At 46.2% G+C, this 71,086-nt stretch overlaps 3 protein-coding genes across 3 annotated transcripts; all 3 read left to right on the top strand.

Annotated features, from left to right (window-relative positions):
* Positions 1-21,947: 21,947 nt before the first annotated feature.
* On the top strand, positions 21,948-25,067 carry C1QA (complement C1q A chain). Its single transcript, XM_007535243.3, has 3 exons — positions 21,948-22,103; positions 23,149-23,318; positions 24,298-25,067. Exons 2-3 carry the CDS (start codon positions 23,156-23,158, stop codon positions 24,870-24,872), a joined length of 738 nt encoding a protein of 245 aa, XP_007535305.1. The 5' UTR covers positions 21,948-22,103; positions 23,149-23,155; the 3' UTR covers positions 24,873-25,067.
* Positions 25,068-28,098: 3,031 nt separating this feature from the next.
* Positions 28,099-31,304, top strand: C1QC (complement C1q C chain). Its single transcript, XM_007535239.3, has 3 exons — positions 28,099-28,257; positions 28,489-28,681; positions 30,500-31,304. Exons 2-3 carry the CDS (start codon positions 28,507-28,509, stop codon positions 31,054-31,056), a joined length of 732 nt encoding a protein of 243 aa, XP_007535301.1. The 5' UTR covers positions 28,099-28,257; positions 28,489-28,506; the 3' UTR covers positions 31,057-31,304.
* A 6,545-nt stretch (positions 31,305-37,849) lies between these two features.
* On the top strand, positions 37,850-43,744 carry C1QB (complement C1q B chain). The gene is made up of 3 exons (XM_007535240.3): positions 37,850-38,010; positions 41,749-41,941; positions 43,011-43,744. The coding sequence occupies exons 2-3, from the start codon at positions 41,764-41,766 to the stop codon at positions 43,583-43,585; spliced, it is 753 nt and encodes a 250-aa protein (XP_007535302.1). The 5' UTR covers positions 37,850-38,010; positions 41,749-41,763; the 3' UTR covers positions 43,586-43,744.
* The last annotated feature ends 27,342 nt before the right edge of the window (positions 43,745-71,086 follow it).

Genomic DNA, 71,086 nt, shown 5'->3' with positions numbered 1-71,086 from the left:
ATAAATATCATCAAAATGAATATTCTCCCCAGAGCCATATACAAATTTAATGTGATACACATCAAGGTTTCACCAAGCTTCTTTAAGAGAACAGAACAAAAATTACAATCATTTATCTGGAACCAGAAAACACCTAGAATTGCCAGAACCATCTTGAGGAAAAGAAACAGAAATGGAGGCCTCACATTCCCAGATCTCAAACTATATTATAAGGCTGTCATCATCAAAACAGCCTGGTACTGAACTAAAATAGGCACACAGACCAGTGGAACAGAATTGAAAGCCCAGAACTAAACCCCCACACCTATGGACATCTAATCTTTGATAAGGGGACCCAAAATATTAAATGGATGAAGGAGGCTCTCTTGAATAAATGGTGCTGGGAAAACTGGGTTGAAACATGCAGAAGAATGAAACTGAACCACCTTATTTCACCAGAAACGAAAGTCAAATGGATCAAGGTCCTGGATGTTAGACCGGAAACGATCAAATACTTAGAGGAAAACATTGGTGGAACACTTTCCCACCTACACCTCAAGGACATCTTTGATGAAACAAACCCAATTGCAAGAAGACTAAAGCAGAAACAAACCAATGGGACTATATCAAATTGGAAAGCTTCTTCACAGCTAAAGAAACTATCCCACTAACAAGGACACCCCTCACAGAATGGGAGAAGATCTTCACATGCCATGCATCAGACAAGAGACTACTCACCAAAATATACAAAGAGCTCAGCAAACTTAGCAACAAAAATGCAAATGACTCCATCCAAAAATGGGCAGAGTATATGAACAGAACATTCAATACAGAAGAGAACCAAAAGGCTAACAAACACATGAATAAATGCTCCAGGTCACTGATTGTCAGAGAAATGCAAATAAAGACAACATTGAGATACCACCTCACACCTGTGAGAATGGCATACATCAAAAAGGACAGTAGCAACAAATGCTGGAGAAGCTGTGGGGACAGAGGAACATTTCTGCTCTGCTGGTGGGAATGTAAATTGGTCCAGCCTCTCTGGAGAGCAGTCTGTAGAACTCTCGCAAGGCTAGACATTTATATGACCCAGTAATGCCTCTCCTAGGGATATACCCTGAGGACTCCATAATACCCAATCAAAAAGATATGTGTACGCCTATGTTCATAGCAGGACAATTCATAATCGTTAAAACCTGGAAGCAACCAAGGTGGCTGATAAAGCTGTGGTATATATACACAATGGAATACTATGCAGGTATTATGAACAATGAACCCACCTCTGATCCATCTTGGATGGAGCTGGAAGGAATTGTTTTAAGTGAGCTAAGTCAGAAAGATAAAGACGAGTATGAGATGATCCCACTCATAAACAGAATTTGAGAAAGAAGAACAGAAAGGGAAGCTGTAAGCAGGATTTGACTGAATTTGGAGTAGGGCACCAAAGTAAAAACCCTGGGTTAAGGGTGAGGGTGGATGTTCGGTTTCCTGCAGACTGGGGGGAGGGACAGGATGGGATGGGACACAGTCTTTTGGTGGTGGGTGATTAACATCACTATTTAATTAATATGCGAGGTGAAATTGACTGAATGTCTCAAACGTTTTAATGCACAGACCATAGGCTGAGTCTTTGATATGTTGATTTTCTTAAAAGCTTAGACCAGGGAGAACAGATGCATCCAGTGGCACAGCTATATACAAATAATGTCAAAGGGCATAAATTATGGTGATGTTGTGTATGATACAAAAAAAACAATATGCACACACAGGCTTGCACATACACACACACATATTACAATCCCCTCTACACATGGCACACCAGTGACAAACTCAATACCATGCATGATCATAGTCATAGAATACATGTATAAGCCAGAGGAAAAGGATAATATGGGATGATCTCATTCATGGACAGAAATTGAGAAATAAGAACAGAAGGGAAAACACAAAAGTAGAACTTGTACTGGGTTGGGTATATTGCACTGAAGTAAAGGACTGGTGGGGTCGAGGTTCAGGTCCAGATGCACAATGGTGGAAGAGGACCAAGGTGGGGGATTAGAATGTTTAGCAAAAGAGAGAGAGAGAGAGAATATTTTTTACACATGTACCAATAGCTGTATTTACTGTTGAATGTAAATCATTAATTCCCCAAATGAAAATATTTTAAGAAATTAGAGAAGAAATAGAAATTAAAAATATTAAAATTGGGAATAGAAATGTATATATACTACATATAATCTAAATATAATAATATGTTAACACCAATCACATAAACATGCTCCAATGCTTCTACTATGTATTTTTAATCTTTGGGTTCTAAAGAAATGCTTTATTTGACAGTTATTTAACAGTTGCACCTTATGACTGGTCAGCCAGTCTACAGCCAGCTCCAAGAACACAGACTTTATTTACCTTCCTACTTATCCTCCAAGCTATCAGAATACTACTGCAACTCTATAACATTGGAATTGCCCTACTTTTGGAACTGTCCTTGGTGCTGAAGGAATGACTGTGCTCTGCCTCCAGGGCTGGGAACACCTCTGGAGTTTGGTAATATCTGAGGCTATATTCTCAGAGGCACAGAGTAACAACCATTATGGGAGGGGATATTACTGCTGTGCTCTAGGCCGGCTTAGCATATCTACAGTTTTGCATCTCTTCTTGCCTGAGTACTCCTTGTAAAGAATCTGAGTCTAGTAAGGCTGATGCAGCCCAGATCCTGATTCAGCACTATTTTCTGGAACTGAACTGGAGATGAAAAATTGACCTGTGAGTATGTCCAGAGGGAAATTGCATGGGTTGGGGGTGGGAGTGAGCTCCATAAAAAGGACAAAGTAATAAGAGCCCTGGTGAGAATGCAAGAATGCAAGAACATTGTCTTCAGATACTGGCTGTCTTGGGAAAGGTACTCAGGCTGTTTCTTCCCAGAACAAGATAGTAAAAGTTCCAGGAAGACATATTTCAACTCTACCAAGAAACTGTGCTTGTAGAGGTTCCCAAGTGAGAGATAATTTTGCTTTGGGAAGAGATGAGCTTCCTGGAAGTGAGAATGACAAGAATTCCATCCTCCGCCCTACCCCAGGAATCTCATGAGAGCACACCAGCCCTTAGACATAGTGTCTACCATCACTGAACACTTATCACGTTATTGTGGGCACAGGCATCATTAGATCTCTATTACAGATGAGATAACTGGGGCTCAGAGAGGGATTATGGCTTGTTCAATGTCACAAGGCTAGTAAGAACTAAGTTAAAATCACACCCAGATATGTGACTCCAAAACCTGTTTTATCAGTCTTTTTTCTGCAAGGTCCCCCTGATGAACCAATCCTGAAGATGGAGAATTCCTACCCTTTCCCCCACATGCACCCCACAGCTTCCTCTCAGCAGCCTCCCTTCTTGCTCCCCATGGGTTGAGTTTTAAGGAAGAAGTAAATTAAAAATTGATGAAGTACCCATCCCAGGGTGTGGGGCTTGATCCGATTAGCACTGATGTTTCTTTCATTAGGGATGGGACAGTGTTTCTAACCTGCAGCAGCCCAGGGCAGTGGAGGAAGCTTCCAGTAAGTCACCAAGGCCACTTGCCTCCCACCTCAGCATATTTTATGACCCACCCTGCCACCATCTGCTATCATCTTCCTCCCTTCCTGGGCTCTCCATGGCCCTGTTTGAGCTCTTGGGAGCCCACTACGCTCAGGCTGCATCTCTAGACAGACTGGGGCAGCAGGGTGAGCTCAGGCTTTGAATCAGACCTGAGTCTAGATCCAGGCTCTGTTTCTTATGTAATCTTGGCTTTCCCCAGCAAAACAGAGAAGATTCCTGCTTGGCAGTATCACTATGAGGTGTAGGTTATGTATCTAGGGCTTGGAGATTGTTTGTCTTCTCTTGGTTGAATTTAGATTCTATTGCTACTATTTATTTCTCATGCTACTACTTTAACTATATTCATAAATGGAAGCATTTCTTGTTCAAGGGCCTGATGACCACAAAAAGAAGTGGATGGGGTTCAAGTGATGGGATATGAGTCTCCACTGATGGAGGATCAGGGAACTCCTTAGGGGAACTTTAAAATTTTCATCAAGACAGCACCACACGTTCTAAGCAATAGGGAGTCTGATTGACAAGAGTCCCTGTTATTTGGGAGTTGTGCCACTTCAATTTGCAAATGAAAAATGGTTGAGGATTCCTCAGATGGAGATCTATGGCATCTTAACCCTGGAAAAGTGAGTGATGTGGCTTAAATTTGAGGATTCATGGGTCTCATAGTGAACTCAGTGACCAAGAGACTCACTCCCCAGCACATGGCACTGGACCTGGCAGCCCCTAATCCACAGAGGATCACAGCACACATGGGCAGCACCTACCCCTTTCATGATGAGAGTCTGTGACCCAAACACCTCTTTTCTCCCCTGTAAATGGGAATAGTGGCAAAATCCAAAGTCAGGGGGTGCTATGAGGTAGAGGGGTGGGGGTCAAAAGTCATCCTCCAGGGTTTATAGGTCACCCCACTTTGTCCCCAGGGCAAAGACCTTTACTAGGTCTGAGCCCAATTCAGGGTCCTGAGCTCAGTGGCCCATCATCAGCCATGGCTACAGCAGATGCTCTGAGTCTCCTTCCTTGCATTCCAGGCAATGCACATAACTGTGAGGAGAAGAAGGCAGGGAAGAATCCGGGAAGCCAGAGACCCAGGGGAGAGCTCCACACACTACAGCTTCCTTCACACTAAGAGCTTGGCACGCAATGCAAAGCCCTCTGCCAAATCCTCTCCCATTCCCTGCCATGTCCCCTAAGCTCATCCAGGGAAGAAGGTCAACAGCTCCAGCCTTTGCCCCAATTTATACCTCCTCTCCCAGATGCCTGTCAGTTCCTCTGCCTATCTGTCCTCTCAGTGGCAGACTGGCTGCCTGCCTCTTTCTGATCTGCTCCTGGGACTGTCACTGTGCCTGTGGGTCTGCCTGTGATTTTATCCTTCTGCCTGTCGGCTCTCATGTTGTTGGACTAGCTGTCCATTTGTATATCAGTCTGTCTGTGATTTCTCCTTTCTCTTTTCCTGTTAAGTCTGTTTATCTCTCTTCCAAATGACCTTGCCAGCTTTCAGTCCATCTGTATTCTGTCTTCACAATAACTTGTCAGTCTGTCTATTTGTTAACCTCTCATTGTTCAGGCTGGCTCTCCATTGGTCTTAACTCATCTATGGATTCGCCTCTATCTACTGGGCAGTCAAGTCAGTTTTGTCTCTCCATTTCTGTCCATGACCACTAGCCTCTCTACCCACTTTTAAAATAATTTTTTAATATTTATTTTCCCTTTTGTTGCCCTTGTTGTTTTTTATTATTGTTGTGGTTATTATTATTGTTTTTATTGATGTTGTCATTGTTAGATAGGACAGAGAGAAATGGAGAGAGGAGGGGAAGACAGAGAGGGGGACAGAAAGACAGACACCTGCAGACCTGCTTCACCGCCTGTGAAGTGACTCCCCTGCAGGTGGGGAGCCAGGGGCTCGAGCCTGGATTCTTATGCTGTGCTACCGCCCAACTCCCATCTACCCACTTTCTTGATCTCTTGTTATTCCTCATTCCCATTCCTTTTCTTGTGTGGAGCTGGGTTACCCTATCACTGAAGGTCACCTCTCTGCCATGCACCAGGGCCAGCTGCCCTTGTGACGAAGGCAGGTGGGGCCAGCAAATTCCAACCCCCCCCCCACACACACACAGTTTCCTGGGTTCCTGCTACTTATCATTGCCACTAACCTCCCATCTCTATTCTCAGTCCCCATCCTCATTCTAGTCCTGGAATGTTATCAAAAAGATTCAGCTAAAGACATTTAGGAAAGACTAGGTTCAAATTAATGGAGAAAATAAGGTTTTATGATTCCATTTCAGTTTTACTCCTCATCTGATTTTCTCTATTACCACTGAGCATCAATTGAGAATGGCTGTTCTCTGCAGTATTTATGGTAATGCAGGTTAATATCTGAGTTCGAGAAGCTCAATTAGCAACTTCATGGACAAGGGGGTATGCCCGGCTTCTCTTGTGAAGTCCAATGATTCATTAGCCACAGGGAGACTGGGTTTCCTGTCTGCATGCAAAACAGGGGCCACTGTTTACCCAGACAAATGGTGCCTTGGCTCAGAGCTGATATTCAGGGAACTTCTGAGCTTCTTATTCCCAATACCTGTGATAGTGCTTGGCACAGAGTAGGGCCTCCAAAATGTTTCAGCACTCAGAAAAGGGAAAAGGGTCTCTAGTCATTGAATGAATCAATTAATCACTTTGTCCCCAGGACTCGGCACAGAGCCAGGAACAGATGAGGCAGGTAATATTTGCTAAAGAAATTGAAACACATTTGATTCCCAGTGCCTCATGTGAGGCTGCTGCATGGTAAATGAGTGTTTGTTGACTGAATGGAGAGGGAGGTTGAGTCTCCAGCAAAAGTAGCTACCGAGCAGGGTGATGGGAAGAAACAGAGCTTCTGGGAGAGATGAGAGGTGGAGGAGTGTAGAGCTCCTGGCTCCACCTCAGTGTTAGATTTCAAAGGATGGAGTAGCCTCCAGGTTTGCAGCTGTAAGGTGTGGCAGGCTGGGCACTAGGCTGAGAAGTGCTGCAGGTGACACCCAACTGCCCCCTGTTAGTTGCCTGACTCTTGGGTGGGAAGCTGGGCAGGGAGAGACACATCCCCCTAGTGCTTTCTCTAGACTGTCCTCTTTGGAGACTCACCATTTGGTGGTAGAGGGCTGAGTTGTGAATTCTGCTTTACAAATGTAGAATCTAAAACCCAGAGAGGGCAAGTGCTTTACCCAAAGTCACACAGGAAGTTAGTGGCTAAACCAGGATTTGAATATAGATTTTTTTTGTATTTATTTTTCTCTGCTCCTGGCTGCCGCTCAGCCCCATTCTTTGTCTTCTCCAGGGCTCTAATACACATTATCCCCAGGAACCTTTACTCCTCTCTAATGGGAATGTCAACTCTTTGAGGACCTAAATTATTCCTGTGTTTGCTATAGTTTCCCTTGGTATCTACAATACATTTGGAAGATTATACTAAGTGCCCAGGCATTATTGGATAGTGAATAAATGAATGAATGAAACCCATGCCATGAGGGCAAAGGCCTAGCAATACTTATAGCTACTCTTACTATTGCAGAGTCACTATGCATGTCAGGAACTGGGGGTGTCCCCAGGATTCCTACCAGCTGTGTGGGGACATCACTATTCCCATCTTCATTTTCAGTTGATTGAGTTTGGAGAGGTAACTTGACTAGCCCACCAGCCATATAGCCAGTGATAGGTAGGGTCAGGATTCAGATTCCAACCCACTTCATTCTGTACCCAGACTTCTAATCCAAACACACTGCTTGAAGCTGAGTTCACCCCTCTGTCCACCAGCTAACTGCTTTTAAGGTTGGCCACTGGACTGGTTCCCCACCACACCCCGGCTCTGGGCAACCCACAACGTCATCTTCCCGACTAAAGTCAGAGCTGTAAAGAACACCAAAGAGGCTAGAAAGGGAGTGGGGCTCAAGGCCAGGCCATAGGCCTGCATGGGATCTCATCAGTGTCAATAGAGGCCTCTTACTGGGATGGAGCTGACAGTTGCAGCACAGCCTGCCATGAGCTGCCTGTTTCAGTAAATGACTGGGGAGGGGGGGGAGGTAAGGGGGGTGTGAAGTGCAAAGCAGATGTGACAGACAGACCCAGGAGATGACCCCCATGTGCCTTCTTCTGAGAGCTGGTAGGAGAAAGCAGAGGCAGCTGCAGATGCTCTTGAAAATCCTATAAGAGTGCAAGCATTGGTGGTGCTAGTGGAAGGGGCTCTCCAAGTTGCAGTCACCCCTCTGAGCACTTCCTATATAGCCTAGCCTCTACCCTCACAGCTATCAACTGGTAAACCATCAGATTTTGCATGTCCAAGGCTACTAGTTTGATCCCCAAGTTCCATGTGCATAGTGTTCACTGGTTTTTCTCTCTCAATTTCTCACTCTTGTGAAACTTTATCTCATTTGAAATAAAAAAATATATAAATCTGGGACTGGGTGGTGATGCACCTAATTAAGCACATGTTATAATGTACAAGGACCTGGGCTTCCTCCCAAGACCCCCCCACCTCAAGACTGGTGGCTGTCTCCCTGGGTCCCCGGCGGCTGGCACCAGCACGGAAAGGCCCGGCGGGGGGACTTGCCAGACCAGCTGCTGCATAAACAGCAGCGACTTCAGACAGACTGGAAAATCAGGCACCACTTCAAAGGCTCAATGACAGGTGGCAGCAATGGTAGGAGCATGGAGGTGGCCTCCCTAGATGCCCAGCCATGAGCGGGAGCTGGCCATGCTACGTATGCTCACTAGGAAGCAGTCAGCAGGAGGACAGTGTCACTTCATCTCACTGGAAAAGGAGCTCTTACAATATTTGTCAATCCCTGAGCTTGGCGGCAGGGAGTTGTGTGTCAGTGGGTCTGCATGGAGTGAGGAAGTTGGGGAACACTAAGCAAGGGGACCAGCTCAGGGGGCCTGGCCCTTCCCAAAGTCAGATTCCACATGCAGAGCTGAGGCCATGGGCACAGGCCCATTTGCCTTTGCTTGACAGGTGGAGGAGGAAGGCCCACTTGGCACACCCCCTCTGTGTTGTGGTCAGTGTGCAGGACACAACAAACCTTATGGTCACACGGGTCCTCTCCATTGACAGATGAGGGGAAAATAGGATTTACTGGCTCCAAAGGCAGCAGGAAACCCCTCCAGAAAAGTTCCTGTGGAGCAAAAGTATTGGGGTATGTGCATATCTCTGTGTATGCATGTGTGCAAACCTGTGCCTGTAGACGATTTAAGCTTGTGTAGACGATCTGTGTAAGGCATATACTTGTGCATGTGTACAAATCTGTGTCTGTGCATATCTGTACATACATGTCTATGCATGTATACCTATCTGTGCATGTACCCACACCTGTGTCTCTGGAACCACCTATTTCATGCTTTCACCCTGCTAGAAAGTTTCCCCAGTTTGCTCATTCTTACCCCTCCTTATCCCTTTCTTCCTTTCCTTTATCTTCCTTCTCATTCCTCCTCAGAGAAACTTCAGAATCTGGATTCCAGACTCAAATGCCTCACTCCCAGGCAAGGGATCCCAGCTATCCAAACCTTAGCTTCCTGACTATAAATTGAGACCTGTCACACCCTCCCACTGGTGGGGGCATGTGAAGCTCTAAGCTAGTGACTCAAGCCTCTGTGTGGTTCAGGTTCTTCTCCACCCTTGACTACCCACTCTTCCCCCCCATTTCCATCTTAACCCTCTCTGTGCTCCTGTTTCCCCACATGTCAAAGGGGGACACAGTTACAGTGAAGAACAGGAAAGTTGTGTTTCAGCAAACACCTATAGTTTTGTCACTTATTGGCTATGTTCATCATACTAAGGTCTCAATGTCTGGCACTGAAACAAAAGTCGTTATTACTATTGGGGAAGGATCACTGGTCACTGAGTATGTTTAACTATTTGCACTAATCTAGAGTGTACAATGGAGCTGGGGAAATAGCATAATGGTTATGCAAGACTTTTAGGCCTGAGTTTCTGGTATCCCAGGTTCCATCCCTGCCACCATCATAAACCACATGAGTATTTTAGTATAAATAAATAAAGTTCATAATGAAACACCTTATTATTTATCTATGCACCTAAGAAACCACCATCTATATTAAAATGCAGAGCTCTCCCGCTATCCCAGAATGTTTCTGCTTCCTGTCAATATCTGCCTCCACCACCAGAGAAAACCATGATTCCAGTCACCAGTACAGTCTGTTGCAGCTTGGAAAGATGAGGATTTTGATACAAGGAGAATGGTTGCATGGGCCAGGGTGAGGCAAGGGGAGCAGGCACAGTGTCCTGGGAGGGGCATTCGGAGATTTCATGGGGAAAGAAAAAGTCCTGGCTGTCAGAAAAGATTCCTAAGCCTAGAGCTCTCCTGTTGCTCTAGGGGAGGCACTGATGGGAAGCACACAGGGTGGCTGTGGCCATGTGCCTCTGAGAGTTCTGAGCTGGACTGGCCTAGCAGAAACATGGGCAGCTATTGTCCCTGAACCTTTGATGTGACAAAGATGGAGACACACACCTGACAATAAATTGATTGTGGCTTTCACCATGCAGCGGCTGCTTCCTATCGACCTCTGCCATCCAAAGTAAGAGAGACAATTAGGAGGGAGAGCAGCAGCGGCAGATAACTATCAGTAGAATGAAATCCATGCCTTTCAATTTATTAAACTTTCATCACAAAAATAACCTGGTGGCCTCCACCTGCTGAGAAGCAAAGGGGGGTCCCCCACCACCAGCAGCTAGACCTTCACAGATGTTGGAAGCCCTAGGAGGCTGGGCTGTGTCATCATCAGGGTGGGCCCCTTGCACATTTGGGCTCCCATCTCAGCACACACACCCAGAGCCCAGACCTGATGCTGAGTGAAAGCAGGTGGAAGGTGAAAGAAATTGGGCAGAATCTAGCTGTTCAGAGAAAAATCTAGAGGTATCCTAGCCAAGCTGCCAATCCCTGGGAGATCACCTATCCCCACTCTCAGGGGACAGAGGCAGCCTTTTGTGTAAGCAGGCCCTCTTCTACAAGCCTCAGCCAGCCCCCTTAAGAATTTTTACTGACATCTATTATGTTTTAATTTAATATAATTTTATTAATGATTTCATAATGGTTACAAGATTGTAAGATGACAGGGAGAGAGGCCAGGCTGTGGCATACCCAGCTGAGAGCAAAGTTAACTGTGTACAAGGATTCAGGTTCAAGTCCCAAGGCCCCACCTGCAGAGAAGAAGCTTCATAAGAAGTGAGGCAGTGCTGCAAGTGTCCCTCTCTTTCCCTCTCTATGCCCCCCACATTCTTGATTTCTCTCTGTCTTATAAAGTAAAAAGAAAAGAAAAAGGCTGTCAGGATAGGTGAATCTGTAATGCAGATACCAAACCCCAGAGATAACCCTACTAAAATAGTAGTAGTAGCAGTAGTCGTAGTCGTCATTGTCACTGCTGCTGCTGCTGCAGCAGTAGTAGTAGCAGCAATTTTAAAAATTACAGAGGGTATTATTCCACACCACACTCACCACCAAAGTTCTATGAGCTCCCCCACACCATAACTATTATAGTCTTCACAGTTTTAAAGACAGCTTGGCTATTAATGATTTTCTGTAAGATTTATTTATTCATTAGTGAAAAAGAGTAAGAGAGAGAAAGAAACAGAGCATCACTCTGACACATGCAATGCCTGAGACTGAACTCAGGACTTCAGGCATGTAAGTTTAGCACTTTACCCACTATGCCATATCCTGGGTCACCTTATGATTATTACTTAGCACCTGTACAGGAGTTTTCCACTTTGCTGCTGTGAAAATCAAACCACAAGCAGGCAAAGGGGCTTGCTGAAAACCACACAGCTGTATACAGTAAAGTCCAGTTTGAAGCATGGCTCTCTTAAGTTTCTTTGTGCATAATACAGGTACATATTATTGCCTCTCAAGGCCCTCTTTTTCTTTTTTGTAAAATTAATTTATCATGAAGGCAAGTTACGGACATCCAGATATAATAAAACAGTAGGGTGTCTGCTCTGTAGCATGACTGTCATTACCATCAGTGATAGGGAAATTAAGGCTCCAAAATGGGGTCCCTGACTCAAAGTCTACATGGGAGCAGAGAGGACCCCTAGCTAAGGACTTTCTGCTCTGCAAACCATCTCAGTCTGGCCCCTCTTCCACTTCTTGTTGGGTGCAGATGAGGGACTCTGTGTGCATCATCACTGGTGGCACTTGTTGTCGATAGACGCTGAACTTGGGGGATGTTGCTTTATTAGTTACCCCATGGGGTCTCCCCACAGTCATAAGGAGGCAGGCAGGGTAGTACATGTTAGAGACAAAGTCCTAACACTTGAGGAAGAAATAGGGAAGGTCGTGGCAGCTTAACCAGTTGCTAGAAACCACACCCCAGGCCAGCTCCAGAGGCCAGCCTGCAAACTTTTGCTTCTCCTTACTAAATCACACCAGCCTCCAGAAAGGCTCAGCAACCTCAGTTGATGCAAGAGATGGTTGGGAGGAAGGGAAGCAGCCCCTGCCCCCATGAGTGCCAGCCCCAGCCTACATTTCTCAGCAAGAGCCAGTCTACTTGGAGCCGGGAGGATGGAGCCATGAGGAGTGTGGCCTAGGCAGGACTGCTCAGAAATCCTTATCCCAGGAAGAAAGTCAGAGTCCAGGGCCAACTGCCCAGTTTCCCCTGCACTATCATCCCAAGTGCCCTGCTAATGCATATAATGGCCTTGTGGTGCAGGTAACAGGCATTAGATCACTCATTTCCTAGTGTATGTGAGGGGACTCCCAGAGATTGCACAGCTTTCCCAAGGCAGCACTACTGGCTCTGAACCCTGGTCCCTTTATGAGAGTCACCCTCCCAACTAATTTAGCCAAGATTTCCCTACCAAGCATGATGAGCTTCTTAAATAAAAAGATCTGGGTCTTTTGTGAGCCCTTGGCATTGCCTGGCACTGTTCCAAAGGCATTACCATAGTGACTCCATGCATCCTCAGCACCTCTGGCAACAGCACTTCTGTTGTGTGTCCCCACTCCTCAGATGAACACACTGAGGTGCAGAGGAATAAGGAATAAAGTAGTTGGCCTAGTGTTACACAGTCTGGGAGGAGTGGAAGAGGCAGAATCTGAACCCAGGATATCTAGGATACAGATGAGCAGGGGATGGAGGGTGGCTGATGGGTGGGAATGGCAGAGGTGCCATGTATGTGTCAGGCACTCTGACCTGCCTCTTCCCCCAGGAACTCACAGTTTGCAGGGGTTTCTGTGTGGCTTGAACAATTGTCCACAGTGACCCTTCCAAACCTGCCCTGGTGAACAATCACAAGAAGCCCTCACTCTGTAGGCATCACAAGAAGGGCAGGGGACAAAGGCCTCTTATGGGGGGGAGTGTCAAGGGTTACTCTGGGGAAGAAGAGGATCACATGTACCCTGTTCCCAAATGTCTGCCTGCCTAGCCATTTTCTCTTGTGGGGAGGGCATGGCTAAGACACTTTGGGTGAATCTACCCTATGCCCCACATCTGTCTGCCTAGTCATTTTCTCTTATGGGAGAGGGCATGACTAAGACACTTTTGTGTATTTGGATACCAAGTTTCTTTTCTTTTTAGATCTATTGGTTCATTTTAATGGAGAGAGAGAAAGAAAGAGATAGAGAGAGGTCATAAACTAATAATGGTAAGGACTGCTCCACTCTCTGAAGGGAGGCTGGGTCATCCTACTTTGGAAGACTGGTCCTGTGATGAGTGCAGCTTAGAATGTGACCTCAGACTGACAGGGACTCAGAGGTTATCCAGGCTGCTATGCTAAATATGAATATACACAGACCTCAGGTCAGATCAATGTTGTAAACACTTAATCATACTTTTTTCAAGTTTGGGAGGCACTCTCTGTCCTAACCTGGCTTTCAAGCTCTAGTCTCTTCTTTGATACCATCCTCCCAAACAACATTTCTAGTCAAGAAAAGATTACTAAAATCCTGGGCTCCTAGGAACATACCTAAAATAGACATTCTAGCTTCTTTCCACCCAAAAGGTCCTTATTCTCATTTTCTCTATTCCTACTCTTTGATTCCTGTTTATTAGAAGTCTACCCACAAGCACATACTTGGCTCTAAGACCTACCCAGAAAAGAGGGTACTTAACTGTTGGTTCCTTTTCCTTTTCTAGCTCGAAACATTCAGAAAGAACACAAGACACGGGAAGCCAGGTTCCCGCTAACTCTGGTCACTTAAGTTGGAAACACTCAGTCCATTCAGTTGTGAGTGGCTCTCATTTTTGCTTTTATTTAAGGAGAAATATAATATTCTTAAGGAAAACCCTATTCTAGAAGGAGCAGGAAGGCCATTCTTGAAGCCTTTCAAGCCACATTCTCCAAGGCCAATGCATTCCTAGCAGGCAGACTCGGTGAGGACGAGTCCCAGAGTTGGTAGGGCCTTGACCAGTCAGGGAGCTCAGGGTATATAGCATGATGCTTCCTAATAAGAGTTTACTGAGTACCTGCTGAGTGTCAGATGTTGTGAGACACTTTGGACTCTGCAGTGCTCACTCCCAGTGTAAAGAATACAAATTAGTCCTCTCCCAGGGTAGGCATACAGAACTTTGGTGGTGGGTGTTGAAGGAAATATGCTGAGGCCTGACCCCCTATTCTCATGGAAAGAACTTATCTTGCTGAAACAGACTGAAGGAGACATGCTGAGAACAAGCAGACCCCTTACCCGCACAGAAGGATTTACCCTGCCTACAGCGGACACGTCTGACCAGAAACATCTCTAAAATGGATCATAAATCCTGTGGCCCATGCCATGACCCTTCCTATATTAGAAATAGATATAAGATCCACCAGCCTGTCCCACATTGGCCTTCTCAAGCTCTCCCCTAGCTACTACATTAAATTTTTCCTTTGTCTACTCTCCTGACTCTACTTGCCTTATCTTGCATCTCACATTTCTAACATTTAGTGCTAACACCTGGGAGGGGCTATAGATCTAGCCCCTCTGCTGTCATTTGTGTGACACTTTCCTCAGAGTCCACAGGCAGAGCCACTACATCAGCCCCGCAGTCTTGTGTAGCACTTTTCTAACAGGTGTGTGTGGAACTATATATTGTAACCTTACAATCTTGTAATATACTATTAATAACAAAAAAGGGGCTAAGAGGTGGTGCACCTGGTTAAGTGCATTCATTATAGTGTGCAAGGACCCAAGTTTAAGTCCCTAGTCCCCACCTTCAGGGGGAAAGCATCAGGAGTAGTGAACAGGGCTGTAGGTCTCTCTCTCTCTCCTCTCAATTTCTCTGTCTCTATCCAATAATAAAGAAATTAATTAAAATATTTTAAATAACAAAAACTTAAAAATAAATAAAGTGGTCTCCTCTCCATTCCAATGGGAAAACCCATGCTCAAAAAGATACTCAAGGTCATACAGGTAAGAACCCAGAGTTTGGAGTCAAAGCCAGTTGTCACTGAGTCCCAAATCCCAAATCCTCCCCAAGCTCCAGACACAAGGAATGCAGGGGTTCTGGGGACTCCTGAAGTTGAACCCCCCACTCCAACTCTGATCCTTCCCACCTCCCAAGCCTGATAGGTCAGGCCCCTGCAGCTGGGGCAGACCACCATTTCCAGACCCTGGTCCTCCTCTGCAGCCTGAATTGCTGGCCCTGACAGCCTTCCCCCAGGAGCCAGGGAGGGGCTGCTTTGCATACTATGGGTGTCATTTGCATAGCACTTAGGAAAAGCCTTTCTTTTCCCCACCTGCAGCAAACTCCAGGCTGATTAGTTCTCCCCACATTGGAGAGTTAATTACTCTTCTATATAGACTGGGTGTTTATTTGTAATCAGCAGAGGGCTCGGGAGAGGGAGAGGGGAAGGGAAGGAGCTGTATAGAGCAGCTGTCTAGTCAAATTCCTGAGCAGGTCCATGGGAGGAAAATGAACTGTGAGAACCAAGCCCAGCTCTTGTACCTCATGTGAGCCTGGGCATATCCTGGGTCCCAAAGACCTGGGCAGAGAGGGGCTAGTGGAGGGCACCCATCACTAACCCCTTTCAGCAGCACCCTTAGGTGGGACAGCTTCATGGCCCCACTAGGAGAGCAGACAGGCTTTGTCCTGTAAACTCGCTGTCCTCTCTGAGCCTCAGTTCCCTAATAAGTTCACTGGGGATGACAACAGTAACCTCCCTTGCCAGGCAGGGAATCACACACCCTAATCAGGGGCTGGAGAAAACATTCTTCATCACTCACTTGTAAGGTGCATTTCTGATTTCCCAGAGGGAATGGTTTCAGCCATGGGTGAGATCTAAATGATCTTCATCCTTCACATCTGTGTTTTCTTCCTCTCCACCTACCATCCAGGTGTTTCTAGACCCTTTGGCACCTGCTCCCTGTGCCCTCATGCCTCCATTATATGCTAATAAGTCAGGTGCACAGGTCCAGGCTGATGTGTCAAGGTTAGAACAACCCTCACTTACTATCAGGGCTCCATACACGTGCTGGGCTGTCTGCCTCAGGTCTCCCAGGGCACAAATATAACATGCAGAAACCTTAACCCTAGAGACTCTACTGCCATAGGGACAGGTGCAGCTGGGCAGTGGTGATATTAACTAATTCCCCTTGTCTGAACTAAGGGTATTACTGCTTCAATCCAACCTGCCCCCCGCCCCTTTTTTTGTTTTTTTCCAGATGGGAAGGCTGAGGCCTAGCATGTCGACTTATCAAAAGACATCTAGCAGAGCTGGGACTAGGACTCAGTCCCCTTGCCTGCAGGCCTCTCCAGTCTTCGAGAGAAAAGTCTGCCTTTGGGTGTGATGGTAAAGAAACCCAACTGGGACTCTTTCCCTTTTGACCAGAGCATCACTCAGCTTTAGCTGTTAGTGGTGCTGTGGAGCAGCAACCTTGACCCTATATAAGCACTAAGGCTCCTAGTCCTCTGGGAAGCAGAGAACTCTGTTACACACACACACACACACACACACACACACACACACACACACACACACACACACCATCCCCCCTCATAAGGTAGACACCCCAGTGAGCCTAAGAGAGAAGACAGCTAGCAAAACCAAATAAGTTGTTTTCTTCCCAGTTCATTTTCTTCATATATTAGAGATTTCTGCTATTTTTCTAATACCACATAGTATCTTAAGAGTGTTATATGTTCAACTTTTGTATTAGTTACATTTAATGTGGAACACACTATTACAAGAATGATGTAAGGAGGCTGGATGGTGGAGGATAGCTGACCCAGTAGAACACTTGTTTTCACAAGTATGTAGACTTAGTATGTAGACTTAGGTTTGATCCCTGGCACTACAAGAGACACCTTTGAAGTCACCAGAGGAGCTCTGTGGATGGTGGAACAGTACTATGGTGTTTCTACTGCCCCCCACACACACTTTAAACTTACCTTGCTAAAAAAAATTAAAAAGAGATAAATTTGGGGGTGGAGGGTAGATAGCATAATGGTTATGCAAACAGACTCTCATGCCTGAGGCTCCAAAGTCCCAGGTTCAATCCCCCGCACTACCATAAGCCAGAGCTGAACAGTGCTCTGGTTTAAAAATAAAAAAAACAAAAACAAACAAGCAAACAAAAAAAGATAATTTGGGTTCATGAGGCAGCTCAGTAAGTTTCCTAATAAGACGCAGTTACCAATGAGAGAGAGAACTAGAGCATCGCTCTGACACATGCAATACTAGGGAATGAGCTTCAGTCCTTGTGCCTGCAAGCCCATTGCTTTATCCACCATGTAGACTCTCAGGCCACAGGGTAAAAATTTTTTTTGCACTCATTTATCTGAAATTCAAGTTGAACTGGGCATCTTCTATTTATATTTTCTAAGTCCAGCAATGCTCTCTGAGCCTCAGTATCTTCATCTTTGAAAAGGAATCCAGATAAGCCCCTATTGGGATTCCAAGTGAAAGAAGCCAGGTGGTGGTGCTATATCTAACAGACCTGGCTCAGGAAAGGTGCAGGTGTAACTCTGGCAGATCTGGCCTTCAGAGCTCCCATGTCCAATATTTTTCTTTCTTCCATTCTTCTTTCTTTCAGAGTTCCTGAACTAGACCTCTGATCTGTAGAATGCCAAATGTTCATCTGTAGAAAGCCAAATGTTCATCAGGTTATCTGATGTAGCAGAAGCAACTCTACCACCGCCTGGCAGTGTGGCTTTGTGGCCCTCCCCCTTTCTGAGCTTCAGTTGCCATAACAACACTGCCCCCCTGTGGTTGTCATGACAGGAAGAGAGAGAGAGACAGAGACAGAGTAGGAATGAATGTTTGGCAATGGGGCTAAAGAGTGCAAAGTAGAAGGTGGCTTCTGTAATTGCTTCCCCTATGAACACAGGCCTTGACAGGCTGAGCCATACTCCCAGGCTGCCTCTCTCTTTCCCTAGTGGGATGGGGTTCTGGGGAATCAGAGCTCCAGGACACATTGGTGGGGTTGTCTGTCCAGGAAGTCTGATTGGCATCATGCTAGCATCTGGAACCTGGTGGCTGAAAAGAGAGTTAGGTCCATATAAAGGTCCATACTCCCAGAGGGTTAAAGAATAGGAAAGCTATCAAGGGACAAGATGGAATATGGAGTTCTGGTGCTGGGAATTGTGTGGAGTTGTACCCCTCTTATCCTATGGTTTTGTCAGTGTTTCCTTTTTATAAATAAAAAAGAAAGAAAGAAAAAAGAAAAGAGTTCAAAGTAAAATCTGAGTCTTATAAATACATTTTTAAAAAGAAAGAAGAAAAAGAAGTCAGGGAACATATACTTAATGGAGTACTACTCAGCAATTTTTTAAAAAGACTATAATGTGTCCTTTGGGGCTAAATGGGTGGAGCAGGCAGTGATTATGCTTAATGAAGTTAAGTGAGTAAGTGAAAGACTACTATGGGATGATTTCACTCATATGTGGAATATAGAGAATTGAAACACATGAATTTGTATAAAGAAAAAATGCATATATAGTCAACCCATATCTATGATCTTGGAAGAACTATGGTGATTACCAATGGGGGGAAGTGGGGGCAGTAATGGGCATAGTATGGAATTATACACTTATTATCTTAAAATCTTGTAAATTACTATTAAATCACACATACGTGTGTGTGTGTGTGTGTGTGTGTGTGTGTGTGTGTTAAAAAGAGAGCACAGTAAATTTTGCAAATGTATCAAGACTCAGGGTCAACTGTAAGAAAGTGATGTTTGGTCCACAGAAAGAATGACTCAGAGGAGCTTTAGGCCAGCGACAGGCAGTAAACTGATATTTTCCACATAGAGGACTTTGTCCTGACTGCTGTCTTGTATCCTCGATTTTCTGTGACTTCCCTGGAAGCTCATCCCTGCCCCCCCAGGAGCACCCTGGCAGTGGAATACCCACAGCCCACCAGACCTGGGGCCCATCTGCCACCAGGCAGAACCATTGGTACTTCTGTGCGACTCCCACTGCCTGCTATTTGCTTTCCAAACTCTCCTAATCTTTTTACATCTCACCTGCCTGTAGACTCACTGGCTTCCTTTAGTGCCTCTCCAGCTAGATTTGCTGTTAGGGAACTTTTCTCAGATCAGCTGTGCCTGGACCCAGGAGCCATTCAGGATATAGTGAAGGAGATGGGGGAAGCTGATTTTCTTTCCATTATTCACCCTCCTCCTCCTCCTTCTCCAAAGAAACCACTTTTGCCTTCTTTCTTCTTTTTATTTTATTTTCTAATATTTTATTTACAAATGGAAGACAGTAGAGAGAGCCAGGGCGTCATGTAGGGACCAAACTCAGAACCACATGCATACAAGTCCAGGGCTCTAGTCACTGTGCAACCTCCTGGATTGTTTTTTTTGTTTGTTTGTTTGCTTGTTTTTGTTCATTTGTTTGTTTTTGTCTAATTGTTTTTTCCTTACATTTTCTTCCCCAAAGGTTTCAGGAGTCACCAGGCCCTTTGAGTGGCAGGTGAGGAAGATGGAAGACACAAGATTTTCCTAAATGCTAACCACATGCAGGAGCAAGCCACATTGATCTGAAGCCACAATCCAAGGGTTCAGACACAAAGGTTTACTCATGCAAGCCCACATGTTGCTGGGTTTGAACCCAAGTTGCCTCTCTCTCTGCAACAAATCATTCTTTGTTTACAGTTCACTCATTGTTCATAACCCCCCCACCTCAAAGCTCTGATATGCAAAGACTAAACAGACTGCCTTGAAAGCAGGAGGCAGGTTCTGACCATCCCCTCCTCAGTTCCCAAACACTGCCCTCCCCAATCCTTGCAAAACCCTGCTCTTACTGGGAGTAGGAGAGAGAATAGAAGAAACTCACCTAGAAATGCAAAATTCAGGTTCTCCCCCTAATAAGACCAGGGAGGCAAGGGAGAGTGTGGGAGGGGAGGTCGTGAAAACTTCAGGCCCCTTTCTAGGTGTCCAGACCTCACAGCAGGAGGAGGACTCGAATAAGAATATGCTGAACACCTGTATTCATCACAATGCAAAATATCCACCAAAGGGAAAATGACTAGACAAATGTGATCTATGCCCATGATGGGATACTACTCAGCATAAAATGCCAGACTGACACATGTAGCAACATTGAGGGACCTGCCACACACATGAAGATAAAGAAATAAGATGCCAAAGAGGACACATGTTTGAAATACATGTACATGAAGTTCATATATGGCAGAAGGCAGAATACCAGCTGCCAATTGCTTTGGGGAGGGCAAGGGCTGCTGACAAGGGAGGAGCAGGAAGCCGCCAGCCGGGTGATGCAGAGGTTTGCTCTTGGGATCAGGATGGCAGTAAAGGGTTTTTTTCCAGTGGACGAGAAGCCTCTGAACAGTGCACTTAGGACTTCGGCATTTTACTATATGTCAATCACACCTTGATTTTGGAAAAGTGAAATAAAAACTAAAGAACTTTAAAGCCACATTATATAAAAGTTTGACAGTCTGCATTTCGCCTAATAAGCTTCAGAGAAAGAACTAAAAATATCTATTCAAATAAGAGAAGTGTTCCTCCCATCACTCCAGATCCCCTAGGAGCCAGTTTCTGGAGTGAGCACAGGTGAAAGACCTGAGAGAACTGTTGTTCCTATGTCTGCTCAGATTCTGGGAGCCCTTCAGGATCCAAACCCTGCTACCCTGAGTGTGACTTTAGTCTAAAAATTTTGGTTACTTTGGGGTGGGGTGGGAGGTATACGTTTGTCAATGGCACTCACCTAAAGGAAGAAATCTTTGTAGGGTCAAAGTTCAAACTGACAGCTTGGGATTATTGCAGAATGGTCTCCAATATGTAATTTTCAAATGGCTTCTCTCTCTCTCTCTCTCTCTCTCAATGAAAATATTCACCATCTGCAATTTTTGTCTAACATGATTCTATTTTAAGAAGTTGGGGCCTTGGGCACACATAATTTCAGCTCCCCCCCCTCCCCAAGCTGCTGTTTTCATTCAGACAGAGACAGTTCCATCCACCCTTGCCCCCACAGTTTGCCCCATTAATGATGCTCTCATTACTATCGATGCCTTTTATTTTTTGTGAAGTACTCATACACTTGCAGCAGCCTGATAAGTAAAATCACCCAGCACTGGGAAATCAGACAAATATAAAACCAGTGTCCTTTCAAAGTCAAATCAGGACAGTGTCTTCCAAGTCCTCCTAAGGGTCACTTGACACTCCAGGGGGGATGTCACTTTGCTTGACTCATTATTTACTATTGATCAGGGACAGGGCTCTATAAAGATAGCTGGTGGCTGGTAGCAAACTGATAAGCTCATTATTAAGTCATGTGTCAAGTACTTGTGTATTATGCCACTAACACTTTAAAATAATTCCATGAGGTAAAATCTGTTGTTCCAAACTGACCAGAGAGAAAGCTGAGGCCCTAGGAGTTGAAGTCATTTGCCAAGGTCATGTGGCTAGGCTGTGGCAAGTCCAGAAAGATAGATAGTGAGCTTCTCACCATGGTCTTACCTTCCTTCTTCTCCTTCTCTTTTTCCTTCTCATTCTCCTCCTCCCCCCTCCTCCTCCTTCTTCTACGTCCTGCTTTTCTAGATATTTGACAATGAATACACACTGCTTTCCTTTAATAGTGAAAAGATCTTATTCTTGAGGTGGAGGAAGATAGCATAATGGTTATGTCATACCTAAGGCTCTGCGGTTCTAAGCTCAACCCCCAGCACCACCTATAATCACAGCTGAACAGTGATCTGGAAAAAAAAAAAACACACCTTACAATATATGAATGTTAGAGAACTTCCCCCTCCCTCGCCCCACATCCTATGCTTCTCTGTTCTCACTGCCACCCTCCCCCGCCTCCCTCCACTTCTACCCTGACCCTTGCAGACTCTGTCTGGCTGTCCCTGCCCCAACACCAGCTGTGGCAGAGTAGGACATCCCACATCCCAGTCTTGCTGAGGTCTGCTCAAAATGTCCCTGGTGGGACTCTGGCCACTGGGGCAAGGCCAGGGGCAGGTCCACAGAAGGAGAAGGGGAAGTGGGAAGGGATGTGAAACTTGGCTACCACTCTGCTCCTCCCCTGCCGAGAGGTCCACAGGGGTGCTGGGGAGCAGGGCAGGACCAGCCAGTCAAGCTGACCACTGGAAGCAGGTGAGGCTAGTGTCTGGGAGGAAAGGGGCTGTCAAGTTCCGAGGGACTAGGGGGACCACCTCGGTGGCTGGAGAGGGGACCAAGGAAGCAGGAAGAAAAGGAAAACATGAGTAGCTGCTTCTGTTCTGGGACAGGGTTGGGGATGCCCCCACATTGGTTCTGACCCAGGACCCAGAATGGCTGAGTAGGGAGAGCTTCACTCTTTGAATCAGAATTTGGGGGACAGTGGGAGGAGGTGTGCAACGAGCTGATAAGGACAGGGTATAGGGTACTGAAGGGCGGTTGAGTGTGTAGAAGATCGAGCAGATGTGTTGGTGAATCCTTGTGTGTTTATGTTGATTAACTGACTGATTGACTTACTGATGCTGCTGGGCCCTCTCCTCCTTCTGCACCCTGGATCTTTGAGCCTGCATGATTCCACAGCTTTTGGCAATCGTTATTTTTTAAATAGAGAGTGAGAAGTAGGAGAGAGAGACAGAGAGAAAGAAATACCACAGCACTGCTCCACCACTGGTGAAGTTTTCTCATGCAGGTGCTCTGGTACGGTGGCCAGGTCCTCAGACCCAGATAAAGTAATCCACTGAGTTGGTACCTAGAGTTTATGGTTGTGTGTGAGCGAGAAACACTGCGCCATTTGGAGGGGCAGTGTGTGAGTCCAGGAACATGTGGTGGGTGTCTTCTCTTGCTTCTTGAGTCACACGTGTTGGGGGCAAGAGGCAGCACTTGTGTATCTGAATGTGTGCCTGTATGGATGCTCAGGTGTACCTGTGAATGTGTACCTGTATGGATGCTCAGGTGTACCTGTGAATGTGTACCTGTATGGATGCTCAGGTGTACCTGTACATCTGTGTGAGTTTCTGGGTTTGTGCACATGCAGGGCTCTTAGAGCTGAACGGGAAGTTGGACAATGAAGGCCCTAGACGCCAAGCTCTGTGTGTACATTTGTTTTTTGTTTTGGGTGAGCGGTTTCTAATCAGTTTGTGTGTGTGTGTGTGATACTGTGCTCTCAGCCTGCCCAGCCCCTCCCTGTCCCTTGTCTCCTCAGTGGCATTATGGAGGCCCCCTGGGGCTGGCTGGTGGTTGGAGTACTGGCCATTTCCTTGACCTCTACAGTGACCCAGAATGTGTGCCGAGCCCCAGATGGGCAGGATGGGGCTGCAGGAACCCCTGGGCGACCAGGACGTCCAGGTCTCAAAGGAGAGCGAGGAGAGCCAGGTAAGTATTCCCTCTGCACACCAACTCCTCATCCCTTGTCCTGGTGTGGCTCCAAGGTGAAGGCTTGAGGTGGTCCTGAAAAGCACCTAGGTCCCTCAAGAAGCCCCTACAGCACGCACTTGGCCCTGAGTTCCCAGGCCCTGCCCACCCTCCTTTATGCTTGGGTGCTCTTTCTCTGGCCTGATCTGCCTCCTCCAGAGGTTGAATGGCTCTCCACCCACCCCACCCCACCAACACTGTGAAAGTTCTTCAGTAGTGTCAGGTCATTGTTGCTCCCTCACCAGAGCCACAAAGGCCCAAGATACCAGACTCAAAAGCCCCTGTCTTGTTATGTGACAGTAAGACTATAACCTACCCTCTCAGAGTCAGTTTCCTCACCTATAAAATGGAAAGATCACCCAGCCCAGCACATGAAGGGGATTCATGAGTGGAAATTGTCCTTTGGGTTCCCTTCCTACACCTCCAACTCTGTGTCTGCTGGCTGCCCTCTTCTCAGCCCTTGAAGACTTCTGAAACAGTTCACACTCCAGAAAGGGAAAGAAAAGGCTGTAGGTAAGGGAAGTGATGAGTTTGGGGAGGTAGTGGGAATCTCCTGTAACTCCTAAAAGGACCAGAAAGATTTGCAGAGACATTTGCAAAAGCTGCATCGAGGCATGCTATCTAGAGACCCTGAACCTGAAAACAGTGAGAGGGTAGGCAGGCTAAGGGGTATGGAGGACATGCTGAACCAGTGTCCTGCTTGCCCAAATGCCTATTCACACACCTCCCCTTTCTCACAGAGAAAGAAGCTGAGGTTCAGAGAGGTTAAGGCACCTGCCTGAGGCCACACAGCCAGTCAAAATTGATGTTGTGAAGATTCAGGAACCTCTCTCCTCCCTGCCCCGCAACTCCTTGATCCCATAGCAGTCCTTGGCTGGAAGTATCCCTGAGGACTGATGGATCTAAACTCTCCCTCCTGTTCTGGCCCTTCTACTTGCAGGGGCTGCTGGCATCCGGACAGGTATTCAAGGTCTTAAAGGAGACCAGGGGGAGCCTGGGCCACCTGGAGCCCCTGGCAGAAGGGGCTCCCCAGGGCCCAGTGGCCCCCTGGGGGAGCCTGGCTTTCCAGGACGAAAGGGCATGAAGGGCCACCAGGGAAACATCCAGGACCAGCCTCGGCCAGCCTTCTCAGCCATGAGGCGGAATCCACCCCTGGGCGGCAACGTGGTCATCTTCGATAAGGTCATCACCAACCAGGAAGGCCCATACCAGAACCACTCAGGCCGATTCATCTGTGCTGTGCCTGGCTATTATTATTTCACCTTCCAGGTGGTGTCCAAGTCGGACATCTGTCTATCCATCATGTCTTCAGCCAGGAGCCAGGTGCGGCGCTCCCTGGGCTTCTGTGACACCAACAGCAAGGGTATCTTTCAGGTGGTGTCAGGGGGCACAGTGCTACACCTGCAGCAAGGAGACCAGGTCTGGATCCAGAAGGACCCTGCCAAGGGCCACATTTACCAAGGCCCCGAAGCTGACAGTGTCTTCAGTGGCTTCCTCATTTTCCCATCTGTCTGAGGCCCTAAGAAGCCCATACCCAACCTTGGCCTTACTGCTTCCTGCTGTGTGACCTTGAGCTACTCGTTCCACCTCTCTGGTGCCTAGACTCTGCTCTGTAAAGTGTGTGTGTGTGGGGGGGGTGTTCTTGCTTTCACTGCCCGAAGAGAGATCTTTCCTGAGAGCTTCTCCTAGAATAAAAACCCGAGTCCATGTCTGCTGAGACTGAGGTTTACTTGCTGCTCTGGGTGCTGGGAGGAAGATGCAACATCCTGTTCATGGAGTGTTTGTTTGTGAGGAAGTCCCATGTTCAGCACTTAGCAAGTCCTGGGAGCCTCATAGGTCCAGGTTCAGTCCCAGGGCCACCACTTCCCAGAAGTTCAGTCACCCACATGTTACATAACTTCAGTGAAACTTGATTTCTTCGTAAAGTGGGAATGACACCTACCTCAAAGACTTGTTGTTGTGAGGAGTCAAATGACCAGTGTGAGCATTTGGGCACATGCCTGGTTTGAAGACAGGTCTAGGAAGAGTTTAGCAGTTATTATAAATTTTTTAGTCTTTATTATGATCCTTAACTAATATTTTACAGATAATGAAACTGAGCTAGGGGTCAGTCAGACATCTATCTCAATGTTGTGTTAAGAGGAAAAGCTGGGATTTGAACTCAAGTCTCACCAATACCCAACTCTTTGAGCCCCTCCCTTTGCCTGACTCTGCAGTCACAGGTCTGACAATATCCTATGATTTCCAGCTCTGACACAGAGAGACAAGGCAAGGATTTGAGAGGGTGGGCAAGTGACCCAAAGGAATCCAACATTTCACTAAATCCAAGCTTCCCAAGTCCGGCCCTGGGTTTGTGCCCCAGAAATCCACTGGAGTTTCTGCCTACTGGATATCCTGCCTAGGCTGGGGACTAGGAGGATCTACTATGCTTCTGAGTATCTCCAGGTACTCTCCTCCAACTTGTCTAGGATCCATTCAGTAACAGGAAGCAGCACTATACTCTTTGCATGTGGGGGAAACCAGAGGCCAGGAGTTCCATCCTATGAGTATCTGATATAGACCATATGTTCCCAAAGGAAGCCAGCTTTATCTTTGTGCACATGTGCACACCTTACCTGCTCTCACACCTCCTTCAGGAGGCATGTGATCCCACTTTCCTGGACTGAGTCTCACCCATGCCCCACCAAGACATGGGTGTGGTGACACATGCACTTAACCCTACACACATGTATACACACCTGGTCTTTCATATTGATGACACCGTCACACCCAGACACACTCAGGAATACACTTGTTGTCATACTCATGCACCCCCTAGGCTCCTGTAAACCTTCAGAAGCCCCTAGATGCTGAACTTCACATGGACTCTCTGCCCCCTGCTTGCTCTCTCCACACACACACACACACACACACACACACACACACACACACACACACACACACACACTAGCTGCCCGGAAGCCCAAGCTGGGAAAAGAAACAGACCCTGGAGCACCCACTCTATACTGGACACTTCCTCAGCAGGGATGCTTCCAGTGCCAGCAAAGTAGACCAGAACAGTGCAGTGTTGAGAAAAGAGAGACCTGCCTAAGGTCATGCTGTTCAGAAAGTGGCAGGACCTGACTGACTCCAAAGGGAAGGTTCTTCCTCTCATTGCAAGGGGACTAAAAAAATACCAGGCGAGGATGCCCTGTCCGTGGTGGTGCAGTGTGCTCCAAGCAGCTCCTTACCCTAAATGCCACCCATTCCTACCCCAGTCTGAGCAGACTCCTCAGAGAGCAGATTCCTCAGAGACAAATCAGCCCAGCTGAGCCATACCAGGTGGTGTGGGGCAGGGAAAGGCTGAGAGTGGGCCGAGACTGCCACCTGCTGGACAAGACAGACCTGCACACAAGTGATGTGAGGCGGAAGATGGTGTGCGTGGGACTCCGAAAGCCAAGTGCACTCACATCCATTCTCTTATTCTGTCGCTCTTGAGGAGTTCCTCCAACCCTGAGCCACAGATAGAGAGACTGAGACCTCGAGGCCCACTCAGGGCAACAGACTCTGAGGGACCAACCTGCCTAGGGTTAGCACTACATACATCACAGACTGAGCCTGACACTGCCCTGCACAAGACTTGTTGCAACCTCCCCATCTCCTCCACTTAGAGATTGTCTCATCCTTAGAGGCACAGATGGTGGTGTGGAGCAGATGATGTGACCCTTTCTCTGCTGCTCAGCACCCTCTATCAAATCTCCTATGAGGGGGGCTCTCAGCTCTGCCAGCCAGGTCCAAACTGGCATTCCCCTCAGCAAGCACAGTAGGCTGCCAGACCAGGGGCACCAGAGATATCAGGACAGAAGAGGGAAGATGAGAGCATCAAGGAGAGCCAGGGACCCCAGCAAAGGAAGAAAGCCTAGAACCCTTGGCACTCCATCTTCATACGTGGTTGGGGTAACTTTGGCCAAAAGAGGCCAGTGGGTTTGCTGAAGGCCTCAGGTCAAGCAGTAAGAGTGGAGAGAGAGACCACCTAAACCCCCAACTCTAGTGAAAGTGGTTTGTCCCCCACAGCTGATTGCCTGCCTGCTAACCCTGTCCATTCTAGGTATCTACTCCTCAGTGCAGCAAACAGAAGGGGACCATGAAAGCTTCTAGAATAAGGCCCATCAAGTGACAAATGCAGGTCAGTCTTGATTCTAGGGACAGGAGAACAGAAGGGTCTCCCAGAAACCATTCACTGTGTAGCCTTGGGTAAGACTTTCACCTCCCTGAGCCTATTTCTTCATCTGCAAGAGGGAATTAAGACACAGAACTTCAGTGATGGGTGTTGTGTGAACTATATACACTGTAATAATATGATCTTGTAACTGAATATTAACCACAAATAAAAAATGAAAAGTAAATAAAACACTATGAAAAACCTGAAAAAATAACCATAAAGCTAAAAAAAAGAATAAAGAAGAGAAAAAGAAAGTAAGAAAAATTAAAATCCCCTGCTGGGGTGTTGTGAAAGCAGAGACCTCAGGCACAGTAAATGCTGATGACAGGGATGGGCATTAGAAGGGTTGAACTTGACCAGAAGGGAAGTCTGCCTTTGTTTATACACTCACCCTTCACCAGATCCGGAGTGGGGGCTGGACATTTCCCCATTTTAGACACGCAAGGCTTGGGGGGTGGGTGGGAGAACAGGAGTGTCACTGTGGCCAGCCTGGCTCTGTACCCAAGAGAAAGTGTCAAGTCAGGAAAGTGTGGAAAAGGGGATGTGGGATGGAGGGGAGGGGGTGTGGAGAGGAGCCTCCCCTATCCCCACAGCCAGCTCTGAGCCCTCCCTGATGTGTCAGCTCGGCATAGCATCCTCCTGGCTAGGAGAACAGATCTGAGGACACCTCTGTGAGGAGACCTGAAATCTCCAACCCAGGTGAGGTCAGAACCCCTGTACAGTGAGAGCAAAGAGGAGATTTCCTCCAACCCCTGCAGGTATATGCCTGATGGGTGAGAGGAAGGGGACACTATCCAAGCTGGAGAGACCAGTCTCTGTCGGTCAAGGGACAAGGAGTCTGTGGAGGGGAGGGCAGTTGGGGAGGACTGAAGGAGTGAGTGGGAAGGACAGAATGAAGCTGGGATGTAAACTCAGTCTCTCTCCATCCAGCAACTTCTCCCAGCGGACATGGGCTCAGGCTCCTGGCACCCTCTGGGGCTGAACCTGCTGCTGCTCCTACTGGCACTGCCACAGTGGGGTCAGGCCAGCACAAGCTGTTATGGGATACCTGGAATGCCAGGGCTGCCTGGGGCCCCAGGGAAGGATGGGCACGATGGACTACAGGGGCCCAAGGGAGAGCCAGGTGAGTGTGCTGATGGTGGGGGTAGAGCGAGGGAGGGGACAGATCACAATGAGGGTGTCCATCTGAAGCTGACCTTGGGGCAAAAGACATCAACTTGATGGCAAAGAGTGTGGCTCCTCCTGCCACACCTGCCCCCAGGACAGAGTCCAACCCTTGTGGCTGGTCTAGCACTTCTCTCCTCAAAGCCAGGCTCAAGCATGCCCAGCGCACCTTTGCTGCTCAATTTCCTTGTCTGATGATGGAGGGAGAGTAAGAATACCTGCCTGGGGAGGGGACAGTGAGGGTCATGGGAGAAGAGTCAGGTGAGCCCTGATCTCTGCAGGGGCATGGGTGAATCTCTGGCCTCAGTTTCCTCATCTGCACTATGAGGGAAGTTGCTCCAGCCAGCTGTCACATGTAAAAGGTTTGGGGGTGGGAGATAGGCAGAGGGATGGTTACTCAAATCTATCCTTGTACCAAAATTCTATTTGAACAACACACACTTGCATGAATTTTCATGAGTTCATGAAAAGCAAAGCTCTGTGGATTGGAGGAAGAACATATTCCAATGTTGATAGCATGCTTTTGTTATGCAAAGGCAGGTGGGACCCCCCCATCCTTTGTTTCTTGTTTTACAACTGACTGAATCTAACATTGTCTCATTATAAAAAACTGAAAAAAATAAATATAAAACTGTATGATGAGGCCCAGGAGGTTGTGTACTCTTAAGCATGAAGTCTCAAGTTTAATCAACCCTTGCCATTGTATGTACTGGAATGATGCTCTCTGGTTCCTTCTCGAGTATTAATAAAATACATTTTAAAAATTAAAAAAAATTAACATTAAGTAAAGAGACTTTGAAGAGGCTATACAAGTTAAGTTGAAGTTGAAGTTTCATGAGTTTTCTAAGAAATATGTCTCTGGCCAAGCTTCTGATTTTTTAAATTTTTATTTATTTCCTTTTAATGAGAGAGATACAGAGAGAAAAAAATAAAAAGAAGGAGAAAGAAAAAAAATTTTATATAGAGAAGTCAGGTAGTGACACATGTGGTTAAATGCTCACATTTCAGTATGTAAGGACCTAGGTTCAAGCTCCTTGCTCTCACCTGCAAGGAGGAAGCTTCATGAGTAGTGAAGCAGGGCTACAGGTGTCTCTCTGTCCCTCTCCCTCTCTATCTCCTCCTCCCTTCTCAATTTCTCTCTGTGTCTATCCAATAATAAATAAATAAAAATAGTTTTTAATTGTATATAGATAGGAAGAAATAATAACCTGAGCACTGCTCGATTCTGGCTTATGGTGGTGCTGGGGACTGAACCTAGGACTTTAGAGCCTCAGGCATGAAAGTCTTTTTGCATAAACACTGTGTTATCTCCCCTTCTTCTGACTCCCCCCCCCAAAAAAAAAAAAACTAAAACTAAAACCTGGACTTTCAAGCAAAGTCTAAACTTGTTTATTTGAAGTTCTAAATAATTTTTTTTAAAAAGCACTGTGCAGACTAAACAGAAGCACCTGAAGACCCATGTTATCTGTAAGTTGTCTCTGAATCTCAGCCAGCTTTACTCCTCCTGGTGCTGATTAGTCCCACACTCTCTGTCTTAAATGTAGAAAATGAGGCTGAGAGACAGGGCAATGCCTTAACTGAGGTCAGGGGGCAGGTCTGGGGGAAACAGAACTTAAGCCAGACTCTCTCTCCCCTCTGACCAGCACATAAGCTTTCCCTTCCTTCCCTTCTTCTTCCTAGATGCAGAATCTATCTAGATAAGGAGGTTCCAGGCACTCCCCCTACTGTTTCCCCAGTTCCAGCCCCATTACTTCCTTCTTGGCTGTTCTTCCCCCAGGAATCCCAGCCATCCCTGGAACACGAGGACCCAAGGGCCAGAAAGGAGAGCCTGGCCACCCTGGCCATCCTGGAAAAAATGGCCCCATGGGACCCTCTGGAAGTCCCGGGGTCCCTGGCCCTGTGGGTCCTCCTGGGGAGCCAGGTGAAGAGGGAAAGTACAAGCAGAAGCACCAGTCAGTGTTCAGTGTCACACGGCAGACCATTCAGTTCCCGACAGCCAACAGCCTGGTCAAGTTCAACAGTGCAGTCACAAACCCACAGGGGGACTATGACACGAGCACCGGCAAGTTTACTTGCAAGGTTCCTGGCCTCTACTACTTTGTCTACCACACGTCGCAGACAGCCAACCTGTGCGTGCAGCTGTACCGCAGCGGCACCAAGGTGACCACGTTCTGCGACCACATGTCCAACACCAAGCAGGTCAGCTCGGGCGGTGTGCTGCTGCAGCTGAAGACAGGCGAGGAGGTGTGGCTGACCGTCAATGACTACAATGGCATGGTGGGCACCGAGGGCTCCGACAGTGTTTTCTCAGGCTTCCTGCTCTTCCCGGACTAGGGCCCCAGGACACCCCTACTGCCCCTAGTTTCCCTCCACAAACCAGTCAGGCCATTCTTCTCACCTAATGGGCTCCTCCTTCAGGGAGCCCACCTTGACTCCCCATCCCATATGTTTTCTCCCTCCTCTGAGCATCTTCTGGGGTCACTACGCTGACAGTTAACCAACACCTTCTGATAATGCCACCCTCCCACCAAGTCTTAGGAGTGGTGGTGTGATACATAAATAAAGAATTTAATTGACCAACACGTACTTCCCAGATTTCTCATTGTTGATTCCTCAAGGAAGCAATTCTCAAAGCAATTTGGAAATTCCAAAATTTCCCTTTGTATCTGCCACAGGTGTGTGTTAGCTCTGAATTCAGGTGGGGTCTCCAGCCAGCATTCAGAGAAGGTTAGTGCTGATGTTCAGATACTTAGCACCACCTGGTCCTTTGTGGAGAAAGATGCTCAAATGGGAATGAAGGCTGCAAGAGACTCCCCAGAGGCTACCTGCTGTCACTTGTTGAAGGTGCTGCTGCCAATTAAGTGCCCGGGTCCACAGGGAAACAGGAGAGTATCTGAATTCTTAGACCTCTGCCAACCTGCACTGAGTTTGTGAGGTACCTGTCACAGGAAGGGTAGGGCCCCAGCCAAGTCCAGTGCAGACAAAGGGGAGAGGGGCAATGAACGCCATGCCAAATTAATGAGTGAACTGAAGTGAATTGATGAATAAATCAAATAGGTAATTGATTGACTACAAACAGTGAATGAATGAGTGATTTTTTAAAAAAGTCTAATGGTGAACATTTACTGAGCACTTATGATGCAACAGGTATTCTTCTGACCTGTTTATGCAATCACTTCATAACCACATTCAGAGCCTCGCATGAATGGGAGAGAGACAGGACTCTGCCCCAGATGCTTGATTCTCCCTGAGTACCTGACAGATTCCAGGAGGCCTCCCTCAGGAGATCTTCTCAGCCCACTGCTGCCCACAAGTGAGCCATCAGGGTTTGATGGGAGGCTCCTGACAGCTGGATCTGTCCACTGAGACCCCCCACTGGGGTCCATCACTTGACAGTGATGGACACAAGAAAGGGCTGACAGTTCAGGGTGAAAACAAAACAAGCTTTACTTTTCTCTGCAGAGTTGGAGTCAGAGTGCTAGAGCAAGGGGAGGTCTGCTCAGGGCTGGGAGAATCTGCCTGGTTGGTACCTCAGCTCAGTTTCTGAATCCTGCTGAGCTCACACAGGCACCAGCCCATTGGGGGGAGGGTGTGAGGGAAGCAGCTTGAACCCAGCTCTACAATCACTCTCATCCATTTTTGTTCCTTTGTTCTTGAAATTCTGTTGCCCATGACATTTTAATTTTTTTATTAGTGATTCAGTATTGATTTACAAAATTACATGTCACCAGGGGTATAATTCCACACCATTCCCACCACCAGAGTTCTACATTCTAAGTCCCTCCGCTGCAAACCACCTTGCTTCTCCCAAGGTTGCAGACATGTGCTAACTATCATCTCTACAACTATTTGTTTATATTTGTACATAATTGCCACCCTTTTGCTTCCAGATCCAATCCTCTCTTCCCCTCTAAGCTACATATAAACCTATTACTACATCCAAATATCTCTCCCCTTTTATCCTCTTCCTCCTATCACTTCTCCCCCACTGGATCAAACTTGTTTTGGGGGTGCAGAGTTCTGGCTTCTCCACTGGATTTGGGCATTGGCAAGTTGATCCATACTCCCTCCCAGCCTGTTTCTATCTTTCCCTAGTGTATGTAGTAAGGCTCTAGAGAGGTGAGGTTCCAGGACATCTGCCTAGAGAAGTCAGGCTGGAATCATGGTAGCATCAAACTTGGTGTCTGGAAGGTGACAAGACATAAAGTGAGACAAAATGGTTAATGAACAGGAACCAAAAAGTAGGAATAGAGCAGATGAGATTAGGAATCTTAGGCTGGAAGAAAGCTCAGAAGTCCATTTTAGGCATGTTTCTAGGAACCCACAACTATGGTAATTTTGCTTAAATTTGATAGCTAGCATGAAGTTGGATAAAAACATTGTCAGAGTAGAGGAAAGGGCTAGAAAAGTGGATAAGGGCAGAGAGTAGCTCCCATTCTTGAAAATATTCTGTGGATAGAATTAACTATTTACTTCCACCCACCTGATCCAGGGTATGCATGTATATATATATATATATATATATATATATATATATATATATATATACATGCATGTATTTATATATATATAAATATATATATACACATGCATATATTTATATAAATATATGCATATATATGCATATAAATATATGCATATATATATTTCCAGAACCTGTGTAACCTGTTGGTCTGAGCTCACAGCTTATGGTCACAGATGGGGACAGTACAGGCTGCACTCATTTCAGGACCAATCTTCCTCAGGTAGCAAAGCAGAATACCCCAGCCTCCCTTCAGAGACTAGGGCAGTCCTTACCATAACTGCTCTATGGCAAGGTCCTGGGAAGGCCCAAAGGAAAGTCTGTAATGATGTTCCTGATAGAAGTGACCAGTGGTGGTGCAGAGAGGGATCCATTAGAGAGAGGTCTAGGCCCATCATACTTGAATTCTCTGACTAAGGCCCCAGATGGTGAGGTGGTATGATATTGACCAAAAGGGCCATTACTAAGTCAGCCTGTCTCTTGCCCTTACCCAACTTTTCTAGTCTTCTCTTTGATGACTTTAGAATTTCCCCCAGTTGTTTGAGCAGTGAGTGTCACTTGTTCAGCCCAACCAGAATTAGTTTTGGGGGATCTGTCTTCTTTGGGCCTTTCTGTTAGATTGCTAAGCTAATTTTGTCTAAGTCTAATCAATTAGAGAATTTATGATGCCTTCGTTAGGCACTACAACTAGGATTCCAGGTTTATTAGGTCTAAGTCTAATCATCAAGGACTACTGAATACTATTACTTTGAGTTATATAATTGCCCCTAGCTTGTGGCTACACCGTACACTGTACCCAGTACCGTAAACGCTACCCCATACCTAGTATCTGTAACTTTCTTGGATGATAAGATCTCTAAAGTGTATGTAGGTCATCTCATGTGTTAGGAAAGATCTCACTAGGTTTGAAGAGTGTGAGGTTGATAGCTCAGGCTCTGTATCTCTGATTGCAGTCCACCATAAGAATTCAGTAGTGGCATAATGTGGGATGGCAGCACTAGTAGTGATTTGGTTGAGGTCACCATAGGTGGTATGGTGGTAGGAATCAGAGAGAAGAAATTTCAAGAAGTAGCCCAAGATATTCCTGTGGAGTCCCCAACCCACTCTAAGGTGTCTTCCATCTACTTGGATAATGCATGCTCTCCTCCATGAAGGCTTCTCTGATTCTCTCTCCTTGTCCTGACTACTGTCTACACATTTGAACCACAAACTCCTCCAGAAAGCCCAGGTTTCCCCATATCTTGCAGTGCAAAATTACCACAGACTTACAAAGCAAAACAAAAAGCAGATTTCTGAGAACAAGGTGGGGTGATTACTGTGGGTGAGTGGGGGTGACTGAGGAAAGACAAGGTACCTACCTTACCCCTTGGGCACGTATTCAGAGCTTCTGCTCTGCCCCTGTGCTCAGCATCCTTGATCACAGGGCTGCTTTCATACTTGACTCGGCACATTGTAGGGACACAGGAGATGCATGGCACAGAAAGGCAAGAGACATAAGACACACAGAGGAAGGACAGTGGCAAGGGCTGGGGCACCTGGGCTGGGCCAGGCCAGGAGACTGGGTTCCTCTAGCAGGAACAGGGCCAGATTCTCAGGGCCTTTGTGTTCACAACTCCGCTCCATTGACCACTTCGCAGCCCACCCGGCAATGCTCCCAGTGATACATCTTTCTTCTAGTTTCTCTTTTGTTTAAGAGATCAATATGCCATTTATGTGAGCTACAGTGTCAGATCAGAAACTTGTACTTGTTGAGGTGATGATTGTTGTGCATTTTTATTTCCCATAATTGTTTTCTTATTCTCTGTCAGGAGAGACGAGTCTTTAAATATGCCAACTTGTCTGCTGGGTGATGGGGGTTGGGTGATAATTTTTAATGGTTGGGTGGCTGGGGGCAGAGAAGGGGTGCAGGCAAGAAGGGGGTTAGACATTCCATGCTGCAAGGAATCTCTTTCAGACCACTGGGTGCTGAGGGCTTTTAGGTTTCTTACCACGACCTTTGTAGGAGTCCCTTCTCTGTCGAGAATACAAGTTGGTATCTTATAGGCACAACAATCACTTAGCTCCTGATCTTCAGTCCTGGTCTCCTCCTAACCTGAGTCTAGGCTCTAAGAACAATGTCTCCTCTCATAGAAATAATACTGTTTAGGGCTGGGGAGATAGCATAATGGTTATGCAAAAAGATTTTCATGCCTGAGACTCTGATGTCCCAGGTTCAATCCCCAGTACCACCATAAGCCAGAGCTGAGCAGTGCTCTAGTGTCTCTCTCTCTCTCTCTCTCTCCCCCTCTTTCTCCCCGCCTCATTAATAAAATAAAATAGTAAGTTTTTTTTAATGTTTCTCCATTATAAAAGAAAGAAAGAATACTATTTCCAGGTAGGATCGCTCACTGGTCCCCACAACAACACAGGATGTGGGTGTCCATGTCTCTATTTTGCCTGGGGAAACCTTGGAGCAATAGCTCAACAGTTATGTAGAGGGTTTACATGCAAGACATTCCAGGTTCAACGCCTGGCACCACCATGAACCAGAGCTAAGCAATACTCTGTTAAAATAATAAAAACAACAATAATATGTGACATATGAAATGTTCCTGAGGCCACATATCTAGAAAGATAGCTGGGATTCAAGCTTGGGAGATTAAAAAGCCCATGGCCTTAATCCCCTTCCTACTCCTTTCAGTTCTTAGTCTTCACTGCTTGTACCTGAAGTTCAAGCTTATCTTTTTTTGGCCATTGCTGGGATGACTTTTTCAGATATAGGAAGACAGAGGGAGAAGGGAAAAACAATATGCCATCAAAGCTTTCCCACTCTTTGGGTGTTGGATTGGATCCCAAGTCATCTGCATGGCAAAGTAAGCACACTAGTTAGGTGAACTATCTTGCCAGGCCCTAAAGCTCATCTTTTCCCACCGAAGAATTAGATTCTCAGGTCCATGTGTTATTGAGAACCATCAGATGGGCCCTTGAACAAACCATCTATGAATTCTCCCAGGGCTGGACAGTGGTACACCTGGGTGAACACATATGTTACAGTGCTCAAGGACCCAGATTCAAATCCCTAATCCCCACTTCCAGGAGGAAAATTTTGCAGACAATGAAGCAGTATCTCTCTGTCTTTATCTTGCTATCTCCCCTTTCCCTTTTGATTTCTCTGTTTCTACCTAATAAATGAATAAGTAAATAAAAATAAATTAAGTTTAAAATGTTCTTAAATCTCCCTCACCCTACCCATAATCCACAATCATCCTTCTCTAATGGGTCTGAGTGCCTTGTTTTTACAGCTCGATGGGCCTAGGGACCCTTAGGTGTTATTGAACTTTATCATTTCCTTCCCCCAAGTAGCCACTGCAATTAATGCTATGTCTCCATCAGCCACAGACCAAGAAATTTCTCTTTCCAAGCACAAATGCAACACAGGATGTCCCTGTCTTTTGGCAATGCATAGTGCTTACTGAGGAGCTATTCCTGGGTATCATACCATCTTATCCAAGGCCACAGTAAGGAGCTGACACTCTGGTGTCAGAGTGGCCTGGCTACTAGTCCTCACCTGCTATTTGCAACATATGTGGGATCCAGCAAGCAATTCTCTTATTTTGTGACATTTAGCACATGAGTAATGAAACCACTGTGTCATTTGTCAGTTAGCACTAATACCCCCCCCCCATAGACCCTTTCTAGAGGGCAGGGAACCATGGATGAATTGCATGCGGCTCTATCTCCAGTACCTTGCACATAGAGACCCCTGAGAGATATTTACTGGTGGATAATTCATGCTCCCCTGGGCCTCAGTTTCCCCCTTATAGCATGAGTGGAATGGGCCAATGACTTCCAAGATTCTCTCTAGTCTTGACTTGGTGTGATTCAAGGATCAGCCAGCAACAGGAACCTGGATGAGCCAATTATTGTTATCAGCTTCTAACTGTGCTAGAAGCAGAGGACAGGGTATAAATAAATAATGACCCCATTTAAAATTCATTATCATATTATTTTCTGAGAGAACAGGGAAAGATCAGGGGTACATAATGAGAAGAAAGCAGAAAAAAGATGAGACCAGGAAGGGGAGTGATATTGGCAGTCGTCATGTGTGCTGCACTTCACAATTTGCCCTCTTCTTTCTCTTCTCCTATAGCTCTGGAGCCCCACCCCCAAATCTGTGCAATCCAGAGCAGATACAATGGTGATACCATCACAAGGAGAGGAAATAGGAGCCCCCTGGGTTCCCATGGCTTAGGAACAATTTAGCTGGTAAGTGTCAGAGCCAGAACATGAATGGAGATATTTAAGTCCAAATCCAGTGCTCAAGTCTTAGGCTGGCCATGTTTTTGCTTCATTGAGAAACATCCCATCCACTGCATATCAGATCACAAGATCAGCTGGGTGGGGTGGGAGTGGGGGAGGGGTATTGGCAGGCGAGACACCTGCTGTTCATATCCTCCCAGGACAGCTGTGTCACCACAGCTGCTGAGCCAGCAAAACCAAACTTGCCAGCCACCCGCTTCATTTACTGTCAATCCCTCCAGATTACAGAAAGAGGACCTGAAACTACTTGAGAATTTTAAGGAGGTAATGTGGGGGTGGGGGGGAGGCCGGGGTTAGAGTTGGGAGGGGAGCAGGCCTGCTTGACCCACGGGAGGGGGCCACCAGGGGGAAGGCCCTTCCCATTTCTGAGCAATAGAACTTCTGCTTTGGACTGAGAGCAGCTGGCTCCCAGCTCCTGTTTCCACTGCTGCCCGGCTCTGTGGCATCATAGGACTCCAGGTTAACAGGTAAGGTTGGGGTTCAGTGCCGGGAGAGACTGGCTGGCAGGACCAATGGGGTGGAAGGTGGCCATTCCCACCATGTAAGCCTTGCTTCATCTGTCCCAGAGATGTAAGGGTGTCTATTAATGGATCTTGAGCCCATCCCCAGACCTTGAGCATCAAATTCTATAGGGGTGCAGGTGTGGAGGCAGCAGCTTGAAATGGATCCACCACTGGCATAAGGGATTTGGGGTCACTGAAACTCAAACAAAATCTTTCCTCTGCCTACTTAGTGCTAGTGATCATGAACAGGTCACATAAACTGTCTGCCCTGAATCTCTCTCTGGGGCTAACAGAATCTCCCAGGGGTGCTAGCAAACCTAAGGCAGATAGATCTTACCTAGAATTCAGCACACTAGCTAGTTGGAGATATGTCAGAGGCAGAGGTGAAATTAGACTCCAGGCCGGCCTATCTGCACAGTCCAGCATTTGCCTCTCTTCTTCCCTCACAGTCTACTCAGCTTGATTCTTGCCAGGACATAATTAGTCTTGCAGGTGGAATTGTGACTGGCTACTAGTTAGTACCAAGTAAGCTCAGTTGTGCTTGTAGAGGAGGTCACAGCAGCACTGCTTAGTCCTTTTAGATTCCATTTCTGCCAGCCCTCTCAGGTCAAAATTCACTTTACCAAAGAAGTTCAGAAAAGCACCTGCTTGTGGTTCTATAGCAATGTGATAGCAGAGTGGGGGGGAGGGGAGAAGTCTAAGATCAAATTGACCTGACTACAAGTATGTGTGTTTATATGTATGGGGGAGGGGGAATGATGCTGAGGCTAGAAGGAAATGGAAGGGTCTGTGATATGGGGAAGATCAGGAAAAGGCTGACAGTGGTGAGGACCAGTTAAGGCAGGAGATGAACAAACAGATGAGTTAAGTCTACATCTAAATCTAAGACTCAGTGGTGCCAGAACCCATATCTTCTGTCCCCAACTCTCACATACCACCACCACCCCACTCCATGTGGGAGCTCCGCATCTCTGAGTTGCTTCATCTGAGAGAGCCCTTCTCTCTGAGCCCAGTCTCCCGAAAGAGCCCAAGCCATCTTCCTGCAACTTCAAAGCTTGATAATGTCTGGATGATGATAATAATAATGTTTGTTTTTTGTTTGTCTGTTTATAATATAGATAGATAGATAGGGAATGAACTTGAGCATCACCCTGGCACAGGTAATGTTGGAGATGAAACTCGGGACCTCATACTTGAGCATCCAGCACTGCAGCCACTGTGCCACCTCCTGGCCATGGTAATAATCATTTTTAAAATATTAAAAGCTGGGAGTCGGGTGGTAGCGCAGCAGGTTAAGCGTAGGTGGTGCAAAGCGCAAGGACCATAAGGATCCCGGTTTGAGCCCCTGGCTCCCCACCTTCAGGGGAGTCACTTCACAAGCAGTGAAGCAGGTCTGCAGGTGTCTATCTTTCTCTCCCCCTCTCTGTCTTCCCCTCCTCTCTCCATTTTTCCCTGTCCTATCCAACAACGATGACAACAATAATAACTACAACAATAAAAACAACAAGGGCAACAAAAGGGAATAAATATGTAAATATTTTTAAAAGTATTAAAAGGTACACCTGGTTGAGCACACACGTTACAGTGAGCAAGGACCCAGGTTTGAGCTCCTGGTCCCCACCTGCAGGGGGAAGCTTAACCAGTGGTGAAGCAGGGCTGCAGGTGTCTCTCTGTCTCTCTCCCTCTCTATCACCCCCTTCCTTCTCAATTTCTGGCTGTCTCTATCCAATAAATAAAGATGAATTAAAAAAAAAAAAAAGAAAAGCTTCAGTGCTGTGGTCTCTTTAAAAAATATTAAAAGCTCATATTCATTAAGCATTGCCAACCTGACAGGTTTTATTCTAAGCCCTAACTCATCTGTCCTCCCACCAGCCCTGGGAGGCTGGGGTGAACCTTATGCCCATTCTGTAAAAGGGGAAACTATGGATGGAGAGCTGTGACTTGTTCAGTGTCCTTAGTGGAAAGGAGCAGCAGCCTAATCTGCTCCTAATCTGGGCCTGGTGGCCTTGCTCACAGCTCTCCGGTCCTCTCTTCACCACTGAGTGTGTGCTGCCCCCAACAGCAGCAGTAACAGAAGTAACCACAGTCTCCTTCTCCAGCACAGCTCTGAGAGCTGCCCACACATTCTCCTGATCAAGTGAAGAGACTTTCCTTCTAATGCTCTATGAGGTCCCTTGGATTTGGATCTGAGTCACTGCTGGGTGACATTGTGGAGGTTCTTGCCCCTTCTTTGTGCCTAGTCTTCTCTGGAAGATGAGAATGTGTGATGCTTCTGTATGTGGCTTGTTGTGATTAAAAATAATAGCTGCTTAGCATTGGGAGGGTAGGGACACAGAACTTTGGTAGTGGGTGTGGTGTGGAACTATATCCTATAATCTTACAATCTTGGAAGCAACTATTAATCACAAATATATAAATAAAAATGATCAAGGTCTGGGGTTTATTAAGCTCAGTTTGTTAAAGATCCAACTTGAGGTCACAAGTTCAATCCTTGGCACCACCTGATGCCAGAGCTGAACAGTGTTCTGTCTGTCTGTCTGTCTCTACTCTTGCTCTCTCTCATAATAAAAATACATATTGAAAATAATGGACTGAGGGTAGGGCTGGGTGAATGCCAGGGGTACAGCCATGCTGAGCGACTCAATTTAGAGCTTCTTCCTAGATCCCTGGTTAGAAGAAGGAATCAGCAATGCCCTCCCACCAGTACCTGTCCTTGTTGAATATGCCACAAGCAGAAACAGCCTGGGACACTGGCATCAATGCAGACAAGCCTGGATTAAGCCCAGGCTACAGTTCTCACTGTGAAGCAAGTGTCTTATACTCCTTGAACGTTAATGTCCTCTTCAGTGTAGATGTAGTAGCCTCTTCCACACAGGACTGCTCTAAGGATGTAGTCTATGGTGGGAACAGATTAGGTACCCTGCATCCAGAAGCCATAATGAATAAGAACCCTCACCAGAAAATTCCAAGCCTGCATATCTCAGAACCAACACCTCCACTTCTATCTCTTTGGACTCTCACTCTGCTCTGGCCACACTGGCCTACCTACTAGCCAACATTCAGGGTTCTGTCTTGTCTCTGGGTCCTTATCACCTTTCTTCTAGAAATTTTTTAGTCTGGAGCCTTTTCTGGATTTTCAGTTTTCTGTCAAAACATCACTTCTCAGAGGTGCTTCCTCATCTAGAAGACTTCCTAGAGGGGGGATGTCACTGACAAAACCAGACAGCACTACCACAGCCAGACACTTCTAACCCAGAAAGGTACTTTGGGTTTTGTGGGCACAATGGTGTCACTGACCAAGGCTCCATCTCCTGTGTCCCAAGTCATAGCTGCATGCCTTAGAAACTATAAAAACCCTTTCTCGGCTCCTGGTCACCTTTGTCAGAGCACTTTGCGTATCTGTAAGTAGCTCAACCTACTCATATGTTGACCTGCTTACCCTCCCATATTGTCAGCTACATGAAGGCAGGAGTCATACTGTCATGTTCACTGCAATCCTAGCACCTGACACAGCATCTGGTGGGCTGTACATGTAACATGTGCACTCAACCAGGTGCACGCCACCACCTGACCCCATGGACTGTAAATGTTTGGTGAACACATGAATGTATGGATGGACAGATGGGTGGATGGACAGGCAGACAGATAAGCACTAGGCATCACCACTACAGTAACCTATCATATCTTCATGTCCCCCTACAGAGAGCAACTATAGTGATGAAGACCCTGAGGAGTGGCAACTCTGCACTGCTGCTGCTGCTCCTGGGCATGCTCGATGTGTCCCAGGCTCAGGGCAGCTGCAGTGGGCACCCAGCCATCCCGGGCATCCCAGGCATCCCTGGCATACCAGGTTCTGATGGCAGCCCTGGAACTCCGGGGACAAAGGGAGAAAAAGGTACTTCAGGCTTTGCCTGTGTCCCAAGTTACAGCTGCCCACTTTAGAGACTACAAAACCACTTGCAGCCACACCAGCTTGCTATGTCCTCAGAGTAATATCTGCAAAGAGGGGATTCTGATGCCATTTTTTTTTTTGGAAATAGCCATGTCCAGAAAGGCAGTTCACTTACCTGCAAGTACCCTAGGAAATGTTGAGACAGGTATCAAAGCACAGCTCCTTTACTATTACAACTAAGGGTTGTAATAACAGTCCTGGGTTATGGGCAGAGAAAATTGTTATAACTCTCTGAGTTGTTATTTTCTCATCTGTAAAATACAGACAAGAATATATCTGTAGAGCTATTGAAAGGTTCAAATGATACTTCCTTGCCATAAAATATTACTCTGTAAAATTATTTCATTTATCCACTAGAACAATAGGTACAATTAAGCCCTCTCCTTTCATAATCTCAGTTACTCTATACAATCCCACAAAATAGCCTCATCCTTAGAAAACACGATTCAGTTTAGATGACTCTTATTAATAATGGTGTGATATGAGGCATATTTGTCAGTCCCCTGAGATTTATTCATAGCATCTATGCTCTGCCACCCTTCTAGGAAGGTTTTATCTTCTACCAGAGGATCTGACTTCTTGGAAAAGTGGGATTAGATAGATTCTAAGACCCACTTCTAGGTTTAACAAGGAAATGCTATGATTGAAGGAAATGCTATGATTGATTAACAATGTCTGCCCTGGGGGAGGGTGTAGAAGGTTGTGGTGCATGAGCTAGGCATTCATTATCCCTGCTCTAAACTTATGACCCAACAGAGGGCTGATGTGAACTATTGAGATGTACTTCATGGCCCTTGAGGATCAGTCCCATTGCTGTCGAACACATTACAGTCTAGAGAGTTGGCAGGTGAATCAGAGGTCCTCCCTGAACCCCTACCTATTTCTCAGAGAAAAGAAACTGAAGTCCAGAAAGGAGCCTCTCCCCAGCCTCTCTGCTTTCTAGCCTATGCCCCTTTCCTTTGGTTCTCAGTGATGTTCGGCACCCTCATGTCTCCTGTCTCTGCTTTTCCAGGGCTTCCAGGACTAGCTGGAGACCATGGTGAGTTAGGAGAGAAGGGGGACCCAGGGATTTCCGGGAATCCAGGAAAAGTTGGCCCCAAGGGTCCAGTGGGTCCCAAAGGCTCTCCAGGATCCCCTGGAGGGCCTGGGCAAAAGGGTGAATCTGGAGACTACAAGGCCACCCAGAAAATTGCCTTCTCTACCATGCGGACGGTCAACACCCCCCTGAGGAAGGACCAGGTCATCCGCTTTGACCGGATAGTCACCAACGTGAACAATAACTATGAGCCTCGAAGTGGCAAGTTCACCTGCCAGGTGCCAGGACTCTACTACTTCACCTACCATGCCAGTTCTCGAGGTAACCTGTGTGTGAACCTCATCAGGAGCCAGGACCGTGCAGAGAAAGTGGTCACTTTCTGTGACTATGTCCACAACACTTTCCAGGTCACCACAGGTGGCGTAGTCCTCAAACTGGGCCTGGGGGAGCAGGTCTACCTACAAGCCACAGAGAGGAACTCCCTGCTGGGCATGGAGGGAGCCAACAGCATCTTCTCAGGGTTCTTGCTCTTCCCAGATGCTGAGGCCTGACATGTGGGTCTGCTTCAATGTCCCCTCCCACCCTGCCTCTACAAGCAATGCTCCAGTTGGTCCCCAGTCACACCCCCACCTCACCAAAACACACAGAAGGGCTTTATGGATGTTGCCAAATGAATGAATAAATAAACAAATTCTTTTAACATCAAGGAACAGTGGTCTAACTCAGCTCTGTTTCATAGCACATTGTACATAGTGGGTTCTCAGACATGCAGAGTAAACACTGGTTGCATGATTGGGTAAGGAATAAATGAATGAATGATCTGTGAAAACAGAAATTCCATCAAATAGAAGGTGACTAGAGGGCTAGACTCTGGGTTCCCAGGTCTGTGTCAACCACATGGTGAGGCGGAGAGGGACAACCAGTTACTGAGTGCCTGTTATGTTATATGCTCTGGGCTAGATGCTTTTTTCATTCTCTCATTAACTTCACACACATCCTTAGAGATAGGCTGCACAATGCTCAGCTTACAGAGGAGAAATGTGAGCATGAGAGGGTTGAAGAAATTATCCTATATTCAGAGCAGATTTTCAATTTAAGGAAGTACTGATTGCCCACTGATTACCTGAGATTTCTTTCAAGGTAACAGGTATGCTTAGATCTTTGAAGGGGTTTCCTGAGACTGAGGAGGTGGCATGGTGGCTGGAGCTGTGAACTTACAAGCACGAGGTCCTGAGCTCAATTCCCAGCATCTCGTATACCAGAGAAAGATTCTGGTTCTCTCTGTGTTTTTCTCTTATGAAGTAAGTAAAATAGAACCTTAAACATAAATAAGTAAATGAAACATCTTTTAAAAGGGGGGTGTTCTGCTTGTAATGACACATAGCCTCACCAAATAACTCAAAGAGTCTTAACTGACCTTGGAACAAAAAGCCCTTTGAGTCTGTCTATACATCTTCCCTCCAAATATCTTCTCAGAATGGTACAAGCTCAGCTATCCACTTAGAACAAATGTCACTCCTCTGCTCAAATGCAGAAGCTCCCCCTATTGCCATCTGGAAATAGTCTCAGCCAATGAGTCTGGCATTCAAGGCTTTCTTTGGACTCCCTCTTTTGGTAAAAGTCTTTTTCCCTCTTCTGGTAAAATTATCTATGCACAAACACAATGGAGGCAATTTTTAAAAATTTATTAGTGATTTAATAATGATTAACAAGCTTGTAAGATAACAGAAGTACAATTCCATACACTTCTATACAGAGTTCTGTGTCCCATCCCCTCCTTTGGAAGCTTCTCTATTCTTCATCCTGCTGGGAATATGGACCAAAATTCTTTTGGGGGTGCAGGAGGTGGGATGTCTGGCTTCTGTAATTGCTTCTCTGCTGAACTTAGATGTTGACAGGTCCGTCCATGACCCCAGCCTGTTTCTATCTTTCCCTAATGGGGTAGGGCTCTGGAGAGGGAAAACTTTGGGACACATTGGTGAGGTTGTCTACCCAAGGAAGTCAGTGTGTATCATAGTAGCATCTGCAACTTGGTGGCTGAAAGGTTGTAAGATATAAAGCAGGACAAATTGTTTAAAAAACAAAATCCTAAAAGTATGAATAAAGCAGATGCAGTTATGGGTTTTAAGGTTGGAAGAAGCTAAGAAGTCTATTTTAGGTATGTTCCAAGGGGCCCATGACTTTAATAATTTTTGCCTGAGACTGATATCTAAGAACATGCAGGTAGACTAAGTATTGTCTGGGAAGATGGTGTCAGAATTTAGAATAAGGCTAGAAAGCTGTGTTAAGGCAGAGAGTAGCTCCCAAACATGAGGGAGTACATATGCAATTAACTATTCACCCCATCAATCTGGGCCCATATATATTTATATTTAGCACAGGAGCCTATTTAATTTTTGAGTCCCTGTCAGTCTGAGCTCACAGTCCATAGTCACAGCTAAGAACATTTTAGCCTGCACTCATTTCATAACCAGCCTTCCTTGAGTGGCAGAGTAGGTTGACCCAGTCTCCCTTCAGATAGTGGAGCAGTCCCGACCATTGCTGCTCTACAGTGAGGGCAAGGTCCTGAAGAGGACCATAAGAGGCCTTGTGCTGATATCCCTGATAGAAGTGACCAGTGATGGTGGAGAGAGGAATCTATTAGAGGACTAGGCCCATCATATCATGTGGGAATCCAAGGATTTCCTGACTCAGACCCCATATGATGGGTTGGCCTGGTATTAATCAAAAAGGCCATCTTTAAAGTAAGTCATTCTCTTGCCCTTATCCAGCTTTTGAAGTTCTTTCTTTATGTGATGTGTTCAGACTTTCTCCCAGTTATTAAGTCATTGTTGTATCCCAACCAGTATTGGGTTTATGGGATCTGGCCTCAAGTTGGGGAGGGAATAACCTAGGGTTTAAGTGAGATCTAGGTCAACCTTAAGTTTTGCTGCATTTTACTTGTTTGATTAGTAGAATAGAGGTTGCCATAGGGGACAATAATTGTACTTTAGTTACTGTAGGGGATCTTTTTTATATTCTAGACAAGCCTCATGGTTTCCTTTCTTGGCGTCCTTCCTTTCACTGTCCTTCACCTAGAAGTCTTTAATTCTATCTATCTAACCAGCCTTTTAAAACCTCATTCAGGGAGTTGGGTGGTAGCGCAGCGATTAATCACATGTGGCACAAAGCGCAAGGACCAGTGTAAGGATCCTGGTTCAAGGCCCCAGCTCCCCACATGTAGGGGAGTCACTTCACAGGAGGTGAAGCAGGTTTGCAGGTGTCTTTCTCTCCCTCTCTCTGTCTTCTCCTTCTCTCTCCATTTCTCTCTGTCCTACCCAACAACAACAACATCAGTAACAACAACTATAATAACTACAACAATAGAACAACAAGGGCAACAACATGGAATAAATAAATAAATTTTAAAGTAAATATTCATTAAAAAATATCAGGACCACAGGCCTAAGAACCATCCAGACTCTGCCTTGCATCTGCTCTCTGTAGCCCCACCTTTGGCCCCACCCTACTAAAATCCTGGACCAATCCTGACTTGAGGTGGGAGGGGATTTAAAATGTGTCAGCTATCATCCAGGGCCATGGAACTAGTTTCATCATAGGAAACAGGACCAAGAGTAATGGGGAAACCCAGAGGTGACCCCAGATGAGTCTTGGGACTTTGCTATTTCACCACTGTCCAGATGCTTTCCTCTTCCCCTTCACCTCATTCCCAGAGGGGGTGAGATGCAGCTCTAATTTTCTGACTAGGCTAGCAGTTGAGAAGGGGAAGAGATAGGAGGAAAGTGGCTCCCCTCAGACTGATGATGGCCTTTGGCCTTGACACTGACTCCCAGTCCTGAACTTGACAGAGCCCTTTTAGTTGCAAATGACAGAAAACCCCTGAAACCAACTTAAGAGGAAAGACTTATCAGAAGAGTCTGGGGTTGTTCTCCAGTGCCCAGAAATAAGGACAGCAGGTGTCTATCTTTCTCTCCCCTTCTCAGTCTCTAACATAAGATTCCAAATTTCATCCCTGGCATTACATGTGCCAGAGTGATGCTCTAGTTCCTTTCCTCCCTCCCTTTGCCTCCTCTTCCTCTTCTTCCTCCTCCTTCCTCTCTCTCAAAAGTAAGTAAATATTTTTTTAAATGTTGATGTTGAGGAAAGACATATTTCGTACTCAAGTCACATAGATGATTTGAGCTCTAGATCCAGTTCTATTTAGTGCAGGGAATTCCTGGGTTGAACTCTGCACCCCATGGCCCAGAGTATAGAGGCCATACTATGAATGAGTGCAGTCCTCAGCAGCATGATGAGGCCTCCTAAATGCCCAATACCTCCTTGTGACAGTGCTCTTGCTGGCTTCCTCTGCCCCAGATGATCCTGCCCACCCTGATCACTTTGCCCCTCCAGTGAGCTCAATGCATTAAGCCAGTTAAAACAGGAAAGCAATCTGGGGGGAGGCAGTGCTACCAAAATAACATAACTGACTTTGATGCCTGAGGCACCAGAGACCTTCTGCAGTGCACGTATTCTTTCCCCTGTAATGGTCTCAAAAAAAGCCTAGAGAGTGAACATGTGAATCCACTTCCCAGAATATTCGGTGCTAGGAGATCAAACTTGATTTCCAAGTTCAATCCCCAGTAAGTGACATCTGCAGATTCCCAGTGCTCTGGTTTAAGAAGAAAAGAAAGAAAGGAAGGGCAAGTGGAGAGAAAGAAGGAAGGAAGGAGGGAAGGAAGGAAGGAAAGAAGGAAGGAAGGAAGGAAGGACAAAGAAGAACAGTCGGGGGCTTAATACATAATAATAACAGCAGTTTAGTTAATGTGCAGTGCTAAGTGCTTCTGTTTTTAGTGAGAGAGAGGTTAAATCAGAGCTTCACTCTGGCATATGTAGTGCCAAGGGATCAAAGTCTGGGACTTCATGCCTGTAAGTCAGGCATTCTACCCACTGTATCACTTCCCAGGCTGTTGTAAGCAAATCTTATTAGCACATATAATAAATCATATTCCAGTTTGGAAGATGGAAACATTGAGACCCAGAGCAATTGGACTTAGCTGACAGCTCACAGCTTATAAGTAACAGAGCTGGGACTCTACAAGGCAGTTCAGCTACCAAGTTACTGCTTTCTGCCAGAGCCCCCAGTAAGCAGTGGAAGGAAGGGTAATGTGTCAGTTGAAGTGCTGGCTCTGGAGATGACAAAATCAAGTGCAAATTCTCCTGAGCTTCATGTGACATGGTTGTGTGATGTTCAGTCTCCTATTTTTCTCACTAGCAAACAGTATCCTGCTAAGCATCCTTGATTCTTCTCTTAGATTACATTCCTAGAAATTGTCTCCCTAAGAGGAAAAGAACATGCAAACATTGAAGGCTTTGCCTTATGTTTATGAGTGTAAGACTGGATTTTTCAGGGAGGGAGGGAGGGGATAAGAGAGAGAGAGGGAGAGGGAGATGGAGAGAGGGAGAGAGAGAGGGAGAGGGAGAGGGAGATGGAGAGAGGGAGAGAGAGAGGGAAAGGGAGAGGGAGAGGGAGAGGGAGAGGGAGAGGGAGAGGGAGAGAGAGAGAGAGAGAGAGAGAGAGAGAGAGAGAGAGAAGTCATATCCACCAGGGGGCGCACACACCCAGAGAAGGACAGTCTGGAAACTAGCAGATGGGGTGGGTAAAATAGGATGTGGGTGGTAAAGACTCCTCCCTATTCCCTTTCCTCTTCTCAAGCTATTCCTCTTCTTGGGTGGGCTGTGAACTTCTGGGATGGGGCTGAGGGTCAGCTTTGCAGAACCCCAGTTCCTCTAAGCCAGGGTGCCCAAAGTGTGGTTGCAGCTTCAGTGCCACCTGGGAGCCTGTAGGCAATAGATTCTCAGACCCCACCCCAAATGGGCTGGATCAGAATCTGGAGATGGGGCCCACCGTCTTGGATTTAACAAGTCCTGCTGATGGTTTTGCTACTGTTGGAGCTCTAGAATCTCTGCTTCTAGACTAAGGGCAGCCAGATTTTTTTTTTTCTGTATAGAGCCACCCAGGAATTATTTGGGGTTTTGAGGACCGCACCATCTCTGTTGCACCATCTCTGTTGCAACTCAGTCCTGTTCCCTGAGCATGAAAACATCCACTAACCATATACAAATGAGTGAGTGTGGCTGTGTTCTAGTGCATCTTCATGAAAATTCATACTTGACTCTTATATAATGTTCAGGTGTCAGAAAACAGTTGTCTTTTGGTATTTTTTTCAAGCACTTAGAAATGTAAAAGCTGTTTTTAGGTAGCAAGCTGCACACCTTCTTGGGGGTAGGCTTACCAGCCTGCTTTAGATTCAAGGATGGCTCCAGAATTGGAAAGAGAGAAGCAAGAAAGACGCCAGACCTGCCTGCACCCCAACCCCAGGCCTTCTATTGGGCCAACCTTCCAGGTCCCAACTGTAGTGCAGTGATGGGAAAACTCTCCTGGGGCCAGAAAAATAGCTCACCTGGACAGTATGCTGCTTTCCATGTGCATGACCCAGGTTCAAATCCAGCCCCCACTGCACTGGAGAAAGATTTAGTGCTGTGGTGCCTTTCTCTCTCATTCTCTCTGCCTAGAGAGAGAGAGAAAGAGAGGAGAAGAAGAAGAAGGAGGAGGAAGAGGAGGAGGAGGAGGAGGAGAAGAAGAAAAAGAAAAGAAAAGAAAAGAAAAGAAAAGAAAAGAAAAGGAAAAGGAAAAGCTGTCTGGGCCTTACTGCCCTAGACAGAAAAATGAGCATTGCAGTCCCTATTCTGAGGGAATTAAAACATAAAGTGTCTCATCTCAGCGGGCAATGAAATCCCCTGGAAACCTGAGACTATCTAAGCCCAGTTCCTAAGATTCTGACTATAGGGCTGAAGGAGTCCAGGAATCTATATTTTTTCGAAGACCTCAGGAGTTTCCAATACTGAGGATTTCTGCCTCTCACTCCAGAGGGTTAAACTAATAGGCATGAGTACTGTGACCTAGTCTCAGATCTCAGGAGGCCATTGCTTATATGGGGCCAAGGGAGAAAGGGAAACAGAATCCATACCTGTTGAAACCTACATGAGAGATATTGTAAGGGGGTAGGGGAGACTTGGAGTATCAGAGCCAGAAGGATAGTGAGGCTCTATTCAAACACCCCCTCTGCCTCTTATAGGCTGTGTGTTCTTAGGATAGTTACTTACCCACTGTGGGATACAATTTCTTCATTTCTAAGGAGGAGGTGATGTTCACATTCACCCCAGAAAGATGATAATGATTAAGTGGTATTCTATGCCCAAAGCTCCCCAATGTGCTCCACAAGTATTAATTATACTTGCCCATCATGGACTGTAACAGAATCAGGTTCCTGTGGTGGTACAGGGCTCCACTAACAAAATCTGGGTGCATATTAATGTCCACCCAAATTTCCAGGATACTTGGAAGAATGAAGAGTTCTCACTTAAAGGAATATTCCAATTCAGCAAGTCTGGAGTAGGACCTGGGACCTAGTCGTTGTTGTTCTGTTTTGAAGCACCCCCAGGAAGTTGTCTTGCTGGGTTAATGGCCTGGTTCAGCAAGCCCATCTACTGTGAACTTGGATTCTCTCATCTGTGGGTGCTCACACTTGGTGATGAAGTACTGTTATTACTGCCCTTGTAGTTGTCACTTTATGGTCTGATGATTACAGAGCAGAAGTTCAAAGGCAAAGAGGAAAACAAAGGATGGAGGGTGCAGTGCTCCCCCCACTCTGAGCTGTATGGGTCTCATCCCCCTTTTTATCCCTGTCCTCTCCTGTGCTGTCTCCCACTGATGATGGGCACCAGGTGCCCTGCCTCCAGCCCCCTTGCTCACACACACACACACACACACACACACATCAGCCTTCCCCATGGAGCTGTCTGCAAGCTGCGTTTATTTTTGCATGTAGCCAGGAGGCATTCCCAGAGACAACCCTGTTGGCCAGATGCAGGAGAAAATGGGGGTGTTTGTTCAAGAAATGTAGCAGGGCCCACCCAGGGAGGGACACTGTGAGAGGGCCTCGCAAAGCAGGAAGTGCCTGATGGGAAGTCAAGAACTCCAAGTTCACAACCAGCCCTGGAAACCTGGTATACTGTGTGAGACCTGACAAGTCACCAGCCCTCTCTGAGCTTCAGATTTCCCCACAGGAAAAGGGTTTACTTGTGACAGAAGTAAAGTGCCTGCCCTAGGAAACCTAGAGGACTTGTTGCCTGTTGACACCCAGAGGGGAGGTAAGCTGTTACAGGTCATAGACCAGGGAGGAAGCTGTGGGCAAGCCCTCCAAGAGTCCTCATTCACTCAGCATCCTCAGAAAACACAAAAAGGTGGCCAGAAATGAACATTTCACAGCCCCAAAAGTCCAGAATATTCATCTTTATAAACTGAATGAACTAAATGTAGGTGGATTTGTTCATTATTTTTGTTTGTTTTTTAATTTCTTTATTGGATTAAATTGGATCAACAGCAAAATACAATAGTTTGTACATGTATAACATTTTCTACATAACAATACAACCTCCACTATGTCCTCCTCTGCCATAATGTTCCAGGACCTGAACCTTCCTCCCCCTTTTACTTTAGTGCAATACACCGAATTTATTATTAATTCATTATTAATGGATAAAGTTCATTATTAATGGATAAATCTTTCTTACTCCAGAAAGCACAGGACCTGAGAATATTATGTGCTCAGTAAATAATTATTGAGGGGCTGGGTGGTGGTTCACCCAGTAAAGCACAGACATCATCGTATAAGAGGACCTGGATTCATGGTGATCCTTATCTTCAGAGGGAAAGCTTCTCAGGCAGTGGGAGAGTATTGCAGGTATTGTTCCTTCTCTGTGTCTTTCTCCCTTTAGCCTCACCTTACATCAAAAAGGAAGAAAAAGGTTGTCGCCTGGCGGTAGCGGAATGCAGAAAAAGGAGGTTTGGAGCAGAAAGGGAACACAATCCTTCATTGTTGGGTCAGACAGGTGGTTCAGGCCATGTGGAGCCAGCCACAATGGCCGTCCCCCACTACCACACCACTGGGCGAGAGAGAGAGAGAGAGAGAGTAGGAGCAGAAGTGGGAGGGCTTTATAGGGCAACAACAAGGAGTGATGTGTCGGAACAGGATTGGTTGGGGAAAGCAGCTGAGAATATCGCAGGAAGTGGCAAAACTTGAGGGCAAAGACTGCATCTGCATAATTCCCCAACATCTCCTTTTCCTTTATATCTAATGGACACAGTATAGGAAATACAGAGTGGAGCAGGCTTAAATGTTTTTAAGGAATGCTGTGCACAGGTGGGAAGATGTAGAACGTTTTTGTGGGGGAGGGAAGGCTTAAATGGCCACCAACCTTGTGAGATTCATGTGTCCCCCTTATGCTCAACCCCTCTTTAGAGAGAGAGACTTACCTGGAGGGACTTATCTCATAGGTTAAGCTCTGCCAGGCTCAACCATCTCCTCACAATATTTCTACATCTTTATCTTTCTATCTAGTCATTGCATTAAGATGATTCAATGTCTGTAAAAGACTATCTGTGACAGAGGAATAGTAGTGTAGGGGTGAGCAGAAACCTTTTGGGCATAAACCTAAATGATATAACAAAACAGGAAAGGACAAATAGGGGAGCAGTAAGAGCCAGTGTGATGCCAAGGGGAGGCTTGGTGTGCAAAGGGGCATTTTCTGTCTTTGGAGGCATCTCCTGCCTCTAGGGCAGGGCTTACTAATGAGATGGGGGGTTCTGTCTCTGGGGGCATCTCCTGTCTCTGGGGGCACTTCATGTCTCAAAGGGTGTTTCCTGCCTGTGGGGCCAGTATCTAGTAAGGGGGGTTTTCCTGCCTCTAGGGACAGGGCTTGCAGGCAGGAGGGCATGCCTGCCAAGCGAAGGGGCTGTTCAGCGCTGTACAGTGCCCAAGGCAACTGGCTGTAAGGTCCATGAACTACTGCAGGTCAGTCTTTGAAAAACCAGCAGCGTGAAGGGAAGGAAGCTGCTGTAAAATTGTGTAAAGTGTCCAAAGGGTATACCAGCAAGTCCAATAGAAGTGTCAGTCCAAAGTAGGCGACTAGGGGGAGAAATGACAGGGGATGAAATGCTGCATGAGGAAGGTCAGCCACTGGAATTCCGCTTTTCTGTAGAGAGTGAGCTGGAACTGCCAAAACGTGACAGGCAAAGCAGAAGCAGGAAGGGCAGACAGGCAGTAAAAGGTTCTTTCCTTGGAGTCTGTGAATCAGGTTCTTTAGATCACGTCATATGACATCTTGGGTTTCAGGGGGTGTACCACTGTAGTCATGCCGTCTAATGGGCGATGTCAGAGTGTGCAGGGGTCCAGATGGTTTTCCTGGGATTCCTGTGAAAGAAACACAAACAATCTGCTTCACGTGGTTAGCAGGGCATCTAATTTGAATTTTTTATAGAAAAAGAGGTTTGGTGCCTTAGCCAACTGAATATTGGGGAATGTATCTTCCCTTATTTATATATTTATTTATTTATTTATTTATTTTTACTTAATTGAGCCTAGGCATTTGGCAGGCCTATAGTGGCAAGACGAGATACACCAGTTAAGTGTAGAAGAATATGTGAATGTTGTTAATTAACATAATTTGTATATGGAGGAACTTTTTATAGTTTAATACCTTACCATATGAACAGATGATTCTTCATGTGAAGGCTTGATAGCTGTAATAACTTGCTTGTGAAAAAAAAAAACTTGTAACAAGTTAGAGGTTTACTATAATTGATAGCTCGATGATTATAATTGGTTTAAGTATCTTTATGATTTTGTTTAAAGGTAATCTAATGTGACCTCTTATAGCAGTCTCTACAGCAGGATCTTCAGACCAATTTTAGTTAAAATATATATTGATTTTTTAACCATTTTACTTTGGACTATAAACAGACTCAGGTTACTTAGAGAGTTAACACATGTTAATGACAATGGTTTTAACATTTAAATTGTCAGATTGATGCCAGATTTGTTGTGGATTAATTTCCACAAGATAGTTTACAGGGCACTTTTGGGGGCCCTCCAAAAGTGCCCTGTATAGAGAATTTGTATTTTAGTTTTGGGAATGTATTGTCATGTTAAATATTTAGACTTTACCTTAAATAGTTACTTTTAGCAAATTAATTTTACCTTGTCTGGTAATAATGTAGCTTCAAGTTTACACTTTTAACCATTAAGTTAGTGATTACCAAACTTGAAACCTATAGACATTTAGTTATAACACACAGGAGGAGAGAAACTTTTGTTATGAAAACATATCATTTTAAAAACAAATTTAGATCTGTCTTTACTCACACAGTTTAAGACTAAGCACTTTACATATATATCAAGACTTATATATATAAAAAATCAAAAGAGAGAAAAAAATATTTGGAATGTTTCTGGACGTCTCCAGAAATCTTGGCTGCGTCCAGAATTTTTATATAAAGTCTATTAAGTTTTAGAGTACTCTGAGCATATGGGTCATATGAAAATTTTTGGTCATACAACACACTCACTCACAAAACACAACTGACCAGTCATAACATAAGACATCTAGAGAAGGGGTAGGAGAGAGGGCTCTGTGAGCCAGATTTTCCACATTCTGCCATGTCATATTATGGATCCTGGGATGCATCTTGCATCTAGTCTTCTTGTAGTATTTCTTGTTCTTCAGGGATAGCAGTGCCATCGTGCGGGTATTGTTGGACAGGTAGGACCCCAGACAGGTTTGGAGTAATTCTGTGGAAAAACGCATGTGAAACCCCTCCCCATGGTTCAGGGAGTTCAGGCCCTTTCCAAATTTTATCGAGTGGGTCTTTCCATTTGACCTTAATAGCTGGGAGGGTGGATGGTGTTTGCCAATGAAGAATAATAGGAGGTAGGTCCGAGTTATTGTAAATATTAAAGAGATTTAATGTAGTTAAGGCTTTTGCTAACTGGATATTGGGGGGTACATTCCTCCTTTATCTTTATTTAATTGAGCCTTAAGGGTTTGATGGGCATTCTCGACAATGCCTTGTCCCTGTGGATTCTAGGGAATGCCTGCGGTATGAGTAATTTTCAAGAACAAAAATCTTTAAATTGTTTTCTGGTAAATATAGTCCCATTGTCAGTTTTCAGTTGAAGATGTAAGCCCATTAAAGCAAAACAGGAAAGCATATGGATTATAAGCTTTTTAGAGCTTTCTCTCATCTAAGCTGTCGCCCACATAAATTTAGAAAAGGTATCAATTGAGACAAACACATATTTTTGTTTGCCAAAGTTTGGTATGTGGGTGACATCGATATGCCAAAGAGCATTGGCTTTTAAGCCTCGGGGGTTAACCCCAAGAGTTTGAATAGCAGGTATTTTTATGAGACTTACACAGGAAGAACATGTAGCAAGAATATGTTTCAACTGTGGTAAAGGAACATCAGGAAATCGAGCTTGAAGGCCTTTAAGATTAACATGGGTTAGGGAATGAAAGTCAGCAGGATCAGAGACAGAGACTAGGAGAATTCCTGTGGAGGCAAGGCGGTCAGCTGCAGCATTCCCTTCTGACAGGGAACCAGGAAGAGGGCTGTGGGAATGAAGGTGTTGAACATACAGTGGTTGGGTTAGAGAACAGAGCATAGAGGCGATTTGAATCAAGAGAAGGGAAAGTGGGTTGTCATCAATTTTTACATAAGAACGAATTTTTACATAAAAAACTGTTTGCTGGGAACAGTGGAGCTATGCAGGCACCAAGCCCCAGTGACAACCTTGGTGACAAATAATAGTGATTTAGCATGGTTTCAAAGAATTATCACATTTCAGGAGTATGTGCTAAAGTTGGTGCCTGTAAGTTACCACATTCCCCACCAAAGTTCTATGTTGCCCCCAATCTACTCCCAGTAGCCATCTTTAGTTTTCACATTTACAAAAGACAATCTGATTATCCTTTTTGGTTTCTTTTCTTTTTCTTTCTTTTTTTCTTATGTAAGTTCCTTTGATTTAATGACCTATAGTCTATGTATGAATTCTTGACATCTGGTTCTATCTTTTTCTTATTTCAGTTAGCATTCAACTTCAACTTCACCCATTTTGTTTCAAAGGAAAATAAATAAATAAACATCACATATATCTTTTTAATGTAAAGAAGAAAGGTAAGAGGGGGAAATGTCAATAGTACGCCCTGTCTAGGAAGAAAAGGGCTATAGTAATGCTTCATTGGCTCTCAGGACAATTGTCATGTGAAGACTTGGCATTTCCAGAGGAGAGATAGGCAGGTGGGGGACAAGAAACTCTCTGAGGTCCATGAATGTGCCAATCATGCAGACATCATCCCATTTAGCCATTTTGACTAGCCACCGCATCACCCCATGTGGACATGGCCATCCCTGTTCAGAGGCAAGGAGGCAGATGCTGAACCCCCTAATGACAAAACTGAAAGCAGAGACTTGAGATACTCCAGCAGTCAGTTCATAGACTCAGATGGAATATGCTGTAAGTAGCCCCTCACTTCCACTCCATAGCACATAGTAGGCATGTAATCAAGAGTGATTAATTTAAAGATTCACATACCAGGCCTGACATAAATGCCACTATTCCCATCTGTAACATGAGTCCACTGGCTGTTTGTTAACCCTAAGAGCTGAAAGAGGCAAAAATCAACTTTGTGAGCTACAAGTCCCCCTTCACCTGGGACATAGTTCCCCTTTTCCCTCTAGCCTAGGTTCATGGCTGGGACATAAGGGCATCTGGCAGGACCATCTGATGGCCAGGGCTCCTGAGTAGTGCCTCTTGGGTAAGGTCTCTCCACAGGCACAAGCACTTAGAGGAGGAAGAGCTGGGCCTTTATCAAAAGGGAGTCTGTAGACCTTGTTCAGAACATGTCAGCTAAGGTGATTTAAGACTGTATATAAATGTCAGCCTTTCTGGACCCTACCCAGATTAGTTTACTGAAGAGGAGACCTTCAAGGGGACCACACAGTGGCACAACTGGTTGAGCACACCCATTACTGTGCCCAAGGACCTGAGTTCAAGCCCCTAGCCCCCACTTGCAGTGGGGAAAGCTTTACAAGCAGTGAAGCAGTGTTGCAGGTCTCTCTCTTTCTCTCTCCCTCTCTATCTCCCCTTCCTCTCTCAACTCCTCTCAGTCCTATCAAATAAAAGAACAGAAAAAATGTGTTTTCATACCTATTGCTTGACAACATGGACCTTGGACAGCTGGCTGGGGATGAGTGCCAATAAGAGTTTCTGAGGAGCGAGCAGCACAATCCACCCTCCCTGGTGCCACCAACATACCCAAAGCCCACTTCCTCACCAATGAAACAGGGACAATAGAATATGTGCCAAAGCACTAGGATGTAAAGTTTGCGAGATACCCAGGTAGGGCCTTGTGCACAGCAGGTTCTAAATGCAAACAAGAAACAATGCAGCAGGGAGGTAGCTCAGCAAATACAGCACGTGCCTTTCATGTGTTAAGTCCTGGGTTCAAGCCCCAGCACCACATGAGATCATCAAAGACAAAGAGGGGGAAATTCCATGGGTAGTGGAGCACAGCTTTGGTGACTCTCCCTCATTTTACTTAATAATATATAGTACTGAGTCATCAATTCCCTACCATGCCACCAGGCTGAAGAGGACACCCCATTCCCCCCAAAAAATCCCTGAGGGGACACTAGGGCAGGTGTCAGGAAGAGACACAGCCATGCCTTGTGTAGATTGTGACAACAACTCTTCTGACTGCCACGGGAGAGAAAGAGCCCAGGGTGTATCTAAGTGGGGCAGAGACCCCCCACAAAGGATTCTGAGAGCTATGAAGAGCCACTATGAGGGTCATGTGACATAAGCAACATGGAGACAGGACCTTTCCTGAGCTCCTGCTATGTCCCTGGCACCACACTCTATTCTTTGCACATATCGTCCCTAGATTCCTGTGTGTGCTGGGGGTACCATTACTTTTGTCCCCATTTCACAGAAAAGGAAGCTGAGGCTCAGACAGGTGGAACCACAAGCCCGGGGGGGGGGGCACACCTAGCAGAAGTCACATTCAGTTCAGTGTGCTGTTTTTCAAAGACACCTACCTGCAAGCTCTGAGATGCTGCAGTGCAATGATATCTAGGAGGGAAAATGAAGCATTTGTAAAGCCAGTGCCTTTTCCACAGAGCTGCAGTCTCCCTCCCAACTTCACAAGCTATGCAGTATCTGGCACATAGCAAGTGCTCCATAGTGGGAAGACTCTCCCTCTCAGAACCCTGAAGGGTTAACTCCCCTGTGGCCCCTGGTCATCCCTGTCAGCCCCCCCCCCCACCCTCTCCCATGATTATGAGGACCAGGGCAGCTCCTTGCTCCAGGCAGCTGACAGGCTCCCCTCCTCCTCCTTGGTTCGTGCTCCAGATATTAAATTACTCATAAAATATTTGGCCTGTCCCCAGAGCGACTGCTGCCCCTTCCTTGCATCCACTGCTCACCTCCCACCTCCTGGTCAAGTTCCTCTGTGGAGGGGGGCTAAACAGGAATGGAACCCTGTCTGGAATAAGCCTGTATGGGGGAAAGGCGTACATGTGCAGGTACTCCAGGAAGAAGAAGAGGCTCTTGGTGGGATTGGCATTTTCAGGGGGAGGGGATCATGAGTGTAACCCCCTCATTCTGTGTTCCTCAGACCTTACTTGAGTGGAGAGCAGTTCCCCTCAACCCAAGGCCTGATATTTCCAGATATGAAAAAACTAGAATAGTTGATGACCCCAAGTCCCTCAGGACAAGGCCAAGGGTGACCTGGAGTTGATTCCCATTGTCAGGGGCAAGTGATCTCTCCTCTCTTCCTCCCTCCCCAACTAGGTTGTCATGGCAACTGTGGTGGAGGGGGGAGGCTGGACCACTCAGCTCCTAGCCAGGCTACCCAGCATGCTCTGTTTTCACCCAGTTTTCTCCCTCACTGCCCTTCAGCAGGCAGAAGGAGAGAGGGGGGAGTGGGGCCAGTCCTGTTCAGTCGCCAGCCTGCAGAGGGGTCATCTCCAAAGATCGTCACTGCTAGTCTCCTGACTTTAGGCAAGAAGTTTTCTAGCACATCCCTCAGCAATGAGACTCTCATGAATGTGGTTTGACAGAGAATGGTTTGGGGGGTCTCTCTTGAGCCCCTTGGAGTTAATGAAGTCAGCTAAGCCTGGGGATTAGAAGGTCGGGGTCATGGGTGCAGCCATGTTTGCAGAGTAACACCCACCCCACCACTAGCTCTCACCAGCTGTTCCAGAAATGCCAAATGCTGGTCGTCTAGGGAACTGATGAAGGAGTATGAACATGGCCTAACAGATCTGCTCCCACAACCACAGTCCCTCAGAGCACATGCCCTGAACTCTGAGTACTGAGAAAGTCTTGTCTTCTTTCTCCTGTTCAACAGAGGACACATTGTCATGACAGCTGTGCCTGTACTAACAAGCTCTCATCATCCTGGTCCAGGCTTTCATAAATGTGATGCTCAAATAAACTGAGGCTGGCTTTTGTCATGGTTCCAATGCTTGGGGTACACTGCCACCAGGTGGCAGTAGTTACAGTCCAGAAAGTTGTTTTCCAGCTTGCATCCCTCCACCACAACTGACAAAGTGCAATGCAGCTTCTTTTTCGTTTTTATATTCAAGTTACAGGATTTATAAACAGTTGAATTAATCAGACTTGAAACAAACTATATGTTGGCAGTCCAAGAAGATAGAGCACAAGCTCCAGAACCAAAATTCCTCAGTCACTAACTACTTTGTAACCTTGGGCAAGTGACTTTCTGTATGTCCTAGTTTCTTTCTCTGTTAAAAGAAAAAAACAGAGAAGATAAAAAGGGCCTCCTTCACAAGGGTGCTGTGAGGACTTAATGAGTTAATTCACATGAAATGCTTAGAATAGTGCCTGGCACAGAATTAAGCTCTTAAAAATGTTGGTCATTAATATTTAAAGATGGTGCATGAGAGCAGTGTTTCAAAAATCATTTGTATTCTGAGATTCACAGGAGTGTCTTTCTCTGCTTAGTCTTTTATCTGGTGTTTCTAATCTGGTGGTGTGTTTCTGAGCTGCACTGCCAGATACACTTCATCTGCCAGGATGCCTCCTCCAGCTCTTTCAGCCCTACATTCAAATCATATTTTAGTGCTTTCACCTCTTATGTATCTGTGGGAATCCTGTCCCCTCCACTCCAGGCACACCAACCCCATTATCCATTGCCCTGGCCCCACTCCCCTCAAACTTTACCTGCTCAAACACCCTCCAGGACTCCCCAGTGCCTCCAGGAAAAAGTTTAGGTGCTTTAACTGGGTCCCTCTTTTCATCTCCTACCCTCTGCTCGCATATATTCTGTTCCTACACCAGCACCTCTTAAACCCACCCTCCCAAAGCATGGGGCTAACTTAGACTCTGAGGCCAGGGCAGGGCTCTTTCCTTTTTTTGAGAAACCTTTCCTCCTTTCTCTGCCTACTTGACTTCCTCCTGAATCAGCCTCAAGATAGGATTTCCATCTCCCTGGCTCTGGGAAGCACTTCCTAAACTTTTCCTGTAGTCTTTTTTAAGGGCCTGAACTATGTGCATGGTGGTTGTAGCCTGTCTTAGTCCCTCTGCATCCTCAGGGCTGTCCTCCATACTACAGGTCCTCTGAGAACTCTTCTTCAAGTTGACCATCAGTTCAGGATGGTCATAATGCTCACAGCTTCATAGTTCTACCTCCAGACCCTGTAGCACACAGATAACTCAAGAAACCTGCTGAGTGAATGAACAAGTGGCATGCCAGGGTTATAGTCTCAACCAGTGGTTCTCAGCTGTGGTAATCACCCCCTCCTCACAACTGGCAACTTCTGGAGACTGTCATTTTGTCACAGGTGTGGGAAGAACTGAGAACTAGTGGGTATAAGCCAAAGATCCTTAGGACAAAGAGTTCACAACAAGAAATTATGTGATCCAGAAGGCTTGTGATGCTAAGGCTAAGACATCCCAGCCTAGAGCTTGCTGCTGACAGATCTGTCTCCTGGTGCTCTGGTCTCACTGCTCTGTTTCCTCAGGATCCACCAAAGCTGAGCACTCAAACAACCCCTTTTTGGTCAGCTCATGAGTGAGATTGTTCTGGTCCTTTACCTTTCTCCTGCTGCTGTCTGTCACTTAGAGCCTGGCCTCTGTGATCTCAGATGAGACTACTTCTGGGTCTTTAATCAGTGTGCCAAGTCCCTACAGCTTCTGCTGGTTTCAACACTCCTTTTCTCAGACTATCCAGTACCTTGGCCATGAGGAGGAGACATTTGCAAAATCCGCAGGCAGTTTTGGGCTGTGCTCTGGGTCCCAACAGTCCTGGCTGGACTGACTCGCTGTGGGGTTTGCTGAAGTCCTGGCCTCTCTGGAGGTGAAGTGGTTTGGGGAGGTGGGGAGTATAGAGACTACCTCTGGGTGTGTCCCCTTTAATAGGCACCCTACTTCCCTCCCCCAACCTCTCCCTGGGTCAACCAGAACTCCCTGTGGGCTATCTGGGTGCCCTTGCCCACACAGGTGTCTCCAAGGGTGCCGCCATCAACTGTGACCCCTGTGACCCCAGAGGCAGAGAACAAGCGGCCTTTGTGGTCTGGATGCAGGCGGCAGCGGGGAACAGCACAAAGAGTGGGAAGAAAGGCGCCAATCCTCTTAGGCCCCGTCGATTTCCCACTGCGGCCCATCTGCTCCCTGGGAGCTCCGCAGAGCCCACCGCCGCGCCCCAGGGCGGAGAGTAAGCAAAAGCTGCCCAGGAATGAAAGACAGGCCGAGCCAGCCTAGATCCTCATGGCAAACACAGGCCTGGCTTGGGGCCTGGGAGGGGGCAGGGCTGATCCCCAGGGAGAACGCCATTAAAAGCGCAAGCCCAGGAGCAGGACCCTGAGCTAATCCCTGCAACCCTGAGTCTTCCCTTCCCACAGCCCTGCATGAGGCTGGGGCACCGGACCCGCGGGGGGGGGGGGGGGGGGGGGCTGGGGTCTGAGGTCTTATCCTCTATTGCATGGCCTGGCCCTCTACCTGCCTCCCTCATCTTTTCTATACAGCACCCTCACGAGACACACACACACACACACACACACACACACGCACGCACGCACGCACGCACGCACGCACGCACGCAAGCACGTACGCATGGGCTCGCGCGCACAGAAGGTGACTTGCCCAAGATAAAAAAATCTGAGAAAATGCTTATGTGTTCTACACTCTGGTCCCTACTCCCACATGTGCAACCCTGGGCAAGTTAGTGCTCAAAGCCTAGAATGCTCACCTGTGAAAATGGGTGTGAGATGAACTACTCTGATGGGTTGTTCTGAGCATTAAATTCATCATTATAGTCACATATGGTTATGCACAAAGACTTCCATGCCTGAGACTCAGCTGATCCAGGTTCATTTACCCCACTCCCACCATTAGATAGAGCTTAGCAGAGCTCTGGTAAAAACAAAAAACAAAAACAAAATAAAAAAGTGCCTCAAGCTTGTTTAAGTGACCCAACTCCCAAGGAGAGAAAAGAATTAACCTTTAGTAGCAGTAGAACCATTTACAACAGTCCTGGGGAGTAGACAGATATCATTCATTCCACTTTGTTGGTGATAAATTAGGTTCAATGATGGTAGAGCCAGAATCTGAAGTCATTGCTATGATGGCTCATTCAGGGTCCCTGTAGTCCTGGACTTGGGTAGTACCTGAGAAGAGCTAGTGCAATGGATTTGGCTGGACTTGGTGTCCTCAGGCTGGTGCTTCTGCTCTAAGGAGACTTGCTATTTTCATAAGCAAGCAGACGTTGTGAAAAGGGGGATTCTGAGCACTCAGTGAGAGGATCTGTTAAAGACTTTAGCTCCAAGCCTGGCACACAGTAGGTGCCCCATAATGGCAGTCATTGTTGATATTAAATGATCTAAGCAAGATGAGTCCCAGGACAGAAGAGAAGAAAACACTGTGTTTCCTCTCCTTAATATCTGTCTCCAAGTACTCTCTGCTGCCCTCCACTCCCTACAAGCACACACCCATCCCCACACACCCATGCTTGGGATTTGTCTGGAAGCAGAGGAAGGAGTCAGAGCAGGAGCTGGGGCAGAGCTGGGGCCCAGGCTGAATACCTTCCAGGGAAGGGATTATGGGCAGCTGCCTCCCACCTCCCCCAGTCAACCTCCTTATGTGAGGCTCAGAGAAGAGAAGTAGTAGAATCCAGAATATCAGAGCCTAGATACTGTCCCCTTCACCCAAAACCACCACCACCACCATTTTACAGCTGCCTAAACTGAGACTCAAGAAAGAAGCTGCTAATGCTTGAAGATCCCCCAGCTCTTGATAACCTAGTGAGTACAATACTATGAGTGTTTGCTCTAATTATACATGTCCAAGGATTGACAAACAATTGATCTAAAATATTTATAGACTCTTACACAGCCTAGACTTCCAAGAAACCTCTTCCCTGCCTTAAGGGGATCAGTCTTGATCCCCACCATACCTTGTCCCCAAGGAGCCACACAGCAGGCAAGATGGTCAGTGTTTGGATGACTTTGTCAAAACTAGATAAGCCTCCCTGACCATTCTATTCGTGCATCTGGGATGGACTCAGCCAAGAAGGTGGAAGTGAATATATGATTCTCACCTCCCCTTCCTTCCCTTCTTCCTTCCTTTCTGTTTTTCTTCCTCTTTCTTTCTCTTAATGTGTCCTTCTTATTTTTAATTAATTTATTTATAAAATGGAAGCACTGGCAAGACCATAGGATAAGGGGGCTACAATTCTACCACCAGAGCTCTGTATCCCATCCCCTCCCCTGATGCCTTTTTTATTCTTTAACCCCTTGGAATATGGACCCAGGGTCATTATGGGGTGCAGAACGTGAAGGTCTGGCTTCTGTAATTGCTTCCCCGATGAACATGGTTGTTGGCAGGTCAATCCATACTCCCAGCTTGTCTCTCTTTTTCCCTAGTGGAGCAGAGCTCTGAGGAAGCAGAGCTACAGGACTTAATGTGTCCTTCTATCTCTATCTCTTCTTGTTCCTACCACCACCAGGGCCAAGACACAGCTTCCCAGGGAAACCTAGATGTATGACCCTCTCCTTATCCCAAGAACTCTTTCAGAAGCTCCTCCTCCAATCTTCTCTCCCCTCTGGGGCATGAAGGCGCAGTCACTTGGGGGATCACTTACAGGCTGGAGGCTACCCCATTTCCCTCTTTCTTTGTACCCAGCCAGAACATACAAATGTTCATGTCCCCAAAAACTAGGCTCACAAGGCTATGAGAAATTATGTATGGACTTCTCCGACCTTTTAAATCTTTTATTTATTTAGAGAGAGAGAGAGAGAACCAGAGCACCACTCCAGTATACAGGAAGGAGAGGATTGAATTTAGGGGTTTGGGTACACAAGTCCTGCAATCAATTTCTAAACCATCTCTCACTGTGCCAGAGCTTTAGTTCCCTTTGAAAGTATCTGACCTCCAAACCTTAGTGTCTCTTCCATTCCTTACCAGACAAACATCCTGTGCCCTGTGCCCCCATCCCAACCCCCTGCCTCAAACTCTCAGACTACCCCCGCCCAAAGCAGAGTAAGCCTGTGGGTACAAATTCAATTCTCCCCAAGGTGTTACCACCTGACCATGGCATTCCAAAGTCCTCTAGACCTTGTGGGAGGGAGGTCTCAGTAATAGCAAGGCCAGGAATCAGACCACCTGGGTTCAAATCTTACCTCTGTCTCTTCATAACCGAGGGTATTAGACAAGTCATTTAATCTCACTTGGCCTTGTTGTTCCCCTTCAGTGAGATGGGGGTGGGTGGGAAATAGATTATTTAAAGCTGAAATGTAAGAAGGAAACCTTATGAAAGAAACTGGGGGGAGTGTGACGGTAGCGCAGCAGGTTTAGCGCACATGGTGCAAAGCACAAGGACCGGTGTAAGGATCCCCACCTGCAGGGGAGTCGCTTCACAAGCAGTGAAGCAGGTCTACAGATGTCTGTCTTTCTCTCCCCCTCTCTGTCTTCCCCTCCTCCATTTCTCTCTGTCCTACCCAACAACGACAGCAATAACAATAACAACAACAATAAACAAGGGCAACAAAAGGGAAAAAATAGCCTCTAGGGGCAGGGGATTTGTAGTCCTGGCACTGAGCCCCAGCAATAACCCTAAAGGCAAAAAAAAAAAAGAAGGAAAGAAAAAAGAAAAAGAAAAAAACAAGAGAAAAGAAAAAGAAAGAAACTGGGATGAGGGGAGTCAGGCAGTAGCGTAGCAGGTTAGGTGCATGTGGCGCAAAGCGCAAGGACCAGCTTGAGGATGCCGGTTCGAGCCCCCAGCTCCCCACCTGCAGGGGAGTTGCTTCACAGGTGGTAAAACAGATCTGCAGGTGTCTGTCTTTCTCTCCCCCTCTCTCTCTTCCCCTCCTCTCTCTATTTCTCTCTGTCCTAACCAACAATGACGACATCAATAAAAAAGACAAGGGCAACAAAAGGGAATAAATAAATATTAGAAAAACAAAAAAAGAAACTGGGATGAGGGTGGCAGTTCATTGAGTCCTGGGATAGTTAATTTGCATACAATGGAATGACTATTCTGTATGGTCCCTTTATATTTAAGGGGAAACTGAGGCTGGGAGAGGGAAAGCCACCTGCCAGGGTCTGACAGGGAATAGCAGCAGTTCACAGACTTGAATTCCAGCCCCAGCTCCTAGCAGTTACTCTGTGCAGACTATCAAAGACAGCCAATCTCAGAAGGGAGATCAAAGGCTTGCTTCTTTATTCACAAAGAGAAATCCTCATTAAAACATGGCCAAGGGCTGAGGCAGCCAAGGAGACGGCCGTGTATGCACAAAAAGAGATTTAATGATCCTAGTCTGACTATGTAGAGCAGCAAGGTGAGCAGAGAGAAGCTGAGCTGGCAAGAGGCAGGGGTGATCAGGGAGGACTTCCTGCAGGAGGAAAGGAATCAGCCTCAGAGCAAGACAGATCCCAGGAGGACTGAATACAGTTAGCCTTTTCTTTCTTTCTTTCTTTCTTTCTTTCTTTTTTTTTTTTTTTGCTTTTAGGGTTATTGCTGGGGCTTGGTGCCTGCTGCACTACAAATCCACTGCTCCTGGAGGCCATTTTCCCTATTTTTGTTACCTTTGTTGATGTTATTATTATTATTGTTGTCATTACTATTGTTGTTGTTGGCTAGGACAGAGAGAAATGGAGAGAGGAGGGGAAGACAGAGAGGGCGAGAGAAAGATAGAAACCTGGAGACCTGCTTCACCACTTGTGAATCGACCCCTTTGCAGGTGGAGAGTCAGAGGCTGGGATACTTATGCCAGTCCTTGTGCTTTGTGTCATGTGCACTTAACCTGCTGTGCTACCACCCGGCCCTCACAGTTACCCTTTTCTGAGCACTTATTATGGTCCAGGCACTGAGAGGATGGGGACCTTACCCTCATTTTTCAAAATAGAAATCTGAGAGATAAGAGGCCCATCTAAGTGAGGCCACTAGGTAAGCCAGGTTCAGAACTAAGCCAGGTCTCAGGTTCCTACATTCACAAGCCAGAAAGCTTCCTACATCTCAAGTCTGATAAAATGAGAACTCCTTTTTAATCTTTTTCTTTTTTTTCAGTATTGTTCCCCAAATTTCTAAGCAGACTCTCTTGTCAACACATAGAAGAGGAGGTTGACAGACAAGGACCTTGGAGAGGCAGCCCAGGAAGTGGAACAGTGGATAAAATGTTGGAGTCTTGAGCATGAAGTCATTGTACATGCCAGAGTGATTCTCTAGTTCTTACTCATTCTCCTCCTTCCACTTCTCCTTCTCTTCCTGCTGCTGCTTATGCCCCTTCTCCTCTACCTCCTCCTCCTTCCTTCCTTTACCTCTAGTGTTAATAAATAAATATTTTTAAAATGACCCAGAGAAAACAAAGAGGCAAAGAAAAGGGTAACTGGTGGCATCATTCCAAGTCCTGGGTCCAGTCACACTGGTGTGAGGCTCACATTTGGGCATAGCCCACTCAAGTGCCAGAGGAGGGACCAGGGCAGCTGGAATTAGCATTCTTGCAACCTGTCATAAATGCCAAGGAGGTAGCACACAAAATTTGCAGCCAGAGGCTCCAGGTTCAAACTCCAGCAGTATTGAATAATGTCAATGAATAGTGTCAGAGATGAATGGGCTCTGAAGACTCTCTCTCCCACTTTCTCTCTCTCCCTCTCTCTCTCTCTCTCTCTCCATACATATATTTGGTAATGCTCATTCCTGGCTTATGGTGGTGCAGGGGGTTGAAAGTGGGACTTCAGAGCCTTAGGCATGAGAGACTTTTTTGCATAACCATTATGCTACCTACCCCACCCAAATAACTTAATTTAAAAAGTGATCCGGAGGCTAGTGCGGATACACCTAGTTGAGCACATTTATCATGAGCGAGGACCTGGCTTCAAGCCCCCATTCTCCACTTTCAGAGGAGATGTTTCAAAGCAGTGAAGCAGGTCTGCAAGTGTCTCTCTGTCCCTCGCTGTCTCCCCCTACCCCCTCCTCTCTCAATTTTTCTCTGGGAAAAAATAAAATAAAATGGGGGGGTTGATCCAAATCAACCATAAGAAACTTCAAAAAGTATCAGTGCATGGACTGAGGTCAGGCCTATGGTTTGATACTGGAAGGGCCTACATTGGGATCCACTGGCCCAGTACCTGCCTCCATCTAGCAATGTCCAGTTGCTAGAAACACACAAAGGTTCAAAGATAGGGAAACACCTTCAGATCCCTTTCTTACTAAAAGCCCCTCCTCTGGATTTCCCCTAGCTCCTAGGTGGTTCCCTCGTGCCCTTCTAGAACACTATGCCATTCTAAACTTCCAGCTTCCCTACCCCATGTCCCTAGTTCCCCCTCTAGACTCATGTCTTTGCTGAACCTCTCTGTGGCTGCAGTGGTATGTGGTGTTTGCTCAGCAGGGCTCACCAGAGCTGGCCCCACCCTCCCTGCATTGAGGATCCTTTGTAGCCTCCAGGCCACATGCCTCTTACAATCCCCTTTCCTGGTCTTACAAATGCAGTGGGTACCCCTGGGCTTGGGAACCTTGCCTCTGGCACTCACAGCTTTGTCTTTGGCAATAGTCTGTCTCCCACACAAGTAGATTCCCTCCACTGTCCACGAGCCCCGGTCTCTGGGTACTGGTGATGGAGAGGAGGGGCAACAGAGTTGGGAGACTTTGCACCCAGCAAGTTCCAAACATGATTTACTGGCTCCTCCCAGCCTCCTCCAATCCTGCTCCTTGACCAAAGTTGGGTTCCACAGGGTTCCACAACCAACCACCACCCCACCTTGCCCCAGCCCCTCCCTGGCCTGCTCCCCAGTCCTTAGTCAAGGCCATCCTCAGGTCCTACATCTCAGCCTTGTCCACCTCTCTGGGAACTGTCACCCTTTGCCTCACCCCCCTGTGAAGTCTTGGACAGTAAAAGCTGCCTCTTTCTAGCCGGTTCCCTTTTGGGTGCCTTGAGATCACTGGCTTTTTGTTTGCTTTTTGAATCCAGGCAGACTTTTTTTTTCCTTTGACTTCAGAGAGAGAGAGAGAGAGAGAGGGAGATAGAGAGAGAGAGAGAGAGAAATACCACAACATTGCTCCACCATTCATAGGGTATGATATTCCCATTTTCATGTGGTGCCAGGGGCTCAAACCTGGGTTCTTGTGCTTGGTAAAGTGTGTGTTCTACCAGGTGAACTATCATCCAGCCCCGAAGTCACATACTTCTGCCTCCACCTGCCCCACCCTCCCCAAACAGAGCACTACTCCACTCTGGCTTATGGTGGTGCTGAGGGGTTGGACCTGACACTTGGAACCTCAAACAAGGGAGTCTTTTGCATATCCACTGCACTATCTCCCCAGCCCAACAATTTTTCACCATAAGTCAAACATAAAAGAGATCTGAAATAAATAAATAAATAAATGAGAATAGTGCTACTCTGCTTATCAAATAACTTTATTTTGCAAAATGCAGTTATTTACTTAAACATATAATAAGTTTATTAGTTACTTTGAAATGAATAAATAAATATGTTTACATTTTTCTCAGTTGATGGGTCCAAGTCCTGTGATCTTTTTTTCTAATTTAGTTTTCCTGTGGGTGCTGCTATCTCTTTTGTTTCCCCACTCCACAAATATCTTCATTGTTCTTCACCTAGTTATCACCAGCTCCTTCAAGATGATAGTCCAGCATCACTTCCTCCTGGAAGTCTACCCTGATGCTTTTCATCTGGACTGATGCCCCCACCACTCTCATACTATCTTCTTGTAGAATACCTACCATCCTCTTTTAAGATGCTCTCTGTGGTATGTCTCCCACTCCAGTTTGCAAGCTCCTTGCTTATCTCTGAACCCCCCACCCTACCCAGCCACAGAGTCTGGCAAACATTGCAACATTTAACATTCATAACTGCTAGCTCTAGAGCAGATACTGTGTGAATGTATTGGTCTGTGTTGAGAGAACAGATATTGTTGCATCTAGAGTTTCTATATAGGAAAAGCTTCAAAACAGCTATGTTGTTAGCAGGTATTTGGGAAGATGTCTGGAGATTTACCTGAAGTTATAGTGATTCTTAGAGGTTAAGCTAATTGAACTCTGAATCTCCATCTGCCCCCCCTTTTTTAGAGGTGACACTAGTGACACCTCTCTCCTCTCTATTTCACAGAAGTGTTTTATAAACTGTAAAGGCCTGTGTGTGTGCTGGGCCAGGGAAACAACTCACCCTGTTAGAGCACCAACTTGCATGTCTCAAACATGGTGCTCCAACAGCTATGAATTCAGCCTCTGGCACCACCTTATGCTATCTAATGCCAGCTGAGAAGTGCTCTGGTTCTCTGTCTCTCTCATAATAAATAATTTTAAAGGAGTATTATTATTGTAGTGCTGAGTGGTGGAATACTTGGCTGAGTGTACAAGGACCCAAGTTCACATCCCCTATTTCAACTATGGGAGGAGGTTTCATGAGAAGTAGAGTAGTGTTACAGGTGTCTCTCCCTCTCTATCTCCCTTCTCTCTAAATTTATCTCTGTCTGTACTGAAAATAAATATTTTTAAAAGATTATTATTGGATGCCGGATGGTAGCACAGTGAGTTAAGTGCATGTAGCACAAAGCACAAGGACCAGCGTAAGGATCCCAGTTTGTGCCCTTGCTCCCCATTTGCAGGAGGGTCACTTCACAAGCGGTAAAGCAGGTCTGCAAGTGTCTATTTTTCTCTCCCTCTCTGTCTTCCCCTCCTCTCTCGATTTCTTTCTGTCCTATCCAACAACAATGACAATGATAACAACAATAATAGCAACAACAATGATAAACAACAAGGGCAACAAGAGGGAAAAAATGGCTTCCAGGAGGAGTGGATTCTTAGTGCAGGCACTGAGCCCTAGCAATAACCCTGGAGGCAAAAAAAAAAAAAAGATTATTATTTATTCTGAGATAGAGGCAGAGAGGAGAAAGAGGAGACTACATTAAAGGAGCTTCCTTCAATGTGTTGGAGGCTGAACTCAGACCTGGGTTGGCATTATAATTATTGGACTAGGAAGTTGCTTAGGGATGGCCTAAACTATTAAAGGTTTAGACTTGGGAGGTGTAGTGGGGAAATGACAGATTTGTAAGCATGAGGTCCTAAGTTCAATCCCCAGTACTGAATCTCTCCCTTTTGGTAAACAAAATAATAATTTAAAAATGTACTAAAATGTTAAAGGTGGTTGCCACTGGGTGCTGGAATCATAGGTGACTTTTATAAATATACAACAGCATTGTCTTTTTGTTTGTTGTAGGAAATGGTTTGTGTGTTACATGTGAAATAAGGAAAAAATTAGAATCAAATTAATTTCTAGTGTGAAACTGTAAAATGTACCCTCATCAATGTCAACTTGTCCCTTTCAGCCCTAGTATGAACCTAGGGAAAGGGGAGTGACAGTCAACCAGAGAGAAATGTGGGCTCAAGGAGGGTGGCAGTAATCTTTGGCCAGGACACAAGCAGTGGGAATGTGTCACTCATGTGAGGGTCTGGTTGTAACTGCAGAGGCAGGAAATCAGGTGTCAGTGGAGACAAAGGAATCCTTGCATATGAGATGGAACTTGGAGCAGGGCCCACCAGCAGGGGATGGGGTGGTGCCTGGCCAGAGGGTCCTTCCCACTGGGGAAGTCCAATGGCCAGTGCATCATGAGGTAATTTGGCTGTGAGATCTTCA

The sequence above is a fragment of the Erinaceus europaeus genome, chromosome 13, assembly GCF_950295315.1.
Source record: "Erinaceus europaeus chromosome 13, mEriEur2.1, whole genome shotgun sequence".
Classification (NCBI taxonomy): Eukaryota; Metazoa; Chordata; class Mammalia; order Eulipotyphla; family Erinaceidae; genus Erinaceus; species Erinaceus europaeus.
Note: the sequence above shows the minus strand (reverse complement) of the source record. Positions and strands in the feature narration are given on the sequence as shown.

What these genes read in the sequence shown, in the direction of transcription:
- C1QC (XM_007535239.3), top strand. Translation starts at nt 28,507, where the DNA reads ATGGGCTCAGGCTCCTGGCACCCTCTGGGGCTGAACCTGCTGCTGCTC. An exon ending in GGGGCCCAAGGGAGAGCCAG is followed by an intron (nt 28,682 to 30,499) that starts GTGAGTGTGCTG and finishes TTCTTCCCCCAG; the next exon opens with GAATCCCAGCCATCCCTGGA.
- C1QB (XM_007535240.3), top strand. Translation starts at nt 41,764, where the DNA reads ATGAAGACCCTGAGGAGTGGCAACTCTGCACTGCTGCTGCTGCTCCTG. An exon ending in GGGGACAAAGGGAGAAAAAG is followed by an intron (nt 41,942 to 43,010) that starts GTACTTCAGGCT and finishes CTGCTTTTCCAG; the next exon opens with GGCTTCCAGGACTAGCTGGA.
- C1QA (XM_007535243.3), top strand. Translation starts at nt 23,156, where the DNA reads ATGGAGGCCCCCTGGGGCTGGCTGGTGGTTGGAGTACTGGCCATTTCC. An exon ending in AGGAGAGCGAGGAGAGCCAG is followed by an intron (nt 23,319 to 24,297) that starts GTAAGTATTCCC and finishes TTCTACTTGCAG; the next exon opens with GGGCTGCTGGCATCCGGACA.